Below are 72,089 nucleotides of genomic sequence, written 5' to 3'. Positions count from 1 at the left end.
CTATCGGACACGGGACCTCCCGACAGGCTACCGGCGGTCCCGACAGAGGCATTACAATGCAACCGTCACCATGGCTGTTGCAATACCTATCTTTTGCATTAAGGCAGGTGGTGCTGGCTGCAGCACCTGCCACAATGCAAAATGGGGACAGCTGACATATCCCAGCACCACATGGTGCAGGGATATATAGGGGTGCACCATAGGTGCACCCAAAAACCACAGCTTGGTGCCAGGGGGTAAGTGGGACCCCACTACAGGCCCCCAAAGTTACTTTCCGCCCGCCATGAAAAGGCGGGCAGAAAGGGACATCATAATCCCTATGGTGATGCTTGGTAGGCACCACCACTGTTATAGGGATATGATTCCGTTGGATGCGTGGTGGTCAGTCTTCGCAACCGCCAACAAACTGCCCACCATTGTAATATGGTGGGTGGGAAACTTTCTTACGATAGTAGTGAGACTGCCACCGATGGGCTGTCAGTGGTGGTCTCACTGCCATCGTAATCAGCCTCTAAGTTACTTACCTGTAACTGTGGTTCTCCGGTATTGGTATCTTTCTAAGATTCACATGCAGGCCACCCTCCTCCCCATAGAGGTTCCGTAGGTGTCTTCTCATATATATATATATCTCTGTCATGCTATAAAATCTAAGAGATTGGAGCTTCTGTGGTGAAGGTTCTAAAGGGTACTGTCGCCTGATTGGTTGCACTTTGGGTCATTTCTAATCACACTAATGAGCTATTAAAGTGAATGTCTTTTGCATTAACTTCAGTGTAAAATCTTGTATTTACTGCTTTATATGTACTGTGGAACTCCCACTTCGACAACAAGGAATTATTCAAGCATCTGAATCTATGAAAGATACCAATACTGGAGAACCACAGTTACAGGTAAGTAATTTATTTCTTCTACATGTCTTGGTAGTAAAAAACTCCCAATTTCTTTTTTCACTTCTGCAAGGCCTGTCTCTCCCATAGGATAACATTGGAATGAACTTATTACATTTTTTAAGTGTGATTCCCAATTGTGAAGATATTAACTTTTCAAGCTTGGTGTCACTGGACTCACAATTTAAAATCACAACTTATGCTGAAGTTGGATTTTAAATTGCAATTTAGCAAATGCCACTTTGAGAAAGTTGGCACTTACTTGCTTTAGCTGTTTGGTGCCTGCTGCCTGTCTCTGTTCAGTCTGGGTGGGATGACAGCTGTGCGCTGTGTATATTCCTCTAGACAGCCACACACAAAAGACACTTAGGTGAGGCTGCTCGATCATCCTGGAAGATTAGGAGAGGGGCTGGACACATTCTCATACTTACACCTGAATAGGCTGTGCCATGCACACACACAAAGGGTTGCATATACCCCTGTAGTGAGTCTGGAACTAGTGCAGGAATGGGGGACCTCTGTGCACTTCAAAGTTGCCTTTGAAGTCTCCCTCATTTCAAAGGCACAACTAGGTATAAATACTGAAGCCAGGACGAATGTATGACGTTACAATGCATACATTTACAATGCATGCCTTTACAATGCAGTTTTTACATCGCAACATCCGCTACAGCGCATACATTTACATCGCATGCCATTACAACACATTTTTTAAAACTAATGCATTGAGAGACAGAATAGGAGACACTCCTAATATCACTTTTCAGTGTATCCCCTCTTTCAAAGACATGCTTGTACACAGTCACCTAACACTGAAAAGTTCTAATTGGCTTCACCAAAGTAAAGGCTTTAAACAATGCGAACATTGTAAAGTATGCAAACACAGTGTGAATGTTCAAGAGGCTATACTTGAAAAGATAAAAAAGAAATGGCCTATCTCCAAACTGATTACATGTCTTTGTAGTATATGTTATCATTTGCCCTTGAAGTAAGTGGTACATAAGCTCTACCACCTCTCCAGTCCAAAAACAGATACAGGAACATTGGCGAGCAAGTACCAATACAGACATGAGCTACAATACAGTGAGGCATTTTCGAGAGCATCTTGATGGGGACTGGAGATAAGCAAAGTTTTTTGGTATTGATACTGTACCTAGACATCCCAGAAGGGGTAATAGAATGTATGCCTTACGCAGACTGCAATCCCGATATATCATGCAAGCTGGCTGTCTGATCCCTCATGGAATGAATATTGATAAAGAACTTTATACACATCTATAAATAGGAATGAGCAGTTCCCGTTACCTACACAGTTCCAGAAGAGTATTTAACAATTTGGATCAATACATTTCCTTTTCCCCTTTTTTCTTCCCTTTTTTTCATTTAATGTAATGTACAACGTGTGTGCGTTTTAGTCCTGGAATAACAATTTGTTATCTTGTTTTGCAGATTTAAGGAACGTTCAATAAGATTAACAACACTGGGAGAAGGGCACCTAGGTAGGTAATCTGCATGAAGGAGGCTCTCCTTATTGTGGAAACCTTTCCTTCCTACTAGTAGGAGTATTAGAACACAGGACTACTTGGAAACTAATGGTTAGATTTCTGATATTGCTTGGACGATACGGAAGCTAATATAGCTTTATTTTGATTCCCATACAATATGGAATGGTTCAATTGTGCCTTTTGTCATAGTCACATCTCCGGTTATACCTAGTCAGGTAAATTATTTGGGTAGTATATCTTTATTTTATGGATCTGGTAATGTGAGGAAATGAAGTTTGATTACCACCCTGCCTTCATCACATTTACCGCCATTGAACCTTAACCAAATTATTAAAAAATGTTGGACACTACATAAATTACTATTTATTTATTGTGCAAAACATCAGGAAGAATGTATTAGTGTATTCATTAGTATTGCGGATATTTACTCTGATAAATATTAAAACCGGGACCTTTTTGAAATGATGACGAACGCATGCGTGCACTTTAAAATCAATCTTGTCTCATTTTTCAAATTTGATTTATTATATTTCTCAAATTTGCATGAATTGGTTTAATATGGGATGAAAGAAATGGTCGGATTAATCCCTGAAATTATTTCCTTTATCTTTATCTGAAGCGTCCTGTGTGATATGGTATTTATTTCCATTGGGATACGGTGGTCATGTGACCAAGACCGTTGTAGGTTGTAACGCGTTATTTTTCACCTGTGCCAAATAACAAAAAAATCATAGATTAAAGCTCCGTTGGTGTGGCTGGTTTTCCATCTCTTCGCTGGGAGGAATCGACTTTTACATATATATATACCAGTAGGCATAGTTAGGATGTAGTTTCCATAGAAAGAGAGTTTTTTTAATTTGCCAATAACTTCTAATCTCGTGCTGAGATCTGATTGACTGCCAACACTTCAAACCAGGAAGTGTTGTCAGCCATCGTGGGATTCGGCTTGAGCCAACTCCCAGAAGAAACATGGTAGAAATACCCAGACCCCCTAGGCCTCTTATGCGGGTACCCCACAGGACAAAAAACGGCATTTTGACAAAAAAAGAATTGTGCATCCCGTCAAAAATTTACAAAACAAATTGCGGGCTCCCACGCTTCGTTTGTAATCAGACCCCGGATGGGCTAGGTCCAGGGGGCATTTTGATAATAAGGGAGGGGGCGCACGGGCCCACCCCTCCTGAGGCTTATTAATGCCACAGGAACCACCACCTTCCCATGGCTTATTTGTTTTAAAATAGGGGGACCCTCTCAGACCCCCTGGGCCCACCACCTCCTTGGAGCCACATGTAAAATACAAAACGGGAGGCCTCTTGGACCCCCATGCCTCGGGACCACCACCTCCCCGGGTCTAATTCTTTGTTATGGGGGTTCTCTCAGACCGCCCCTGGCCCCAGGGACCACCACCTCCCCGGGTCCATGATTAATTTGTAACGGGGGCCTCAGGAACCTCCCGAGCTCCGGGGACAAACACCTCCCCAGAACCAACTTGTTTTTGAAAAGATCAGAGGGGGCCGCGCCGCTCCGTGGAATACCAGCTCACTGGGGCAGGCCCAACATCATGAAAGGAGGGGGGCTGTGTGGCGCCACTTCTGGATCCATAGGTGGACCTGGGGACCCCCTTATGGCCGGCTCCTGTAATGTCCCAGGGTCTCTTAACTTGGGACATAGCTGTTTGCTGTAGCTTGATGAGAGCTGTACCACTCCTGCCAAGCCACAGCGAATGCTCTGCTTCCAGCAGGCGAGAGCATTGAATGCTCTTGTTTTCTGGAAGTGGAGCAGAATTGCTTTTAGACACTCTGATCACTTTCTACGAAGTGGTGGCACACCCTTGCTGATGCTCAACCTAACCTTAGTTGTCCGGTTTGCCAAGAGGTCAAGGCAACTGTGGATCATGTCCTGTACTTTTGTCCTCTGTATCATGTGCATAGGAGAAAATGGATCCTGCTGTTGTGCCGCAATCTGGGCATTAGGGACTAAATATTGCAACTAGGGTATTTAGTGCAGACACAGCTCAACTAATTGTCTTCGCTGTCTCCCAGTTTCTTTTGCATATGTGGAGACATGGTCAGAAAAAGACTGCCCTATTGTTGTCTAGTATTTAGCACCTATGATTCTTGTGTATCTGAGTTGCATTTCATTGTTATTTATGATTTCTTAATGCACATGTAACAGTAGATAACAAGTATAGGAGATGTGTAATGAAATTTAATTTCATATCTTAAAAATTGCTGTGATGTTCCCCCTTTATGCTGCTAGTTTTAACTGTGGGTATTTTAATTATTTTGTATTTCATGTTTTTAAGTGTTTTGTTACTGCATGATTATACATTTTTAAGTTATTGTGTTTGATTTTATGGCAATTGCCGAAATAAAGCTTTATTATGGAAATAACGGCTTTTAGACACAGGGAGATACCTTTACAGTCCTCAAAAGATGCGAGTGGGTGCCCTGGATAGGATTAGGGCACCCACAGTAGGGACCAGGCCCCAGGGAAGGGGTCCTTGGGGCCGAAATTGGCCTGGAAGAGGGACCGCACATTTCCCCTCCCCCATTTAAATAATGCCTGGCCACAGTGGATGAGGTCATGGGGTCCTTGGGGCCCAGGAAAGGGAAGCCATAAACTCCCCTCCCCTAATAAAAGAAAAAAATGGTTGCCGGCAAGTCGCAGGTGACCCACCCCTTTCACTAACACTCTGCAAACGTGCCTCCTGGCACGCTACTAGTTGGGCGAGGAAGTCCCCTTGGCTACTGAGAGCCCTTGGCCAACTACCCCTCCTGTTACCTCCAGTAAGTTCTACATAGCGGAAATACTGAAAGGTTGTGGGGGGCCACGCCCCCTTTCTCCACCACTCTGCAAACACGCCTCCGGGTTCACAACTGGTTGGGGGATAAAGTCCCCTTGGCTGCTGAGGGTTATTGGTAGCCAACAACCACCACCTCCCGGGGTTAAAATAAACATTAAAAAGGGGGGCTGTATGGCCCAAGAGACCACCACCTCCCCAGACCGACCTGTGCAGTAGACAGGAGGGGGGCCATGCAGCCCCCCTCCTGGAGCCATATAGGGCCCTGGGAACTGCCACCACCCAGGGATGGCTCCAGCTTTTCTCCTAAGGAGATAACTGTTTGCTTATGCTTGGTGGGAGCTATGACATCTGTGTGTATCTAACTTCCAGGTTAAGGCAGATACACACCCTAAATTAACCTATGCTTTACCTCTAGTAGCTTGGCACAGAGCAGTTATGTTTAACGTAAGAGGCAAGGTGTAGAGTATTTGTGAAACACTTAAAATACAGCAACTCAATGTAAACACCACAGAAAGACTCCACACAGGTTTAGAAATAGAGAATATTTATGTGATTAAAACAAGATCAGGAAGACAAACATCAAACCAGTGAAGTCGAGATATGCATTTTTAAATATTAAATGTGAAAAAGGTGCTTAGAAGAAGTCACTGGCAGTCAAGAGGGTACTTGAGGTCGCGAGGAACTGGTGCAAAGTCAAAATTCAAGCCGACCGCAATCGACGGCGGGCCAGCTGTAGGACCCAGGTAGGTCTTGCGAAGAAATACCTTGGATGGAGCTTTGGTCGATGTTGAAGACTCGAGGTGAGGTGTCGAGAAGGAGTTGCGTTGTCGTTGATCCAAAGATGGAGGCGACTGTCGGCGCTGAAGCACGCTTTCGATGGCAGCTACAGTGTTCAACCCCATTGTGATACAGGCGCTGCGTTGATGTCGAGCCGCATTGTCCATCAGCATAAAGCCGCACCAGCTGTAGAATTGCTGTCATTCAGCATCCACTGCTTCAGTGTTGAAAGCGATGCATAAATGTCGAGGTAGAAAAAAAGAGGGGGCACCTCAGGCAGGCAAGGGTATGACTATCAGATGGCAGAGTCCAGCAGCACTAGCAGGATTACAGGAAGTTGCTTGTGTCCCTGAGACTCCAGACTACAGTAGGCAAGCCAACAAGCCCTTGGAGTTCAAGTGTGATGGGTTCAGTCCTTGTCCTCAGCAGGTCACAGATCAGCAGGCAGCAGAACAGCACAGGAACGCAGAGAAGCAGTTCCTAAGAACAGTCAGCCGCAGCAAAGTGGCAATCCTTATAGCACAGCAGTGTTTACTCCAGCAGAGCTTTTCCCAGGTCCAGTAGTATATTGATTTGATAGGGCCACAGTCCTGGTACTTATACTTAAAAGTGCCTTTGATGTAGGGTGTGACTTCAAAGGAACTCTCTGAAGTGCACAAGAATCCCTTTCAGCCTAAATATGGCTCCAGAGTACCAATAGGGGATAAATCAGCCCTTTGTGTGAGGGCAGGACACAACCTATTTAGATGTAAGTGTGAGCCACCTTTTCCCCTTCTTGCCCAGGAAGGCTATCAGTATGCAGATGAAAACAGATGAATCTCCTGTCACACCCAGCCCTTCCTGTATTGTGGCTGTCTAGAGGGAATGCATAAAGTGTAGGTGTCACCCAGCTCTGACCTGTATTTTAGACAGACTGTAAGGGACACAGAGCAGTGAGAGCAGAGAAATGTCCGCTTTCTAAAAGTGTCTTTTCTCAAATGTCACTGTTAAATCCAGCTTTACCATTAAAGAGGTTTTATCACCACCATTCCAAAGATATTAAACATGAAGAAGCTACTCCTTTTCAATCATGAATTACAGCTTAAAAGGTGTTTTAAGGAACCTCAATTCTAGCCTAAGGAAGGAGTAGGCCTCACTGCAGTGAAAAACAAATTTAGCTGCTTGTCACTGCCAGGACATGTGAAAACTTATGATTACATATGAAAACTTAAGAGTATGTGGTGTATTTCTCATGAGAATTTCACTGTTTGAAAACAGTGTGGTGTAGAGTGAACTCTCTTGATAGAGTAAACATTGTTTACCATACTTCGTTATCAGTTTCATTTCTTATTGTAGGCTTGGTGTGTGTCAGGGGTTTGATACAGATAAAAGCTGTACGTAGTAGGGAATTTGCCTTGGAATTTGCATTCACTATTTTGGCTTTCTCTGAACAGTTGTATACAGATTGAACACCGTTCTCAATGAGAGTTTCCCATATGTCTGTGGTTGATTACTAATGTGAAGTATGCAACCTGTAAAGTATAGGCTATTGAGTCAATGTTGCACATAATGCTTGTTTCCAACACCTAGGGTAGTTGTTTCTGTGTTGGTAACAATGATGACTGATCTTCTCTTTTGTACATACTGTGAGAACTTTAATGCCATAGTAATTTATATGTGGGATAACGAAGCTTGGGTGATGTCATCAGTGATGTCCCAAAACTCAAAATCCCCATACAGTTTCAATTGACATCTTTAAGAAGGGCTACAGCAAAAATAGCTAAACAGAATTACACCAAATTTGGAAGGTAGTTAGATCTTGGTACGCTCCGCTCGCCCCCATCGTCAGAACCTACGGAGTCAACATTGTGTCATACGCAGACGACACACAGCTCATCCTCTCCCTATCCAACAAACCCAACACAGCCAGATCCAACTTTCGAGAATGAATGGATGAAAAACAGCTGCCTACAACTAAACACCAACAAAACGGAAGTACTCATCATGGGCCCAAACCCAGACGCCTGGAACAACACCTGGTGGCCCCCCGCCCTCGGAAGCCCGCCCACCCCCACAGATCATGCACGCAACCTGGGAATCATCCTGGACTCAGAGCTCAAAATGGACCACCAGATCAACTCCGTGTCATCCTCCTGCTTTCACACCCTCCGCCTCCTACGTAAGACCTTCAAATGGATCCCCCTCAAACACAGAAAGACTGCCACTCACGCCCTGGTCACCAGCAGGCTCGACTACGGCAACGTACTCTATGCCTGAATAAACAAAAACCTCACCCACAAGCTACAGAACATCCAAAACGCCGGCGCAAAACTAGTCCTCAACCTGCCAAGCCACTGCCACATCTCCCAGCACCTTCGCTCACTCCACTGGCTCCCCATCGAAGCTAGAGTCACCTTCAAGATGCTAACCCACGCTTAAAAGACCCTCCACGACACCGGACCAGCATACCTGAATAGCCGACTCAAATTCCACGCACCCCAAAGGAGCCTACGATCAGCCCAGCTCTCCTACGCCGTGGTCCCCCACACCAGAAAGACCAGATCGTGAGACCGCTCCTTCTCCTTTGGCGCGGCCAGGGCCTGGAACGACCTTCGGCTCCACCTCAGACAGATAACATCCCTCCCCATCTTCGGAAGAAACCTCAAAACCTGGCTCTTCGACAGACCCCCTCCTTGATGGACTGGAACCTGTGAACACCACCCCCCCACAACCCCCAGCGCCTTGAGACCCTTACGGGTGAGTAATCGCGCTTAACAAACACCTGATGGTACGCAGATTGCGCTTTTTGTGATTTGGTGTAAATCCGTTTAGTAGGTTTTTAATAAAAATTAAAGGTAAAAAATTATTGTATATCTGGACTGTTGGGTGTGTGAGAAGCTCGAGATACTCTTGCTGGAGCGCTGTAGGAGATTGGCATCGAGTGCATAGTTGCCCCCAACTTTTTGCTGATGTTTTGACTGTTTTATGACTCTAGCCAGGCTGTGGCCCTGCCATTCAGGACCCCAGCCTATCTGCTTCCTCTGTTAAACTATGTGAGTACCCTAGGTACTAACCAATTGGATACTGAGGATACCCTGCCAGTCCCTTGTAGATGGTACCCTAGGTACCTAGGGCATGGGTCCCTCAGTAGGCCTACCAGGGCTGCAGCACTTATTGTGCCACCCTGGGACAGACATACAAAATGACACCACCAGACCACTACTGTAGTCTGGGTAAGGTGGTGCTAGCACCCCTTACAGGGATATAGGTAGCCTATATCCCACCCCATTACAACACATGTACTCTCATAGGTCACCCCTATAGCAGGCCTTGGTAATCCTACAAGGCAGGGTGCTGAGGTATATGTGAGGAGGGACCCCTACCTGAGTAGGACCCCTCTGCAACCTTCGTAAAACCATTGCTGGGTTGTTTTTAGTGTAGCCATACCATATACTCTTAACCGCATTATCAGTCAATCGCGTCATCGCGATAACTTAAGTATGGCTACACAGAACCATGTCATGTTTGGTGTCAAACATGTAGGAATCATACCCCCTGTCCAGCCATGGGCATGAGGGTACGATTGCCCCCTGCTAGAGGGGCGATATGGGAAAAGCGGTAGATTTTAGACACCAATTTAAAAGTGCACAGGTAACACAAAATGGATGCTACCGGCCACCTCCACAACTCTGGCTGCCTGTTGCTGGGGAAAATCCCAGCCTCGACAGCTGGACAATAGGGCTCCTGTGGCAGGGAGGTGCCAGCACCTTCCCAGACAGGATATGTGGATTGGAACAGGGTGGGTGCACCAAATGTCCTTTCAGAGTTGCACGTAGGCCAGCTACAGCGCCTGCATTCTGCATACACCCCTTGGAACCGGTTCAGGGGCATCCTGCCCCATGCCCAGGCGGGAAACACACAAAGGGGAGAGGGTGTAGCCACCCTTTCCCGCCTCACCACTGATTGGTGGACACTACTCTGGACACTCCCCTAATCTTGGGGATAAAGGTGAATAACGTGGCCCCAGAGCCTCAGATTAATCTTGGACTTTACAGACGTGACCTTCGATGAGCTGCTGCACAGCTGATGGAAGAAATCTCCCTTGGGATAAAGGAGTTATCCCCCTGCTTGGCAGGCACCTGAAACACTGCAAGTGACCCGGTTGGAACCTCGCTGCTCCTTTGGACTTCGACGACCTCCAGCTCTCTTGAGGTGGGTTTCCAGCACATCCCAGAGGCCAGTGAGTGTGCTCAACGAGTTTGGGCACCGTGGACCGCGTGGGTGCCGAGATCCCCAATACCCCAGGACACCGGCCACCTCTTGCATAGCACACGACCCTGACCAATTGGGAAGTTGTGCTTTGGCCCGTTTTTGAGCCAACCACTCTACAGCAATTGTGCCAAAGACCAGCGCCCTAGCCCCCTCCGGTGGCCCGTGTGTACCCTTTTACGCACTCCAAATTGCCGCCTCCCGCGGTCCCTTGTCTCTCGACTCGTGGGCCCTAGTGGAGGTCAATCTTCACGAACAAGAGTTCCCCTGGTTGCTCCAGGACTGCTCTATAGTCTCCTCAAAGGAGACCTCTCTCAGACCTCGTGGGTCTGCACCGTAGCAGTATTTGTTCATCTTGCGTGGGATGCGGTTGCCAAGGCTTAGTGGATCCAATCCGGACACTAACACCGCAGCGACCCTCATCCGACGTGGGACAGTCGCCCTCCAGAAGCTGGCCTTCCTTGAAGCCTCCTGGAGCCCGTGGTTGCAGATCCAAGCTACACCACCTTCATCCTGAAGCACCCGACATCGAAGGGCTCTTTGCTTTGAGCCTCCTGGTCACCCTGCAGTGACCCAGACTCTGTCCCCTCTGCTTTCAGGTCCTTTTCTTCAACCTTCACATCTTTGATCTTCACGGCATCATCAACGCTTTTGGCTAGCAGAACTTTTGACTATTTTCCCATTGAAAATCAGCCCGCGACCCGACATCGAAATTGACCTATGCACCCGTCTTCCCTGGGGCAGGTAACAGTGGTACCACGGTACTCTCGAGGTTGTGGGCTCTTCAAAAGCTTAACTCTAAAGTTTTAACTTTGTACTCCTGCTAGAAGTATTTTTAAATGTTTTATTTCCAACCGCGACATTCTCCATAGGCTTTAATAGAGCTCCCGATAGCAGCTACTTCCACTGCATGCGCCTCCCGTGGGTCCCCTTCCTCATCACTTGGGGTGGATTCTTAAGGGGCAAGCGATCCTAAATGCCCTAGGCATTGTCTGTAGAATTGTCGTGGTTCTTATACCACTATTTTAGTATATGGTTTGGTCCCCCCCTGGGGCCCAATGTTAACAGTGCTATTTATTTGTATCTAGCAATGCTTGTTTGATGTATAACTTTGCCTTAGCCTCATAAAGAGACTTGGGGATTCTGTTTAGAATAAATACATATATTTTATATATATACCTGTGTGGAATACTCTTTCATTTGGTCATTCAAGAGGTTATCTATGGTAAAACAATAAGCTTAACACTCCTTCAAGACTTAGCCTGAAGGCTGCTCTCCACAGCTACCACTAGGATAGCTTTCTTTAAAGGTTGTCTTTTAAACCTAACATCATAAGAGTCGAATTGGACTGGTGCAAGGTGGCCACTGTAACTAGTGACCAGCATATGCCAGGCCAACTTCTCACATTGGTGTGCAGCGGTTGGATTCAAGCTTGCCATTGTTTTACCAGATAACAAATTGAATTTCTAAAGTGAAAACCACTAGGTACCAAAGGTACATATAAAAAAACAAGCTTAGTATACAATAAGTTCTACTGAACTTAGAGTTGTGTGTAGAGGGTTTAGCACACCTTGACTACAACTCAAGAGAGGGTTTAGTAGGCCACACATAGTGTTGGTAGATACAGCAGTACCACTACACTAGACATGTCTTTAAGTTCAGGTGCCCATAAGGTTCTGGAAGGACCCCAGAGGGTCCCAGTCGACAAGTATGACCATCTCTCTTTTGCTGAGCTTAGGGAGATGTGCACCTCTAGGAAACTTAAGACAAACAAAGGTGCCAACACTCAGCGTCTCAGGGAAATCCTGCTCATAGCAGACTTCAAACAGACTTTAGCAGCTGATGGGGTAGACAGGTTGGGTGGGCAATCCCCAGAAGAGGACATCCAAGGGGTGGAATCTGATGAGGATCAGGAAGAGGAAGATGAACTGGACCTGGATGACCAAGACCATTCTAGACATGGAGATGATGGCCCAAGAGGCACTCTCTCCATCCCTAATGGGAGAATGGTGGATCCAAACAGAAGGAACAGGTCCCCCTCAGTGGGATCCATCCACTCTGTGCGATCCAAAGGGACCTCTGCATCTTCTCAGAGAAGAGAATCCCCCCATGAGAGGAAATGCAGGCTGATCAAATTTGAGCAGGCTAAGCTACAGCTTAAGAGAGAACAGTTAGCATTGGACAGGGAAGCCCTGGAGCTTCAGAAAGCTTCAAGAAAGTGGGGTCTAGAGACCCCTGGTGGCAGTAATGAAACCCCTAGAGTTAGAGAGAAATCTCCTGACAATAGGAACCTCCACAAGATTGTGCCCCCCTATCATTCAGGGGATGATATCCACAAATGGATCACTGCACTTGAGAGGGCCTGTAAAGTACAAAGGGTCCCAGTAGAGCAGTGGGCAGCAATCCTGTGGCTCTCCTTTGCAGACAAAGGTAGAGACAAGCTCCTCTCTGTAAGAGAAGAGGATGCTGATGATTATTATATCTTGAGAGAAGCTTTAATAGATAGGTTTGGCTTAACCACTGATCAATACAGACTTAAGTTCAGAGACACCCAGAAAGCACAGAATCAAGATTGGGTAGACTTTGTTGATTGTGCTACCAAGGCACTGGAAGGTTGGTTAACTGGCAGTAAAGTGAATGATTACCAAGGATTGCACAATCTCATAATGACGGAGCAGATCCTTAACAATTGTCAGAATCAGCTCTTAAATCAGCACCTGTTTGACTCAGATCTGACCTCTCCCCAAGAATTGAGAAAGAAGGCAGACAAATGGGTCAGAAACAGGATTAAGCAGAAGGTCCAGCCCTTGGGGGGTGCAACTAAAAAGGAAGATGCCAAAAACTCTGAGAAGGCCCCCAAAAACCTGCATCTGATAATTCCCAAGCTTCTAAAGCTAAGCAACCAAGGAAGCCATGGTGTAAATTCTGCAAGCAGAAAACCCATTGGACTTCAGATTGTAACAAGGCCAAAGACTCCACCAGTACCACTCCACCTGCCCCTAAGGCAACTGCTCCCCCTAGTGCAACTATAGGTGGTGGTACACAGAAGAAGGGTATAGTAGGGTTGACCCTGGGATCTGGAGAGGACTCTGGCCTATTCAGAACTCCTACTCAGGCTGTGCTTGTTTGTGATGAGGACCTGTCCCTATTTGTGAGTCCCAGTGGCCTGGGAAAATACAAACAGCAGCCAACTATAAATGGAAGGGAGTCAATAGCTTTTAGGGACACAGGAGCCAGTGTCACCATGGTGACTAAGGAGCTTGTGGACCCTAGCCAGATCATACTTGGGGAAACTTACCAAGTGACCAATGCAAGCCACGTTGGTACTAACCATGCTCTAGCAGTTGTAAACTTCTCCTGGGGAGGGGTAACAGGCCTCAAGAAAGTTGTGGTGAGTGCAGACCTACCTGTGGAATGTTTACTAGGGAATGATTTGGAGTCCACAGCATGGGCTGAGGTGGAGCTAAGTACCTATGCAGCAATGTTGGGTATACCAGTAGAAGTGTTTGCCCTGACAAGGTCAAAAGCAAAGCTGACAGGAACTGAACAGGCCTTGGATCCTGGAAAAATGGACCAATGACCTTCCAAGAGGAGGAGTAGCAGGGGTAAGGCAGAGTCTTCCCCCCAGGATCAGTCTGCAGAGACTCTTTTAGCAGAAGAGGATCTGGCTCCTGAAGAAGGAACTGCCCCAGATGAACTGGAACCTGATCAGGTTGAGTTTTTTGGGGCAGGGGGGCCTTCTAGGGCAGACTTGAGCCTGGAGCAGCAGAGCTGCCCCACTCTTGAACCCCTCAGACAGCAAGCTGCTGCTGAGGCTGCAGGGAATGCCAGTGGATCCCATAAAGTTTATTGGGAAGATGGACTCCTATACTCTGAGGGTCGAGACCCCAAGCCTGGTGCAGCCAGGAGGTTGGTTATACCTCAGAAGTTTAGGGGCTTCCTACTCACACTGGCCCATGACATTCCCTTAGCAGGACACCTAGGCCAAAATAAGACTTGGGACAGAATTGTCCCTCACTTTCATTGGCCTCAGATGAGTGAGGACTGTAAGAACTTTTGTAGCTCTTGCATTACCTGCCAAGCCAGTGGCAAAGCAGGCAAGTCCACAAAGGCCCCCCTGATACCATTGCCTGTGGTGGGGGTGCCCTTTGAGCGGGTGGGGATTGATATAGTTGGTCCCCTAGACCCACCAACAGCATCTGGGCACAGGTTTATTCTGGTGGTAGTGGATCATGCCACCAGATACCCAGAAGCTATTCCCCTTAGGACCATTACAGCACCTGTAGTGGCAAGGGCCCTTCTGGGAATCTTTTCCAGGGTGGGGTTTCCAAAGGAGGTATTGTCTGATAGAGATACAAACTTTATGAGTAGTTACCTCAAGGCAATGTGGAAGGAGTGTGGTGTCAACTATAGGTTCACCACCCCTTACCATCCTCAATGTAATGGACTTGTTGAGAGATTCACCAAGACCTTAAAGGGTATGATCAAAGGGCTCCCAGAAAAGCTTAGGCGAAAATGGGATGTTCTCCTACCCTGCCTTCTCTTCGCATACAGAGAGGTGCCACAAAAGGGGGTTGGCTACAGCCCCTTTGAACTTTTGTTTGGCCATCCTGTTAGAGGGCCACTATGTCTAGTGAAGGAGGGATGGGAGCAACCTCTCAAACCTCCCACACAGGATGTAGTGGACTATGTACTTGGTCTCCGCTCCCGGATGGCTGAGTATATGAAGAAGGCGAATAAAAACCTTGAGGCAAGCCAGGAATTACAGAAAGCCTGGCATAACCAAAAGGCTGTCTTGGTGGTGTACCAGCCAGGACAGAAGGTGTGGGTGTTGGAGCCTGTGGCCCCAGCAGCTCTCCATGTCAAATGGAGTGGACCCCATACCATTTTGGAGAAAAAGGGAGAGGTCACTTACTTAGTGGACCTTGGCACTCCCAGAAGTCCCCACAGGGTACTTCATGTGAATAGGCTGAAAGCATATGTAGACAGGGCTGACATGGGCTTGCTCATGGCAACTGATGAGGGACAGGAGGAAGAGAGTGACCCTCTCCCAGACCTGCTCTCTCACAACCCTGATGATGGGTCAGTGGATGGAGTAGCCTTGGCCGGCAGCCTCACTGACCAGCAGCAAGCAGACTGTAGACAGGTTCTTCAGTTTTACAGACATATGTTTTCTCTGACGCCAAGTCAGACCCCCTGGTGCACTCATGAAGTGGACACTGGGGACAGTCTGCCTGTCAAGAATAAGATCTACAGGCAACTAGGCCTGGGCGAAGCACTACGCTACGCTCGCGTAGTTTGCGAAGTTCGCGCTACTTCGCACTACGCGAACTGCACGTAGCACAGTGCGAACACGCGTAGCGTAGTGTTGCGTAGTGCTGCGGTCATTTTTTGCTTGCTCGCGACCGCGAGCAAGCAAAATGACATCCTGGCGAGACTTTTTCCTTGCTCGCGATCGCGAGCATGGAAAATAAACCTCCCGGCGAGATTCCCAACGCGAGAAGGTCAGGTTTCTCATTGCGAGGGGTCGCGTATGCTCGCGACCGCTCGCGATGAGAAACTACCAGTTCGCGTTGAGAAAGCTGCAGCTCGAGTAAAAATCTACTCGAGCAGCAGAAAACTACAGCTCGCACTGTGCAAGATGCCATTTTCAATGATTGCACAGTGCCGGTTGCTTGTCCGCACTGTGCAATCATTGAAAACAACATCTTGCACAGTGCGAACATGTTACTTCGCAGTTCGCGAAGTGCTACGCGTAGCTCGCGTAGTGCGAACTTCACTTTGCGTAGCTTCGCGAAGTGCTACTTCGCGAACTACGCCCACCCTTACAGGCAACCTGACCATGTCAGGGACTGCATACGGACAGAAGTCCAAAAGATGTTGGAATTAGGAGTGATTGAGCCCTCAGAGAGCCCTTGGGCTAGCCCAGTAGTCCTAGTGCCAAAACCTCACACCCAGGATGGTAAGAGAGAGATGAGGTTTTGTGTCGACTACAGGGGACTCAATGCAGTCACTAAGACTGATGCACATCCAATTCCCAGAGCAGATGAGCTCATAGATAGATTGGCCTCAGCCAAATATCTGAGCACATTTGATCTGACAGCAGGATACTGGCAGATAAGGTTAGCTGAATCTGCAAAAGCCAAGACAGCAGTTTCTACCCCTGGTGGGCATTATCAGTTTGTGGTGATGCCCTTTGGTTTGAAAAACGCACCTGCCACTTTTCAAAGGTTGGTGAACCACTCAGGCCTGGAAGACTTTAGTGCAGCATATCTAGATGATATTGCTGTCTTTAGCTCCACCTGGGAGGATCACCTGATCCACCTGAGGAAAGTTTTGGAAGCACTGCAAAAGGCAGGGCTCACTATCAAGGCTACTAAGTGCCAGATAGGGCAGAGTCAGGTTGTATACCTGGGCCACCTTGTAGGTGGAGGCCAGGTTCAGCCACTTCAGAGCAAAATCCAGACCATCATGGACTGGGTTGCTCCAACCACCCAGACTCTGGTTCGAGCTTTCTTGGGCCTGACTGGTTATTATAGGAGGTTTGTAAAGGGATATGGATCCATAGTGACCCCCTTGAATGACCTCACCTCTAAGAGGATGCCCAAAAAGGTTCAGTGGACTGTCAGTTGTCAGAAAGCTTTTGATGACCTAAAACAGGCAATGTGCTCTGCTCCAGTGCTCCAAAGCCCCAACTACTCCAAAGAATTCATAGTTCAAACTGATGCTTCAGAGGTGGGGGTAGGTGCTGTGTTGTCACAACTGAATGAGGAGGGCCAGGATAAACCAGTAGCTTTTATTAGCAGAAGGTTGACCCCCAGAGAGAAACGTTGGTCAGCTATAGAGAGGGAGGCCGTTGCTGTGGTCTGGGCCTTGAAGAAGCTGAGGCCATACTTGTTTGGCACTCACTTCCCTGTTCAAACAGACCATAAGCCCCTCCTATGGCTAAAACAGATGAAGGGTGAAAACCCCAAACTACTCAGGTGGTCCATTTCCCTACAGGGGATGGACTTTACAGTGGAACATAGACCTGGGAGCAACCATGCCAATGCAGATGGCCTCTCCAGATATTTCCACTTAGAACATGAAGACTCAACTGGTCAAGGTTAGTTTAATGTCCCTGCGTTTGGGGGGGGGGGGTTGTGTAGGAGATTGGCATCGACTGCATAGTTGCCCCCATCTTTTTGCTGATGTTTTGACTGTTTTATGACTCTAGCCAGGCTGGGGCCCTGCCATTCAGGACCCCAGCCTATCTGCTTCCTCTGTTAAACTATGTGAGTACCCTAGGTACTAACCAATTGGATGCTAAGGATACCCTGCCAGTCCCTTGTAGATGGTACCCTAGGTACCCAGGGCATGGGTCCCTCAGTAGGCCTACCAGGGCTGCAGCACTTATTGTGCCACCCTGTGACAGCCATACAAAATGACACCACCAGACCACTACTGTAGTCTGGGTAAGGTGGAGCTAGCACCCCTTACAGGGATATAGGTAGCCTATATCCCACCCCATTACAACACATGTACTCTCATTGGTCACGCCTATAGCAGGCCTTGGTAATCCTACAAGGCAGGGTGCTGAGGTATGTGTGAGGGGGGACCCTTACCTGAGTAGGACCCCTCTGCAACCTTTGTAAAACCATTGCTGGGTTGTTTGTAGTGTAGCCATACCATATAATCTTAACCGCATTATAAGTCAATCGCGTCATCGCGATAACTTGAGTATGGCTACACAGAACCATGTCGTGTTTGGTGTCAAACATGTAGGAATCATACCCCCAATCCAGCCATGGGCATGAGGGTACGATTCCCCCCTGCTAGAGGGGCGATATGGGAAAAGCGGTAGATTTTAGACACCAATTTAAAAGTGCACAGGTAACACAAAATGGATGCTACCGGCCACCTCCACAACTCTGGCTGCCTGTTGCTGGGGAAAATCCCAGCCTCAACAGCTGGACAATAGGGATCCTGTGGCAGGGAGGTGCCAGCACCTTCCCAGACAGGATATGTGGATTGGAACAGGGTGGGTGCACCAAATGTCCTTTCAGTGTTGCACGTAGGCCAGCTACAGCACCTGCATTCTGCATACACCGCTTGGAACCGGTTCAGGGGCATCCTGCCCCATGCCCAGGTGGGAAACACACAAAGGGGAGAGGGTGTAGCCACCCTTTCCCGCCTCACCACTGATTGGTGGACACTACTCTGGACACTCCCCTAATCTTGGGGATAAAGGTGAATAACGTGGCCCCAGAGCCTCAGATTAATCTTGAACTTTGGATTCTTGAACTTCGACTTGCTGCTGCCCAGCTGACGGAAGAAATTTCCCTTGGGATAAAGGAGTTATCCCCCTGCTTGGCAGGCACCTGAAACAGTGCAAGTGACCCGGTTGGAACCTCGCTGCTCCTTCGGACTTTGACGACCTCCAGCTCCCTTGAGGTGGGTTTCCAGCGCATCCCAGCGGCCAGTGAGTGTGCTCAACGAGTTTGGGCACCGTGGACTGCGTGAGTGCCGAGATCCCCAATACACCAGGACACCGGCCACCTCTTGCATAGCACACGACCCTGACCAGTGGGGAAGTTGTGCTTTGGCCCGTTTTTGAGCCAACCACTCTACAGCAATTGTGCCAAAGACCAGGGCCCTAGTTCCCTTTGGTGGCCCGTGGGTGCCCTTTTTTGCACTCCAAATTGCCGCCTCCCGCGGTCCCTTGTCTCTCGACTTGTGGGCCCTAGCGGAGGTCAATCTTCATGAACAAGAGTTCCCCTGGTTGCTCCAGGCCTGCTCTACAGTCTCCTTGAAGGAGACCTCTCTCAGACCTCGTGGGTCTACACCGTAGCAGTATTTGTTCATCTTGCGTGGGTTGCGGTTGCCAAGGCTTAGTGGATCCAATCCGGACACTAGCACCGCAGCGACCCTCATCCGACGTAGGACAGTTGCCCTCCAGAATCTGGCCTTCCTTGAAGCCTCCCGGAGCCCGTGGTTGCAGATCCAAGCTACACCACCTTCTTCCTGAAGCACCCGACATCGAAGGGCTCTTTGCTTTGAGCCTCCTGGTCACCCTGCAGTGACCCAGACTCTGTCCCCTCTGCTTTCAGGTCCTTTTCTTCAACCTTCACATCTTTGATCTTCACGGCATCATCAACGCTTTTGGCTAGCAGAACTTTTGACTATTTTCCCATTGAAAATCAGCCCGCGACCCGACATCGAAATCGACCTATGCACCCGGCTTCCCTGGGGCAGGTAACAGTGGTACCACGGTACTCTCGAGGTTGTGGGCTCTTCAAAAGCTTAACTCTAAAGTTTTAACTTTGTACTCCTGCTAGAAGTATTTTTAAATGTTTTATTTCCAACCGCGACATTCTCCATAGGCTTTAATGGAGATCCCGATAGCAGCTACTTCCACTGCACGCGCCTCCCGTAGGGTCTCCTTCCTCATCACTTGGGGTGGATTCTTAAGGGGCAAGCGATCCTAAATGCCCTAGGCATTGTCTGTAGAATTGTTGTGGTTCTTATACCACTATTTTAGTATATGGTTTGGTCCCCCCCTGGGGCCCAATGTTAACAGTGCTATTTATTTGTATCTAGAAATGTTTGTTTGATGTATAACTTTGCCTTAGCCTCATAAAGAGACTTGGGGATTCTGTTTAGAATAAATACATATATTTTATATATATACCTGTGTGGAATACTCTTTCATTTGGTCATTCAAGAGGTTATCTATGGTAAAACAATAAGCTTAACACTCCTTCAAGACTTAGCCTGAAGGCTGCTTTCCACAGCTACCACTAGGATAGCTTTCTTTAAAGGTTGTCTTTTAAACCTAACATCATAAGAGTCGAATTGGACTGGTGCAAGGTGGCCACTATAACTAGTGACCAGCATATGCCAGGCCAACTTCTCACAAGCGCCAATTTAAAAACAGAGCATTCCAATTGACCCAGGGAGCTTTATTTCCTTTGGGCCTATTCGCTCTAGCAGCAGTCATACTGATTGACTGCCAGCCACATCATAAAAATGTTGCTTGCAGCCGTCACACGACTTGGGGACTTTGTTTCCTACTCTGCAGTAGGAAATTAAAAAAAATATAAGGGGGCAAGGTAGGGATACCATGCCCCCCCTAGGCCTCATGGGGGGACCCAGAGGGACCCCCCCAGGCCACAATCCCCAAAACATCAGTAGTTTCTGCTGAGATCTCATAGGACTCCCTCAGGATCAAAAACACAATTGGCAGCTGGGGCCTTAATCTTTAATTAAAGGCCACAGGGAGTCCAACCCCAAGGCTTCATTGTTTATTTAAGGGGAGGGAGGGCATGCTGCTCTCCTCCCGAGCCATTAAAGGCCCTAGGAAGACCACTGCCGAGGCCGAACTTTGTGTTTGAAATATCATTAGTGATCATAAATGATGTGATAGAACATGTCATGATTGATGTAATATATAAGGTCATGAGCAGGGCATGGCGGAGCTTTGCTAACTATAACTGGTGAATTCCTGTTTTTCCTTTTAGTTCAAAACATCAATGTTGTCACTGACATATTCACCTAACTATAACGTTACATTAATCTTTGCCTTAGCAGCTGGCACCCGCAGCTCAGTTTTATCCATGGTCCTGTATATGCATCCCTAAATATCACTTTAAGAAACGCCACTGTTTAAGAGCACTGCTGTCACATGTCCTCCTTTTCTGAGCATATGTTCTTCAAACGCTTTGTCTACCACTAAATTCAGTACAGATTTTGATTCAGTGCATACTAACTTCCATACATTTGAGTCATATGATATTTCTCAATAGATAAAAAGCAACATTGGGGAAATGTCACAAAATACACCCTTTTATCTTGCATTCAGAAATAGTTTATTGAATTAAAATGTCACAGAAGCAAAGATTAGCCTTTAGTGATAAAGAAAGGCAAAGAGGCAGAGATTTAAGGTCAAAGGAAGAGCCTTGATACAGTGAATAGCCACACTTCCCAGCGGGTGCCCCTGCCGAGGTGTCGCTCATTCATTTTGGGGGCCTTCTGGTTTGCCTGTATGCACGGGGACTGCTGTTGTGTCGCTCAGTGCATTAAATTGTCCAGAAGATTCTGCGGTTATGTTCGAAGAGTTGAAAACCCAATAGGAGAAGCAGAAGAGAGGCGGGGTAGGCTTGTGGAAGGGGTTGTGCATCATGTTGTCGGTTTACCGGTAGATCAGCGGTACCATAAGCAAAGACCCAGCTTCTGTCTACATTTTCTGTTCACTTTGTTTCTCCTCTTGCGAAACCACTTTGCCATCAATCACTTCCTGGACGATGGTCTTTACAACGCGGCTTCTAACTGGCTCTGGGGCTGAAAGAAGAAATGAAGAGGTGAACAATAAAATGTAGGTAGGATATATTGAGAGAACAGATGATGTGTTTAATGACAGAGAAGCTCGTGGACATGTTGAATAAAGTTTGGAATTCTGCGTTCACTTTATGAATCAGGAATTGGATGTTACCCTCGCCAATTAATTAATTATTTTGTTACCTAAATTAAACTCAGGTAGGCAAATAGCTTTCTAAATCAGGCCCATTTTGGAGCATGTATTTTGTGAATAGTTTAACAATGCACATGTACCTCATATAAACATTCTAACGACAGAACTGCAATCTCCTTTTCCCATCTCTGTTCTTTGAACCATTCATTCTAGACACACGCCCCTAACGTGAACATTCACAGATGTCTCCCATGTGAGCACTTTTGGAATAGTGCATGGTCCTTATGTGATCATGTACTTATTGGCGTTTGCTCACCTTTCAGCATTCTAATGTTGTGCTTGTTCACTATTGCTGTTATTATGCTGGTGCATTTCTCTTACACACGGTGACGTCAGCTCCTCCGGGGAATGGTTCGTTGTATGGTTTTAACCCTTGTGTAAACTTGCTAACGTTAGTGCAGTGAGCTGAGGTGAACATTCTTCTTAGTGTATGTACATGCCTCTCGTGAACATTCAAAGTCGTATACATCTGTCTCGTGTGAACATTGTAACTGGTGCATGTACCTCATGTGAGCACTAGTGCGTGTGCTTCTTTGGAACGTTTGCTGTGCTGACGTGGCGCCTCGTCGGATCATTCCAATATTCTAATATTAATTCTAATATTGTTAGTAGCCACTCATTTGGACATGCTGATATTAGTGCATGCTCCTCATGCGAATAAGTTTACATTGATGCATGCGCCTCATGAGAATAGACTAGTTAGTGCAAGTGCCTCATATAAAGAGTCTGCGTGGTGCATGTGCCTCATGAGAATAGACTAGTTAGTGCAAGTGCCTCATGTGAAGAGTCTGCGTGGTGCATGTGCTTCATGAGAATAGACTAGTTAGTGCAAGTGCCTCATGTGAAGAGTCTGCGTGGTGCATGTGCCTCATGAGAATAGACTAGTTAGTGCAAGTGCCTCATGTGAAGAGTCTGCATGGTGCAAGTGCCTCATGAGAATAGACTAGTTAGTGCAAGTGCCTCATGTGAAGAGTCTGCATGGTGCAAGTGCCTCGTGGGAATTTTCTAGATGGTGCATGTATGCCATGTGATCATTGTCACTGGTGCATGTGCATCACGTTATGACTAAGGACCTGATTTAGATCTCGGTGGACGGGTTACTCCGTCACAACTTCGACGGATATCCCATCCACTGAAATATAAATCCCAATATATCCTATGGGATATTCAGTAGGCGGATATCGATCACCGCTGTGATGGAGTCCCCCGACCGCCAAGACCTAAATAAGTCCCTAAATTTGGTGCATGTGTCTCATGGAAGTATTCTGATTGGTGAATGTGTCTTATGTTAATGTTCTAGTTGGTGCAAGCACAATGTGGGAATGATCTACTTATAATGAGAGCCCCTCATCTTAACATGTTAATGATGGTGCAGGAGAACACGTTAACAGTGGTGCAAGTGACTTGTGAGAAGGTTCTCCTGATGGGCCATCCTGACCTCTCTGGCTCTCACATGCCTAGACTTAGATGACCGTCTTTACATAACCCAGTCAACGTGGGAGTCGCAGGTAGGTCTCAGTGGCAAAAAAGAGTGAGTGTGTGCTTGAGGGAGAAGGTTCCTTGTATATGACAAATGGAGGAGAGATAGAGTGGGGCGCCACTACATCAGATGTATGGAGTCCAGTGCTCCGGATAACTAGGAGTGCTTCATTCCAAACCTTTGGAAGTTGAGACTAATTCATTAATTTATGTCGAAAAAAGCAATTATCATTGCTATAAGGGCTATTTTTAATCAGGCAGAAATATAATGCAAATCCTTCTCTATTTGTCACTTATGGTTCATGTAAAAGAAATGTTCATGTTTTAAAGAAGAAATTAACCTGACATATTTATGGGGCATTGAATGGCACATAAAACAAATCCCAGAATAATTACAGTCATTGTATTACTTTCATCCTTTTCCATCCTTGGTATTCACTGTCACATTTCAAGTACAGATGAAGCACATTTGATCTGATACTTAATATGGAGCACTCACACCCATGCATCGTAAAGTAGCAATGTAACATGTGGCTCGTTAGCACCGTCAGAGTATAGGAAAGAGAGAACAAGATGGCCGCTACCAAATGTTAACTTTAGCTTTTAAAGTTGGAACAAGGTGCCAGAAGTTACATTGGAAAAAATAAAAAAAATACGGGCCCGATTCACAGAACTAACTTAAGACAAAATCCTAAACTTACTACTTATGGTATTCACAGAAGTTAGGATTTTGTCCTAAGTTTGACTTAAGACAAACTTAAGACAGACTTAAGACAAACTTAAGACAAACTTAAGACAAACTTAAGACAAACTTAAGACAGACTTAAGACAGACTTAAGACAGACTTAAGACAGACTTAAGACAAACTTAAGACAAACTTAAGACAAAATCCTAACTTCTGTGAATACCAAAAGTAGTAAGTTTAGGATTTTGTCTTAAGTTAGTTCTGTGAATCGGGCCCTGAATGTTTCTAGTGTTTTGTATTGTGGGGCATGTAATGCCCCAGAAATGTGATGGGTTAACTTCACCTTTAAATCCCTCATCGTATTGGACCTGCTTGAGCAAAGTCATCTCTGTTCTTAATAATCCACACAGAGAAGTTGAGCAGTGGAGGTTAGAATCTTTCAAGGGCCAGCACTCCCCTTATCTGGTGGCATGACATGCACTACTGTTACCAACTTGAAACGATATGTCCCATAGGAACCATTTGGTGCCTAAGCTTTATTATACTAGACAAGACTTCAAACAGACAAATGGGAGAAGGGCGCAAGAACCCGTCACTGTGATTTCCGAGCCGTATAACAAAGCTAACAGAAAGAGGGACGCTTACCTCTTGATGACTGAGAGCCATGACTCTTGGCCTTTTGGTCGACTTTGAAACTGAAAGGAAATGACATGCATATTACATACACATGACTAAGAGTGTCGTTTAATTCTATACGCAATGCTTGATGTCTGCTGACAAGATAGGTTTCAAGTGAGGGTTTACCAAAGGGTTACCAATGTTTCTTCTTTGGGTCATTTAGGGCTCCTTTCTTCACTGCAGTGGTACCCCAGGTGAAGAACTTTGCTCGGAACCTAAATATTGCTAAAGTGTAGGTGTTCACGATTTGCCATCGTCTTACCTGCCCTGACCCTCCAGCAGGCACCGGTAGGTCTCAATCTCCCTCTCCAGCCGGCTCTTGATGTCCAGGAGTTGCTCGTACTCTGCCATGTTGTCCTCCATCTCTTCCTTGATTCCTGCAAGTTCCTCCTCTAGTTGGCTGATCTTCTCTTGAAGGTGTGCCAGCTGGGCGCAGTAAGTCCCTTCTGTTTCTGCCAAGCTGGTTTCTAGGGATTTTTTCTGTGTTTAAAAAAGACAAGAGGTACACCTGAAACAACGTGATGGAATGTGTTCTTGCTTTCAATGGGCCAAAAGTGATGAAACATGGCTCTAGCCTACATCCCTTCCCCCAAGTCCAGAATAATATACCCTAGTCAAGTAAATTTATGGGTGACACTTTACCAAGCCCTTCTTTGCATTTTTATCAGAAAATAGGCATTTGCCAACTAAGCACATGCAGGAGTTGTTAGCAGTGTCAGAGCATCCTCTCTCATTCATGCCCAAGAGGGGTCCAGTATGCCTTTAAGGCTGCATGGGGGCATTATTAGAGGGGAGATGCAGGGACGACGCCCACATGCTTCATGCTTTCTTTTCGTTCCCATTGTGAATGCAGCCTTGGAATAGTCTCCAGGCTAGTTCATGGTATGTACGCAGTGCACTTACTACTACCACTCCAAGCTGCTGATGCAGCTGTGTGTCTGTTAAAGCCACCCCACTGAATGTGCAACCCTTCCCCAGCTCCACTCTCTATGCCTTAGCAGGGGGCGTCACCACTCCCAATGCCTCCCCCCACCCAGATGGTATTTGTATCAATCCGCGACATTTCTGAGCATTGTAAATAAATTAAGTGAAAATATATGAGTATTGCCCATGGTAGTTTATAGATGAACTTGACTTCAATACACAAGGAATGTGGCAAAGATAACTTCCAAAGAATGCATTAGAAATCAAACTGCCTCTTGGCGCTGCTAAAGGGAAGACTCAATAGTAAGCTACTATGAGTACCATTCAGATTGAAGGGTCAACACACACTTCAAAAGTCACATTTATATTACCTTCTTTATGAGATTACCAACATTAGAATTCAAGCCAATTCAGCTACAGAGTCTGACTAATATAAATAAGTGCCGCTCTTCCAAGTTTCGCGAGTCCATGCCTGCCTAGCTGCTCGAGTCCAGATTTAGTCTTTGCATTCCGGGGCTTTAGGTATATTTTATCCCATTATAAAACCAATACTATGAGTTCTAGAAAACGAAGAAATAAACTGGACTGGGACAGATACCCACGCGTGGACCTAGGAATTTTGGCAGTTATATAAGTGTATTCACACTAAGGAGAGGGACCTATGTGCTCTATAAGTGGTGGTTCCAGCATGGTCGTGGGTTCTTCAAGACCTTCCCCAGGGAATGGGGGATCTAACATGCTTGGAAAGATTTCTCACCAGCGAGGTCTATGTAGAAAGAACTGGAGTCATTGAGACAACTTACCATTATGAGAGCTGCCTGTAAGTCAATTTCCAAGGCTTGTAGGGAGCGCTTCAAGTCATAGATCTCTCTCTTGCTCGTCTGGACCTCCTCAGCCCCGGCGGAGATCTCTTGTTTGAGGGCAGTGCTCTGAGACAGCATGGGAATGAGTAAAGTTCACATATTTAGACACTGCAAAAAGTGATGGACTTCTTGAATTTATCCCAGCCACAGGAAATTACTCGGGCATATTCCATTCCTGTCTTTTTAAATTGTCTATGTCGTTAAAGTCAGGAGAAAAATATATGCAAATTTCATATTTAAAACGCACTTCCTTCCAGACTGATCTGTGGGGACGGTAAGCTGTAGTCAGTGACATATTATGTAGGGTCTGGGATGAGACTGACTTCGGAACAGCCTTATGGGTATTTCAGGGGGCAATAGTTTGTTTGAAAATATCTAGGTTTTCCATAGGTCAGTCCTTCTAATCCCACAGCCCACAGGACATTAATTTATTCCTCACCGCTTCCAGGAACTTTGCTTCGGCATCCCGGCGATTCTTGTCTGCCATCTCCTCGTACTGGCTTCGCATGTCCCCGAGGAGCTTCAGCAGGTTGATGCCTGGGACGGCATTCATCTCTACGCTGAGGTGCCCTTCAGCTCCCAGGAGTCCCTTCATTTCCTGCAGGAAGAGTAGCAGTATGCCATGGGCATTATTCAGGGTTCACCATAGGCAAGAATACAAGGGTACCTTTTTCTGCTCTTTTTATCGTTGCTTTTGTATAAGTCAATTCACCAAAATGCCAGCGCAGAGGCAGCAGAAGTGACATCATGCATCATTTGATCCCCAGTACCATCTCAGGTTTGACCAGTGGCCCTGCCTTGGCCCCTCAAGCGCTTCTGATTGGCTTGTGAGGTGGGAGCCAAGGATCAATGATTGTACATTACAAGCAGAAATATGGCTCTTTGAACTATATTTACTTTATTTCTCCCAGTCTCTTTTGATCCCTGACAGTGATGCCAGGAGCAGTGCCAGAGGTACCAAGGGTTATGTTAGTGGTTGCAGCTGCTATTCCTCCTGGCCACTACTAATTCACATGCTTGGTTACTTTCACTAAACAAATCATAACCTAGTTGGCTGCTGCGGATCATCACACATCAAATACCACTATCCAGCAAAACCCTGTTGATGTCTTTTATAGTTGCATCTACTTCTCCAAAGGGGATATCAGTAGATACCCTTTTAAACTATAACACTGCTTTTGTTATTTTAAGTGCCACCTTGGGCATTATCCTCAGTGCATATTTTGAGTTCTCTGACAGCAGAAGGTGAATTGTTGTGTCTGATTTAATAGACACAATTTCAGGCAGGTTGTAGTCTAGAAATGGGAAGTGGTGTTGGTTGGCAAGAAGGTTTTGAGTTGTGCTGGTAAGGAGACCCAGTCCAGTCGCAGGCAGATGGCTTGGGTTAATTGGCTGCTGCTGAGATCTGGCATAGCTTGAAAGTCACAGGTTCAAAATCCTTCACAGTCCCAACTCTGTGTTTCACTCTTTTGAAGTTACTAAATTGAGTATCAATAAATTGGGAAATTGTATCTACTACCATGTTTGAAGTGCTTTAAAGGCTGGTAATAATCGGAGCGTATATGAATGTGTGGTTTGAGAGAAGGCTACATAGTGTAAGTGAAAAACTGATGCTGTATTAGAAAACAGTATGGTTGTGAATGAAAAGACCTGTCACAGGCCGGGAGGATGTGTGGCCTAGTATGAAAAAATTGTGGCTCGGAGGGGTTATGATCTAGCAGGAATGTATATCTATCAAATAGAGATGTCATCTATCCGTAGGAAATGTGAACAAACGGAATGTAGGAGATGTCGTCTATCATTGGGAGAGAGAGCTGTTGTCTGGAAAACAGAGATAGGGTATAGGAAGGAGATGTATTCTAACATGAAGATGTATCCAGACAAAATGAAGCAGATGTGGCTTAGGAGGAAAGGTTTAACAGGAAAATGTGATGTGGTCTAGCAGAAGGAAATATCCTACTAGGAAGGCAATGTGGTCCACCAAGAAGAACACACTGTGGTATAGCAAAAAATGGAAATGTAGACTAGCTAAAATAAAGAGATGTTGTCTCGTGTGAAAGATATATGGTCTAGCAGAAAAAAGGCAATGTGGATTACTCAACAAATACATGGCAGGCGATGAGCTCAATTATAAGGATACATCGCTGACAGAAAGAAGACATCGCCTAAGAAGAAGAAGGAACACTGTCCTATCAAAAAGTAGTGGTTCGGTAATCAGGGCTCTGAGTTCAAATGAATGAGTTTCACCCTCCATTGCTGAGCACTCCTATCTCAAGTGCCCAAATCAGTCACTACTGAGAGTCCCATGCTGTTGACACCTGAATCATATATATATTAATGTTTTCCAATGTAAGGCATTTACACTTCCTTGTTTGTCCATCTGATTCTTTCCCTGGCTTCTAAAAATGATTGAAATATTCGGGTCAATGATAGTCCACCCTCTAAAGATATCCTCTCTCCACCATCAACTAAAATGAAATACCTGAAACCTGTCTAGGAATGCTACAGGTTAAGAAACAGCAGTGCTGCCACGGCTAATTTTCTGGAGAGCACCACAATATATGTTCTTCTTAGAGCAAGACTAGGAGAAAACATGGAATGCTTTCCACTGCTGAGGTGTTTCTGACGTGCAATGCAAACCGTAGATGATAAGCTGTGTGTCAGTGCACTGGCCTTAGGTAAATTGTCTGACACAACTCTAAGAAAACTTTAATAAATCAGACAGGGCATTTCGAAGGCGTGTAACACGTTATAGGATTCCATCTATGTCAATACCCGCACTTTCGGGCTACATTGCTCTTACTTCTTCGTGGTTCCTCTTGAGGCAAACCAGCTCCTCCGTCAGGTTCTCCACCTCTCCCTCAAGGTCACACTTGGCAATGGTCAACTCATCGAGCACCTTGCGCAACCCGTTGGTGTCCGCCTCCACGCTCTGGCGCAGGGACAGCTCATTCTCATACCTGGAAGAAAAGAAAAAACTAGAGGTGAATAACAGCCAAGGAAAAACACATCTGAAACAGCAAGTTCTAACACCTGAGGCTTCAAGCACGTAAATTAAAGTTTGCAACAGTACATTGCCAGAAGCCCTGCGACACTTCAAAGGTGCAACAAAGAAATGTCTTCATTGAAGAAATATGTAATTTCTCTTTAAATATCCTTCAGTTTGTTTTGGACTTTGAATGCAAGATTAGTGTATTACAAACCTCCCACCATACTAGTCAAATATGACCATTGCTACACTAAATAAAAGAACAAGGTTAAGACGGATCTTATGGTTTTTGCACTTCTGATATTTTCTGTTAGCTAAGAAAAGACCAAATAGGTATGAAACCATTAGCATTGCATTGCTTACTAGTTAACGCCTGATGATATCTCCTAGGTGATGGAGTTTGTGGTGGGCGCTATGTTGCCTGAATTCCAAATATGCATGGCAAAGTCTTAGCATTGAGGATTCTTCCGAACGTTATTCTAAAGGGTTAAGGGTCTGAATGCTATGCTACTTATCTGACATTAAAATGGACATCCTTAATGCAACAGAATCAAGGTAACTGAGTTATGATGTTCTTCTAATCTTAACCACGAGGAAACTCTTTCCCGTTCAGAAGACCTCCCCAGGGGTGGTGCGTCCATTGGGGCGCTGGGGCATTGCCCCACAAAGCGTTCGAGATGCGGTGCGTGCTGCGTGCGCAAGCAGCAATGAATTGCAGATTGTTCAGCTCTTCAAGCAGGCGCAGTTCAAGCAGGCGCAGCTTGACTTTAAGTAGCGTAGCGGCCGGGAGTCGGGACACGCCAGAGGCAATCGGCCTATGAAGGGGGTGGGGCCGGGGGCGAGCATTAAGGTTGAGTGACAGTTTGTGACAGACACCCACTGACTGACTGACAGCGGCTCGCAATTTTGCGCATGCTCGAGTTTGGTTGGTCATATTTATGACCAGCCCGAACATGCGCACTCGCAGCACTGTATGTCAGCCAGCCACTATGTACTGAGAGGGAGGGGGACCTGAGAGGCCGAGGGTTGCCTCATGCAGCAGCCCCCGTCTCTCGGTATGGGCCAGCCCTAGTCATGCTCTGTAGCCAATACAGGGCAGGCGCTGCTAATGCAGCGTCTCTGGATTGGCTGAGACAGTCTCAGACATCGTACGTGTTTGCTGCTCCGTGCGGCGTGCGGTGCTATCTGATCCCAAAGAAAGAAGATTAGAATGAGAATGAATGAATCATGATTAATCTGAGACAGTTGACTGGGCCTGAGCCCCGGGCCCTGCGGTTGGTGCCGGTGGTTGAATAAAATGAATTCATTGCCGAGTCCGACGCGGTTGAATCAATTGAATGTATGTGATAATGTGAATTGTTGTATCTTATTCTTGGGGGGGAAGACGCTGTTCGGTAAATGAGTGACAGGCCCAGGCCCCAGAGTAGACGCTTTAGTTTGTTATTGCGACCCGGCATGAAACGTAACAATTTGTTAAGTTTCACGCCGGCCCGGGTTGCAGTGTCCTGTGGGGCGACAGGGTCTGGTGGGTGGGTGGCTGCCGGTGCTCCTGAGCTCATACTGACACTTTCTGCGCGGCACTCTGCCAGCCTTACCCTATACCATTGTGTTGCATGCAAATTTCTTAAGAGATGAATTGGCTCTAGATTATATTACTGTTCAAATTGCTCCCTCCCCCAAACGTTGGGTTCATAGTTCAGGGCCTAATCTTATCACACGGACGTGGACGGATGCAATAAACTGCTGAGTGGATTCCCTGAGTCCTCATTAACGCCAATCAAAGCTGTACATAGTGACTGGAGTAATCACCTAATAAAGAAACTTCAGGCACACGTCCCTTGCCCTAAAAGACCTGCATTGGCTCCTGTTCCCGCCAGAAACCTTTCAAAGTGCGTCATGTCCTCTACAAAGCACTCTACATGAGCGGATCTGACTACCATGCCTCTAAAGGGAGAGTGCCAGGGGCGCACGCACTGGTACTGGCATTTATGTAATATGTAGTGCTTAATAGTACCATCACATCAGGAGTTGTATGTGCGGCGCTAATTAAAGGGTCTGGCGCCCACTGCACGAGAGCCTCCCCTCTGCGGATCTGCGTCCGACGGTCCGACACCATGGTCAGATGTTTGACTCACAACACATCCAGACCACTCAGCCTTTCATTCTCCTGAGGTCAATACAATGAGTGCCACTGAACTGAGTAAAACTACATTTCTGTCATTAGCGCCGAGACTCCTTGGAGTGAACCGAGCGCTACAAATACTTGTTAGATTGAGAACTGCAGGGACTATCTGTGAATGAAGCCAAGCTTCTGATATTTGGAAGGGAGTTCTCATAACAATGACCACGGGCGGATGACGGTGCCATTAAAGATGTCCGTCCGTACGTCTTCCGCCCGGGATTGAATTGATACTGAAAATGCTAATAATTGTTCACTGGAGTGTCCAAGGCCAGCCAGATCAAGCCTTTCAGCAATGTCCTGTCCAATGAATTGAGGCCTTCCAAATGCTGGCAGCCGGCATCGTAAAAAGACGACTCAGGCTGCAGGCATTTCATTTGCAGGGACTGATGGTTCACACTGAGGACGAATTAATGCGTGCAGCCGAAAACTTGCTGAAGTCCTCCAAGAATTATTTCAAGGTCGTGGACCACGAGGCTGTTGCAGAAGTATGTTTATGTGCTCTGTGCAGGCAGTCTTGATTTAGTGCTAAGTTTGGGTTTCACTCGCTTCCTGCTGTAAAGTGGACATTTTATCAGACGTACAACGAGGACTTACAAATGAAATCACGTGATTTAGAGAAACATTAATTAGGATGTCATCTTTATATTCAATGACATTCTCCTCTCTCTTGAAGACAGCTTCCGTTTTTAGACCAAAAGCTATATTCATAGCAGAAAAAGGTAATAGTCCTACGTCATCCAGGCTAATGAGTTATGTTTATAAATCCTAGAACCAATGTATACTTGCCTGCTTTCCTTTTACACCTCTTATTCTTCGTACACTTGCTTGATAATTCTATGCCACTAGAGTACATTTTTTAGTGATCCAAAACTTTCTTGGCGCCAATCCGAGCTATAGAATGCCTCTCCCAGTCCCCAAGGGGGCGAGGTGACCTGGGCTGTTCATAGAATGGGTGAGTGCATCCCGGCTTGAATGTCTCTGGGACTTAGAGAAGGTTCTAAGCGCTTCCTTGCACAGACTGTTGCTATGTACACCTTCAAAATTGGGATCATATTTTTGGTGGGGCGGCGTTTTATATAGCGCAAGCTCGACTGAAGGTATCAGAGCCGCACTTTACATGAGCGCAAGTTACGTTACAGACGGACACATGAATTTTAAGCATGGGGAGATTACGTGATCCACTTAGAATCACAGGGTGTTGAGCGTCCCTGCCGAGACTCTAACCCGGCTCCCCAGTAGTGCCAGGTGTTTTCCGTGGTGCGTCCAGGTGTGAATGTGAAAGTGCTTTGCTTGGTATGATGTGGGTCTTCCTGCCCGTCATAGAATGTGCTGAAGACGGGGAAATATGGCACACTAGAGACCATGGAGAAAAGAGAGACCCTGGGGAGAGACGCGGGAAGCATAGATTGGCATTGAGTGAAATAGGTGAAGCATTGCTCCAGAGGGGAGAATGGGGCAGAGACCCTTGAGAAAGAAGAAATATGACCGCGGTTTGAGATGAGACAAGTAGAGCCCCCGAGCGAGGGGTAGGTAATAGCCTCCTGGGTGAGAGGGGGAAGCAAAGAGAGATGATGGGAGATGAGAAAGAACAGCTGCGGCCCTGCGGGGTTAGACGGGAAGTGAGGTATAGGAAGGGAATGCTCCCTCCCAACCTACACAGTGTAGCTTGCTGTTGGTGTAGTTAAGCGCTCCAACACTCCACATAGGAGCAGAGTAGTAAGTTAAGGGTACTGTTATACAAATGCTTCAGTACAATACAAAGCCCCTGGGTGAGACAGTGAAAGGAAGAAACAGGGGTGGGTTGGGAGTCCTCACAGCTGTAGAAGCATTGTAGTAATGCCTAGAAAGCATGGCTTTAAGTGGGTCAGGTCTGTCTGGGTCTATCACTCGGCAGTAATTAAAAACAGACATTAAAATGTTTACCTGCTGCATAAATTAAATGTCAACTCTGCTTCGTGAATTGGTCGTCCGTTGCCACATAATACCAGGGCTTCTTGTTATATTTACAGCAATTGTAAGGGGTGCTCTGGGGTGTCCCCAGCATGTTGCATCACATGGATCTTGGATGCAGCAAAGGTGCCCGATTGCCAGGTAATGGCGGCAAAAAAAAACTACACCTGATCTAAATTGACACTTTGATATCCATAGCTGTAAACCTCTAAAATGCATGACACCAATTGTGTCATGTGTTGAAGGGGAAGCTCTACCCAGGCATTCATGATTACAGCAAGCAACCCTATCATTTTAGCCAGGTTTACTGGGTTAGTCCATCTCAGATGGTACAGCATATCCTGCTCATTGGCTTTCCTTTCATAAACCTTACCTGAATAAATTCCATGTAAGTGAATGAAGACTTTAACCCACAGAATGTACTAGATTCTAAAAACAATTATGAGAGATTGACACTAGCCTACTTCCCAGAGCATCCTTACAGTGTTAGAGCTAGCTGAGAGTACAGTGATGTTTCAAAAATAAATTGTTCTATTTTTATTTTCAGCACCTGCTAAAGCTTGACAACCATTACCAAATTTTTGGTCAATTTTTCAGCGAAGAACAAGACCTCCTTTGCTGCTCTTTCACCCCGGCTAAGACCCAGCAAACACCAGTGTTAAAGGTAAGGAAACTGATGCTATATTTTTTTAGGTTGGAGCTATGTGTGTGGTCAATGTACATGGTGGTTGGGGTGGGTGCACATTCTGAACATTGTACCCTCAGTGGATGGAATTTACTAATAGCCTTAGCCCTGTGATTTGGGCAATAACGGTTGTTAACAGCACTAGCTATCCCTTGCCTTGTTCAAGGCCCTCAAGCAGTGTCTGTTTCAGTGCCTTGAGCAACCACTATGGCACACAGAGGCAGCAGGCAGTAAGGCTGTATTTTTAGCAGTCACGTTGTGCAAAGGGGAGCTGTTGGAGATTTATTGCGATACTGCACAAGATATATGTATTTATACTGAAATTTGATATTATTGCACCGCACCTTATACGTTGTACTTTGATTATTGACAGGTTTCTTTAATATATATTGGGAAGGCCAGCATCGGCATCATGAATACATTACAAGAGCTGATTACGAGGTCATTCCAGGCACGGCCACTTGAAGAGAAACTACATTTAAAGCAATTAGAACCTCATTAGCCTGAGATAAAGCTACAGCAAACTTCCCAGGACAGAGGAAAAATGTCCACACGTACATTCTCAAATGCCTGGTACACAAAAGCTGATTGGCTTATAGGGTGCCCTTTAAGAAATTCTCTGTTCTGCTTCCCCTGCTTGCTGTTTGGTGGTGAGTTTTCTTGGACAAATCAAGGAGTAACAGACTTGAAGCATTTATCTGAAAAAATAAAGAAGCATGCACACACAAGAAACCATATGGTAAACCTGACAAGACTGGGAATGTTAGGGGAAGACGCACCGATTGAGCAGCAGATAATCGATGCATACCGCAAAACAATACAGAAACACAATGAAGCAGTTGATAGGAACAGACAGATTCTATCCAAAATAATTGATTGCATTCGTTTCTGTGGTGCTTTCGAACTGGCATTGCGAGGCCATGATGAATCAGAACGTTCCACAAAACCTGGGATATTCAGAGGCCTTGTGCATTTAATAGCAAGCATAGACAAGGAAATGGAAGCACATTTAGCAGGTGTTACAGTCTTTAAGGGCACCTCTAAATGATACAAAATGAACTCCTTGAGTGTATGCTCAAAATTATGAGAAGCCATATTGTGCAAGAGTTGAAAAACACAGACTTTGTGGCTATTCAGGCTGATGACACCACTGATGTTGCCACTAAAACACAGTCCGTATTAGTGTTTCGGTCCATTGACAATGACAGAGAAGTTGTGGAGAGGTTCTATGGTTTCACACATTTAAGAGACTCTAGTACAGAAAACATTACTGCTCCTCTACTGCGTCAACTGAGCTTAATTTTTCCAGAGCTGCCTCCAAAAAAAAAAAACGTATCACACAAAGCTATGATGGTGCGTCCGTAATGAGTGGAAGCCTTAGTGGAGTTCAGAAAAGAATTTGAGATGTGTACCCTAATGCTCATTATGTGCACTGTTACGCTCACCAACTTCATCTTATTATGCAACAGGCAGTATCAAGGATCACCGAGACACAAATTTTCTTTCACGATGTAGGAGGCATGGCAGCGTCCTTCTCGCGTTCCCCCAAAAGAACGGAAGCACTTCATGAGATTGTGGACAAAAGCGTTCCAAGGGGATCCTCAACTCGTTGGAACTTTAACATACGTACAGTCAACCTAATCTATGAACTTAGGGAGGACCTTGAGAAATATTTTTCCGCCATAGAAGACAATGATGAGTTTGATTACAAAAGTCAGACTGAAGCCCGTGGCTTTGCTAGAACACTACAAGACAGAGAGTTTCAGTTCTTACTGTTTTTATTTCATGATATAATGGTAGCTGTCGACCTGTTATTCAATCATTTACAAGCACGAGAGATAGATACTGTCAAAGTGCAAGTATATACCACTATGTTTGTACAAAGCATAAGCAAAGTGAGAGATGGGGTTGACAATTTAGACAGCAAACTGCCAGAGCATTCTACTTTTTCAACCCGCAGGAAAAACATCACCACTCTGGTCCGAATTGCAAAAGAGATATGTGACAGTGTAATTGTGCAGGCACAAGAACGTTTTTCTTTCACAAAACATTTGGTGAGTGCCACATTATTGCAAAGTGAACAGTTTGCAAAATATGATGAATCATTCCCTGAGCGTGCTCTGAATGAGGCTGTGGAAGCTTATCCTATGCTCAAAAAAGAGGAGCTAAGAACTGAGTTGACTGTACTGTACGCAATGCCTGTGTACCGGAAGGCCATGTCTTTGCAGGCTTTAATACATAAACTTAATAAGGAAAAGTCACCTACAGAGACAGTGGCTTTACTAAAAATTGTCATAACCACTCCTATGACAACAGCCGAGTCAGAACGATGTTTTTCAGCCTTAAAGCGGATTAAGACATTCCTGAGGAACACCATGCCTGAGGAAAGACTGAATGCTTTGGCAATGCTCTCTGTAGAGAGCAAGCTAGTTAAAAAAATCCCAGACTTTAACATTCAAGTAATTGAAAAGTTTGCTGCTCTTAACCCCTTCGCTGCGGCGGGAATTCCGCCGCAGCGCTGGAGGGTGCGGGGGGGCCGCGCGGTGGCGCTGTGCTCATTACGGAGCCACTCCGTCATGAGCCACGGTTGAGCTGTGCTCATGACGGAGCAGTTCCGTCATGACTCCGCCCAGTTGCGTTGTCCCCCCGCACAGGCAGGGAAACAGCGCCGCGTAGGCGGAGCGGCCGCCAACGGTCGTGGCATGACGGAACCGCTCCGTCATGAGCACACGACAACCGTGGCTCATGACGGAGCGGTTCCGTCATGAGCGGGGAAGGGGTTAAAGAGAGACGTGCTGATTTCATTTACAAAAAGTAAACAATATGTATGTTGAATGCTGCTACTTTGCGACCAGTTTAGTTGTTTGTTAAATAAAAAACATCTGTGAGTGACTTACTCAGAAATGCATTGTATCTCGAAGTCTGTTATGAAGCTCTGTGGTTATACTGAATAAGTAGCTACCTATATTGTATGACATCTGTTTATTAATGTAATAACTGCACTTTCACAATTGCTTTATTAACCTTCATGCTTTCTCAAATTTGCTTGAAAATGCACCATTTTTCCTCTCTTTTTTCAAAATTTTCTCAGGGGCAGAACCCATCCGAACCCCCCTTATGGAGGTTCAGTCTCGCTCGCTACGCTCGCAACGGTGCAGTATGGCAATCATTTTACGTCTCACCACTTTCAAATGTCACCAGCCGCCCCTGGACCTCCCTACAGCAAAGAATTGTGCAGCACAGCATAGCTAACCTGTAACATTCCATAAAATAAAAAAAAGGCTCCTTGTGTTGCTGCGTCCAGATGTGAGTTTATTCTTAGTAATCAGGAATAAATGTACAGGATACAAGCAAGAATGTAATTCATTAAAGGCCCCAGTTAAGGCCCCACCGGGAGCAGCTGCCCTGCTGCTCAGCCTCAGATATAACTGACAGTAGAATCAAACATACACAAAAGGAACTCTAGGTGACATCACAGATGCAGGCTGAGCACAGAGAACAAGCACTAAAGAAGGACAGAGAGGGGGGAAAAACAGGATGTAACATAACCACGGCAGTCGGTGCAATGCATTCCATCCATACTATCCACACATGAGTCCTCGGTATATATTTTAAGTGCTCGCAGTAATTGAGAATAATTCAAGCATGTAATCCACCTCTGTGTAGTTTCAGTGAACGAACCCTAATCTTGTGTTTATCTCTTGAAGAACGATTATTTCACAAGCGGAAAGACAAGAAAATGACATTTAAAGACTATTGATTTGAAAGAAAATATATAGGTTCAAAGTAAACATGATTGCTCTATTTATTGTTTTGAAATGTATTTGAATGAGTATTAGGAGGTGATATAATGAAGAAAGTGGGCGAGGTGGACAGTAGTCACTGAGATAAGAAGACTGAGTGACCTTTGTGAGGCAAAAGGGTGAGGTAAAGAGTGGAAAAAGAGAGGTACTCAGCCATTTGAATGTTTGAGAGTTACCACATGTGAGTCCAGTGATTGGACCGTGTCTGACGAGCCAAATTCTCTGTGACTCACAAGGTCATGGTCAAGGGGGTGGAGGAGATGTCCCCTCTAACCCTGATGGAATGTGGTCCATCAGTGAGGGTCTAAATCAGGCCCTAAGATTTCAAGATTTAAGAGGTATTTATGGGAGGGATCAGTGCTTCTTGGATACTTTTTATCCTTTTATTGACAAGTGGTGGTCCTAGTGTGCCCGGCAAGGTTAGAAAGAGTCCATGTGACAATGATAATATCCTTATGAAGGGGCGAGCAAGTAGTGCAACACCGAATTAAAGTGTACCAGTGATCTAGTCTACTCTAGGCAAGGCTATGTGGATGAATTGGCGGTGAGGAAAGGAAGGTGAAGACAGTCAAGGGTATTTTAGCATGACTCTGCCTCGTTGCTAAGTTATTGCCACAGATGGAGGAAATGGCAGACTTACTTAAGTTTGAAGTCTTCAGCAGCCAGTCTGGCATTGTCGATTTGCAGGACGATCCTGGCATTATCAGTAGATGCAGCAATGATCTGGAAGACAATAGATGGTCACAGTGGAAGGTCATGGTGCAGCGGGTGGAGCGTCATTTCCAAAAGGGGAAATATTCTGACCTTCAAAAACTAAAAGTCAATAATCCTAAAAAATAATGATAGACATTTACACTTTTGATTAAGCATTTCTGGCGGTTCAGTGAGTATCTGTACAGAAATCTGGTGCATGCACATAGTATCCGGTTCCCCCATTCCCTCTTGTGATTAATATTCCAGGCACCATCTTGCAATATCCATAGAGACACCCTGTGGCTTCATAACTCTAGAAAACCATCTTTCATCTATTTTTGCAGTGTTATATTGCTCGAGGACGCAAGCTCGACCCGAATGTATACGAGCGCTTTAAATGAGCACCAGTTAAATTACACAAGATCACATGCATTTTTTAGGCTCAGGGAGATGACATGATTTGCCCAGGTATCATAGGATGTTGAGCCAATGCTGGGACTCGAACTGGTTTCCATTTCCTTATTTTTTTTTTTTTTTTTATTGTTTCCAAGACAGTTCCACAATTATAAACATACATGAGTTCATATAACAGAAAGCAAAAAAAAAGAACAAGCAGATCACACAAACTACGATGTACCCATATCATCAGAAAGAAAATTCATAAGGGCTCCCCAAATTAATATGCCTAGACGTTTCTTCCTGATTCCTTTTAAGGCATATAGATGCATTTCAATTTCATACATACGATACAGCTTAGCTCTCCAGAATTCAAAAGTCGGAGGCTCAGGTGATAACCATTCTGTTGCAATACATAGCCGGACGACCGTCATTACAAGAAATAGAAAATAAGCATGTTCTTTTAAGACCTGATGGTTATATATTTTTTGACATCTTCCCAATATCATCAGTGACGGGGAAATCTTTAAGGGACAAGCTAATACCAATGATATAAATCTTTCAACCTCAGCAATAAAGTGCGCCAATTTTGTACAATTGTAAAAAATATGTAACATGTCTGCTTCCTGTTCTCCACACCGAAAACATTTACCATCGTATTTATCACCCCAGGTCGCCATACGTTTAGGGGTATAATATAACCTAAAAATAGTTTTATAAACTTGAGCTTTTAAATTAGCTGCCAAACAAATTTTTTTTGCGAGACATAACGATTCCCCTATGTCAATTTGAGGGTCTTCCAGTTGGATGATCCAATACTGGTTGTATTTTTGCATGTCATCATTTCTGTATTCATTTAAGATCGCATATAATGGACCAATCCTTTTTTGAAGACGGATTCCCTCGATTAAGTCATTAGGAAGAGCCTCAATCTGATTTTTCAAACAAAAATCGCGAACTTGAAGGTATTTAAAAAAAAACACCTGTGAGAGCCGGTATTTATCCGATAATTCTGCATATGTTACGAATATAGCATTTTTATGATATAAATCCCCAATTTTTGAAATCCCTTTTTTAAGCCATATCTTAGCATTGTCATCCCAGAACACAGAGGGGAGTATTTTGTAAGCATCAAAAGGAGTGTAATATGTAATTTTACCTATTTTAATCATTTTCTTAACATTTCTCCACACTTTAAATGCTGAGGCAAGTACCTTAAATCGTGTGTGTTTGTAATAATTGCCCTCTAATTCTTTTAATAAACAGCCTTTTGCCTGTTCTCCTAAAAGTAAAAAAAAGATAGATGGGGTATCCGCCTCGTTCTTTGGAGGTTCCCCTGTCAATATATAGCCCATTTTTTGTAAAAAACAGATATAATAATAAGAAAGAAAATCAGGTAGACCACGACCTCCTCTTTCTTCCGGTAATGTAAGCCATTTCATGGCTCTACGAGGTTTACCAGGAGCCCATACAAATTTCCCACAAATATTTTGTAAATGCTGTATATGTTTAAAAGGAAATTCCAAGGGTATACTTCGAAATAAATACAAAATCTTGGCTAATATATTCATCTTGATTATATTCCCCCTTCCGATTATGGATAATTGAAGTCTACTCCATTTATCTAATGAGTGTTTAATTTGAGCTATACTCGCTTCCCAATTACTTTCAACAATTTCTTGCATTTGGGTTTTAATTTGAATGCCTAGGTAAGTTACTTCGTTTGTAACCCGAGAGTCATTAAATTGTATATTCTTTGTGCAAAGAATTTGGGTTTTTTCAGCATTTAACTTATATCCTGACATAATTCCAAAATTTTTGGCTAATAATTCGATCTCCGCCATTGCCTCCCTAGGATCAGTAGTCACGATGGCTATATCATCTGCATATGCAAATACTGTAAATAAAATGTCAGCAACTGAAAAAGGTTTGATGCGTGGAGAATTCTGTAAGTTTATAATAAAAGGATGAATATATAAAGCAAAAAATAAAGGGGAGCAAGGACACCCTTGTCTTGTTCCTCTAGTGATTTTGATCTTCTCTGACTTTAAACCCATGGCTGTGATTCTAGCAATTGGTGCGATGTATAATACCTGAATTGCCGTTAAAAAAGCACTTCCAAAACCCATCCGTCTCATCACTTCCCATAAATAAACCCACTCCACGCGATCAAAAGCTTTCTCAGCATCAAGAAGTATCAGGGCTAAGTCCCTCTTTTTCACATCTGCATAGTCAAATAAGGTGATGACTTTATTAATATGAGAGACCGTTCCTCTTTTTGGTATAAAACCATGCTGGTTTATAGTGACTAATGAAGATATAACTTTAGACATACGATTGGCTAACATTTTGGAATATAGCTTACTGTCGCAATTAAGTAAGGATATTGGACGATATGATCCAGGTAATTCAGGAGGTTTCCCTTTTTTACTGAAAACGACTATGGAAGCGTCGTTCCATGTAGCAGGTGCTGTTACCTTTTGTGCCGTCCTGAATATTGCTAACAGTACATTCTTTAGTGGCTCAAAGAAGCATTTATAGACTTCCCCAGGAATAAAGTCAGGGCCAGCGGCCTTCCCATTAGGTATTTGACTAACCGCCTCCTCTAGTTCCTCCATGGTAAAGGGGCTATCTAGAATATCTGCTTCTACCTTGTTTAGTTGGTTTATCACGGCACAATCAGGAATCTGAGCCGTGGTAGAGTTTGATTGCAGAGTATAAAGTTCCGAATAGAATTGCTGAAATACTTCTAGGATTTCCGAGGGGGCTTCCCGAACCACCCCGGCTTGATCCTGAACTCTTGAAATCACCCGAGAGGTAGACTTCATTTTTAGTCTCAAAGCTAGAGAGCGGCCGATAGATTCACCATATTCGTACATATGTCTTCTATTTGCCAAATATTTACGCGCTATCTCTTCGGCCCATACTCCTGTGATGGTCGCCTTACATTGTGCAATTTTTTCTTCCATAAGCAATATCTGATTTAAATTATCTTTTTTTGTCAAAGCTTTAGCAAGACCCACTTCCGCTGCCTCTAATTGCTGATAAAACCCTCTCATTTGTGATCGTAATTTATTTTGATGGTATAATCCAAATTTTGTTGTTTCTCCTCTAAAACAGGCCTTAAATGTATCCCAAACTATTGCAATATTAGCCGATCCCAAGTTAATACTAAAGAATTCTGTCATCCATTCGGTTATATGGTTTCTATATTGTATATCAAGACAAAGCTTCCTATCAAATGAAAAGCTTTTTACAATATTTATCTCGGCCAGGATTGAACAGTCAATCATAAGAGGAGAATGATCCGAAGTAACTCTGGAGAAAGTCCGTATCTTTGTCTGTGTATGAATGGTTGAAGATATAAAAAAGTAATCTAATCGGACTAGTTTCTTATGAGGTGCAGAATAATACGTGTATCCTGGAAGAGAGGGGTATTTTTTACTCCAAATGTCCACTAAACCATGATCCTCGACCAGTGGCGGCTGGTGACATTTTAAACAGGTGGGGCGTAATATGTTTTTTCATACTGGACTGTAGCGAGCGAGCGCAGCGAGCGAGCCTGAACAACCTAAGGGGGGTTCGGGGGGGTTCTCCCCCCGAGAAAATTTTGAAAAAAGAGTGGACAAATGGTGCATTTTCAAGCAAATTTGAGAAAGCAGGAAGGTTACTAAAGCAATTGTGAAAGTGCAGTTATTACATTAATAAAGAGATGTCATATAACATAGGTAACTGATTCAGTATAGGTAGCTGCTTATTCAGTATAACCACAGATCTCCATAACAGACTTCGAGATACAATGCATTTCTGAGTACCTCACAGATGTTTTTTATTTAACAAACAACTAAACATCTAAACATCATGTGTATTTTGTGATCTGCATCAGGTACATGTTCTTTGCAGCAGGCACATTACCCTTCTATGCTACCTTTCCATGAGTCAAAACTTCCACTAGACAAAACTCTGATCTCTCTCTAGGAAAAACATTAACCATCAGCGTTATCATGAAATTTTTATTGTTTCTGTGAATAAAATCAATCTAGCCACTTTGCGAACACTCTGACTTGCTTTATTTATTTATTTATTTATTTTTCATAGTTTGAACCTTTTACTCCCAAAGCGCACTGTGAAAACAAAAATGTTGACCTCCCCCTTATTACTACAAGGAGACTGAGGCCTGTTGCTATATAACATTGTTGTAGAAACAGCTCTCTTTCATAAATGACCTCTTTAAACTAATCACAACCAAAATAAAATAAAATAAACCTCTTACTTCCCACTGACACCACCCTGTTAAGAAACGTTCATACCGGGTTAACTATATCTTCCAATTGGAAAACTTCTGAAGTGCCACATATAACCCCAGCTAATGACCTCCCCGTGAAGCTTAGAGTCCAAATTCAAGCTTCAAAAGGTCCAAGGGTTCTGAAATGCACTTCCATACATTTGGACATTTTCCTCCCTAATTAATATCCCATCGCCCCAGTCTGTGAGTCAGAGTGCTGTGAGCTCAACCCAGATCTGTGACTGGTGGTGAATTTTTGCCAATGTGCAACATTCCGTCCATCATCTTGTGTGTTTTGCTGTGAGCTCAACCGTGGCAGAGCTGCCGCTGATTGGTGTAACACTGTACAGCAAAGCACAGACTGCTGGCCATTCCTGTATACATCAATAGTGCACAGTATAGTGTAGCAAAGCAAGTAAAACACCCCAAAGTATAGTGCAGCAAAGCACAGCACAGTCCAGCAAGCCTCAGAACTGTGGAGCAATCATAAGACTGGTATAGAAAGCACAGTGCACAACGTTACCGCACAATACAGTACAGAAAACTATAGCAGACAACAGTGCAATATAGTGCAACATAGCACACGACAAAAGCACAAATCCGGACATCCGATTCAATACGGAAAAACCCCTTGGCACTTGATTAGAGCAGTGAAAATCAAAGCAGAATATAACATAACACAACAATACACAGCACATTAAAGTACAGCAATGTACGCAATGCAATGCAAAACAGAAGCGCTTAATAGAGCACATCCTTATTGAACCCTTCCACAATATGTAAATGTCTTTAGGCCTATTGCCCCGTATGTTCATGATTGGTGACATTGGTGTTGCTTTCTCTATATATGTGAATTTATGGGAACTATGTCTCATGTGCATAGATTGTGTCTGTGCTAGAGCATATGTATTGGCTATCCTGTTGGTTTTCAGGACTGGCTTGATAGTGCAGCTGTCTGAAAGACCTATTGTTACCAATTCTTTAAAATGCACAGTGTACTTTGCCTCTATTCATAGGAGTGTTACTCTTTCATGTTGTTCTGTTGGCTGTTTGGGGTATCACTCAGTCTCCTGGGGAGTACCTAACAATGTAATGCGTGACAGATTAATTTACATCTGTACAAGAAACTTAATCATCACATAATACATTATTTGTGTTGTATACAGAAAATAGTTCTTTTTCTTTTGTTTTTTCCCCGCTGTATCATGTTTTTCAAGTTTTGGTCAGGACTCCTCGGTATGTTTTCCCTGTCTGTTATTCCCTTTGTTCGCCTGTAGCTTTCAAGTTACCGGCTGGAACCATCGCTGTTGCATTATCATTCACCGAAAGCTCGGCCGTGCTTGCCTAGCAACCAGCCCGGCTGCGTGCCAGAGGTAGATTGAAAATAATCAGTCTCATTACAGCGCCAAGTATGCAGGCTACACGCAATTCAGAAAGTGCACTATATGTCCATACATGCCGACTGCCTGTTTATTATTTCATCTTTAATGCAATAAAAACCTCCGAAAATCGATAGGTTGTCAAGCAGTTTGTTTGTTGTAGGCAGCAACTACTCTCATCTGCATCTCTTGCAAAGTATGGAACTGCTTTTATAAGCATAGTAGCATACAATATATGGATAAGATTAAACAAAACTTGATAAGGAAAAACCTAGGATAGTACGCAGCTCGGACAGGCAAAGGAAATGTGAATCATAGAACTTTTCCCAAGCAAGGGTAAGAGCAGTTAAACATCACAAGCAGCCCCACAACTAGTATCAATAAAACAAGGCACTAGTTTCAGGGAAAGTCACTCCATAAACGCATGTTCAAGCATAAGGTCATTTAGAAGCCTGAAGAACTAATACACATGAGCCAGAAATGCCAATGAATATTAAATGAGCTCATATCGCTCTTGAAGATGGAACTTGCCGCCCTTACATGCTCACATATTTTAAGCATGATGGCAATTCTTAACCTAGAAATAAGTTCCATCAAATCCAGCATGCATCATGGAAACGTTTCCGTGTTACAGCACATGTTTAGATTGCTACAGGCTGCAAAGCACCAAATGTCTCAGACTGCCAAAAGTCAACTACATACCAGGGAGCAGTTTACAGCCATGACTAGTACTCTCTCTCTCTCCACAGAAATCTGCGTAGGAAGAAGTCCCAGGTCCATGTTAGTGCTAAAATCTGGAACCCGCTTCTAGTTTTTTGTAACATCTCCGCACTACAACCACTTCACAAAAAAACACAAAACATGTTTTTTTGTCACAACGCTTTCCCACACGATGTAGCCGTCCACACATACCCGCACTCTGCATGCCCTGCAAGCTAGGGTAACCTAGCATAATGTGCCACCAGCTTGTGCCATCCTGTGAATCCATGCCATATACAATGAATAGAAACTGACAGTCAACAGTTCTTGGCACTTTACCAACAACTCAAATAACCAGTCAAGAGCAGCACATTTTCTTTGACAGGTGGTAGCGCCGGAGGCCATACTGGTAAAAGGACTGACTCTTCGAGTCCTCGACATTTACAAAGAAAGAGTGTGAACTTCCCCCTAATTATTTTCCACAGGAATAAAGCCATCCAAACGCTGCCCACAAATCTCTCTCCCACTGCCCCCCTTCCATCCAGGTCCAAAACCTCACCAGGAATGCGCTCCTCTCCAAGCTGTATTAGGATGTACTTGTTTCCCTGGGTAAACAAATTGTGCTAAATACAGTGTTACCAGGCGCTTACTGCAGTAATGCACTGGCGACCCATAAAACAGAAACAGGAATTGGAGATATATTTGGTTCTGGGGATTAGAGATTTACGTAAATATACTGCAAAAAGAGCCAAATGGAAACGTGCTGGCTCGGGCTTGATGTAAATAGAGCTGTGGAGGCGGCCTGCCCGTTGCCTGGGTTCATGATTGGCAGACACACCCTGCACAGTGTGTGCAGCTCCTGTGTGACAGCCCCTGCGCCAGCCACAGGAGCCCAGTCAACAAACCAACGCCTGGCACAGAGTAATGCAGTTTCAAAGAAACCCTTCCTTGTATTCAGGCGCAGTGCAATGTTATTTAAAAGAAACTGCCTGAACTCCGTTCATTTTATGATGTATCCTGCAGTGTCTCAGTGCCACATCCTGGTATTTTACACCAAACACTGGTAACGTCACGCGCACCACTTTCGACGGTCACCCACAGCACCATTTCCATGAGAGGTGTTAAGCAATAAGTGGACTGTGGCCATAAATTAAATGAACACACGCAGGTGTCTTCGCGCTATTTTACATGTGTTTAGCAGTCTTTAAAAACATCTGGTCAAGTTTTAATATTACAGGATGTGAAGCACTCAGCAATCATGGGGCAATCTTTGCAAGATTGTGGAAATGGAAGGGGCTGCTTTGGCTACAGCAGTTGCCTGAGGGTCAAAGGACAAAAACGAATGTAATAGAACTCGAGGATCCTTACAGACAGCACCGGCTGTGCAGCGTCACCGAGCTCAGATGGCGAAGCAAAGCTAATTTAGCTAAAGCTAACTGATAATCTTCAGCAAGAAAGTCAGAAATACACTCCTACAATATGTACAATTTCTACAACTGCAGTCGTGGCCAGCATGACTCGGGGGTACGCGCGGGGGGGGGGGGGGGGGGGGGGAAGTCCGAGGGTGTTAATTTATTTATGCATATTTTTAAAGCGCGGACTTTGCCGCCCCGAAGGTGTCAGAGCGCTGTACAAAATAGAACCACAGTTACGTTACATCAGAGAAATGTTACAAAATAGAAGGTACAAAAATAGCAGCACATTCATTATTATTAAGTAAATTAAATAAAAATAAATAACTTACCAGGATGAGGCATCTCCTCTGCCTGTCCCGCGTCGCATCACGGCGCCGAGTCCAAGTGGCAAATCATAAGACTGGATGCGACTCGGGGCGTCTACTCAGTGGTATCCTGCATTTGACAGGGCATGGGGCAACTGTACGTCACCGCCCGAGCAGGATCCTATCTACAGACTCTTGCATTACACTAGGCATGCGCAGCATGCCTAATGTAATGTCAATGGAGTAGCCGTGCTGAAATAAAAATTGCTCTGCTCGCAGATGCGCAGTAGGAGTCCATTTCTGAACTCCTGCTGCTCTTGCCTGCGTGCATGCGCTGGACGTTTATTGTTGAATGACGCATGCGCACTTGAGGCTGTGAAGCAGCTGCCAGCACAGGCCGGAAATGTAAACAGACGAATTGCGTCTGCTTACATTTCTTCCTGGTTCCTGCCCGTGAACAGTTTTTCTTTTGGACCTGACTAGTGGGGCGCTGCCCCGTCGCCCCCTATGGACCAGCCGCCACTGTCCTCGACTAGATTGTATAAAGCTTTAAAAACTCGTGGTTTTCGTCCCTGATAGTATGCTAAGCCTCTCATTAGTTCCGTGGTACTTAAGTTAATATTCAGATCTCCGCATAAGATTAACGGTGTTCTCCAATTGGCTAGCTCTATATTTAGTAACTCAAGAACTTCAGCCTCATCCATATTAGATCCATATATGGAGCAGATTGTAAAGATCCTACCCCGCACTGTGAACTCTGCAATCACCCATCTACCCCATTTATCAGCTAATTTACGACCGACTGTGCAGTATCCAGGTCTAGATAAAATCATAACCCCTCTGGTATTATTAACTTGTTGGGAAGCTACATTCAGCGTATAACCTAGATCAGCTATTAAAAACCTATTATCCCAAGAGAGATGTGTTTCCTGCAAACAGAGAATATCAGGTTGGATAAAGCGAACTTCTGCAGCTATTTGTCGTCTTTTATTGCTGGAGTTAAGCCCAGATACATTAAAAGAGCAAATTTTTATACTTCGAGACATTAAGAATTATTCTCAAAATCAATATAATAATCAATATCCACAATACAATATCATTCCAGTCAATCTGAGGATTAAACAAACATAAGCTCTTGACATACGTACATCGTTCAAAAATATCCGTTTCAAAGCTGTCATTTGGAACCGCCAAGGAATTTTTTCCCCTTATTCCCCACCTACCCCCACCACCTTCCCCTGCCCCTCCCCCCCCTCTTCCCCTCCCCAACCCCAGTGACCCCTTCCCCCCTCCCTTAAACGAGGCTTTAGGACCCAGTCCTGAGGATGGGAGTGAGCGTCAGCCCCTCTGTCAACCCCACCAGCTCTATCTACTCTAAAAAAAAAAAAAAAAACAAGTCTTGGGGAAACAACCCCTTCCTGCTATGTACCCCCCGAAATCTTATCTAATCTAGTCTTTGCACTCGTTCCTAGACAGAGGCTTACCCCCCGAAGCATAACTAAGCGTTACAAAGTATGGTAATCTAATAAACACGTACATACACAAGTATTATCAGGATATTTCTTGTCAGAAAATGAAATGGAGAGAAAAAAAAAGAGTTCATTTAAGGGTTCTTCAAAGAATGTAAATACTCTTTTGCTAAAGCGACATTAGTAAAAAATCTTGATCTTTCTTTATAAGTCACTTTAAGTTTTGCAGGGTTCATGATGTAGGCCTGCGCACCCTCTTTTTGAAATGAATCCACCAATTGTCGCAATTGCCAGCGAATATCCATTGTGTATTTTGAATAGTCAGGTACCGTGAAAAAAGTATATCCTTCTGCCATGGATTTGCTGTTTAGTCGAGTTTGCAGGTAAACATCTTCTCTGGCTCGAAAGCTATTGAAGGCGACAAGGATCGGTCTCGGTCTAGATCTTATGCTTTGCCCGGGTCGAGACTGAACATTAAAAGGGAATCTATGAGCCCTTTCAATTTCTCGGTCCCAATCCCATTTATTTAAGCCAGGAAAAGCTTTCTGAAACAGATCCACCACAAACTTCCGTGGATCTTGCCCTTCGTCACCTTCCGAGATCTGCATTATCCTTAAGTTGTTGCGTCGAGATCGGTTTTCCAAGTCGGCCATTCGCCAAAGCACATCATCTCTGTTGCTACTCAAGATCTCGGTAGTTTTTTTTTGCTTGGACATATCATCTTCAATATTGGATATACGTGTTTCGACTTCTGTAAATCGTTCGCCAAAATCGGATTGTGCTTTCACAAGCCTCCTAATCGAGCCTTGTAGCTTCCGACAGGAGTTTTGTATCTTCTGACTATCTAGTGCGGTCTTGTCCATGTGACTCAGAATTGTTTGATAAATTGTGGTGAGAGTAATGTCCGCCATTTGGGTTTCTTGAAAATCGGCGGTGCCAACAGCTAAAGGTGTATCACGGCCTCTTACTGTGATGGGGGTGTCCTCTTCCCCAAGCTCGCCGCTAGCGTTCACCTCATCTTCAAAAGACTCGCGCTCCCCCTCAAAAGACATCTGACTCATACATTGTGTAGCCAAGTCCTCGCACGAGGATGCTGAGTTCTCTGAGACGAAATAAAAATCTCCGGATTCAGCCTCTAGTGGCATAAGCCTGACAGGCTTTTCAAAGATTAAGTTATCAGTTACAGTTAAGACTTCGGGAGGTGATAAACAACTAGGCTCTTTCTCTGCAATTACATTACTGCCCACCGCTTTTAATATGTTGTTATCTCCCGCATCTTTCGGAACATTGTCTGCGGCGGAAACATCAAGCTGAGGTGTAGAGCAGTTATTTACCGATAAAAGCTCATTAGTCGGCGTCACTGAACGTTATTGCTCGGTGTTGGTGTTGGAGAACAGTGTCATAATTGTTTGTTTAACTTTCCCTGAATGAACGCTGGAATCTCTCTCACCTTTTTTTGTTGCAGGGATAGAAGTCTTTAGTTCCTGTCCACGGCCCTTCCGAGCTTGTTTTGGAGCCATTTCACCTTTCTTCGGCAAATCCGTCTCTATACTGGCGAAATACTCGCCACGAAGCCAAGCCGGTACACCTGTGCTGGTCACCGCCCACCACGCTCTTCGCAGCCTCCACAGCGCAGCTACAGCGGTGACCGCCTCCAGCATCAACATTTAAAAGGATATCAGCGTTTTACAAAACCCTCGGCATAACCGTAAGTCCGGGCTCGGGAGGTAAATAAAGCGATAGTTTTTCTGAAAGCGTTTTCTCAGCGAATAAACATCCGCTCTCATAGATCGCGGGCGGTACACAGCAAACTCATTGTAGAGCTGCGGGACAGAGGAGAGTCAGCTCACACAGCCGGCGCGGGAGCTCGCGCAGACGCCATCTTTCCATTTCCAAAGTCGGCCGCTCTGGTCGCAATGCAACATCGTCTCCACTGATCCCTTTACACAATCAAGATCATTGAAATGACCGTATTTAAGAAAACTATGATTCCAATTTCAAGTGTGCATTAAATCAACATGTGCGAAAATAAAGCCCCAGACAGCATGGAGTCACGTGGTACCCACAAAACATGGCTGAACGGCCCAATCGATGATCTAAGAGCCACCCAGTGAACGGATTTGCCTGTAATTTATCTCTGATGATCACGAAAGGAAGTACAGATATTTACAGCAGGGAAGCAGTCTTTCAGACAGCATGGGAACTTTTAATAATCCGGTGTTTACTAGAGATTGGCCACAGTTTCATTCATGGACGTTGTGGGTTCATAAATAGGGCGTGTTGGCAAGTAACTGCAGTGACAAAATACAGACAAAGAGTGCCCTTCCTTACACATCAAGAGAAGAAAGGGTCCTGTACTCTGTGTAAAGCCCTACCCGAAACTATGAGACAAACCCTCCGCTCCATACACTTAAAAAGCAACAATTCATTTCTGCATTACACACACCAGCACAGCAAGGAATTACGTAATCATGTACATCATTAGTCCAAGTTTATAATGATTTATAATTTTCCTACCTTTTTTTCCAGCTCTGCAATTATGGCAAAATATTTACTGTAGTCGCGAGCCACTGGTGGAGGGTGTTTTGCATACCAGTCCTTGATTTTGTTCTCAAGCTCCAAGTTGGCACATTCCAGTTGTTTGACTTTCTCCAGATAGCTAGCAAGACGGTCATTGAGGTTTTGCATGGTCTGCTTCTCCCCAGCAGAGAGGAGGCCCTCGTTGCTTGGTTGGCTCCCAATAACTTCATTCTTAAAGACCTCTTGGAAACTTACGCCTCCTCCAACACTGCCTTGGAAGCCTCCAAAGCTGGCTCCATCACCAGCTTTTGAAGCCCGGCTGGAACCAGCACTATGATGGAAGTAAGACATGATGCTGCAGAAGGACTGCTCACCCTGTAGAGAGGCACTGAGGAGGAGAGTGGAGGGTGCTGGTGCAAGGGCTGTATGTTTGAGCCTTTATACAAACCGTAGTGGGTGTTTCATTTCTAAAAGTAAACTGCTAAATATGCGGTTTTGTTTGAAGGTCAGACTCTCCCTCTCATTACCATAGGTGTGATTAATTAATATCCAGGCCTTGTTCGGCACATCCATTTCTCATCAAATTATGAATCAAGATAAAGCGGGCGGGGCAATCCTAAACATTTACTTTAATTGTTTTATTTCTGTAATCTTATTTCATTAAAGCACTGCCCTCTCTTCTTATCGATTCATTTGCATGCAAGGAGCATTAATAGACAGTTTACCGCAGCCACTTTGAAGTGTACGCGCTGTGACACATTCATTGAAAAAGATGAACACACCGAGGATACGCCTAGAACATGTGTCCTACACTGAGGTATCCCGAGGGACTGAAGGATTCTTGCAGTTTGAATACAATGGCAGATGACAATTTAGTGCTTTAAAGTAACTGAAAGCACGATTGTGACTCTTTTTAAGAGCAGTTTATAAATAAATGGAAGAATTTACAATTAGTTTGTACCACTCTTTTCCCTTTAGGAACCAGCTAACAATGGCCTCTCAAAAAAACACAGATAATAAAGGGGATGAAGTTTTATCTGAAGGTTTTGAGATGTCTAGTGCTCAGCAGCCAAGTTGCTGACCTTGAAGTCAGGTGATTTTTCACACAAGTGATAGGGTGAGCACACAGGATGCCTGAGTCTCGGGCAATCACTTTATTTCGATGCCTTTCAAGTTGTAAAAAAATAGTAACGTAAAAATAAAATTACTGCCCCAATTACATGTTAACCACATCATATAGGTCCATTTTCCAAATGGTTTTGGATGGAAACAGGATTTTCTGCCCAATGTTTTTTTATACAGGATGTTGTAATACCACACACCATAATAACTCATGTGGTGTTCCTACAGTTGATCCATGGGACAATTCTATCCGGTCAAACTTAAATATTCCTCAACTCTGGAATATCATGCGGAAATCGGTGACGTAACATCGATTTCTGAATTCAATTACCCACTTCAAATGGGACCTTTTATGGATCATTTGTGGCCCTAGTATAATGCTGCATTCAAGAATTACTCATATCTGTTCTATCAGTATTACTGGGTACATTACTACCAGTGCTTAATTTGTGCCGGAGCTTTCCGGTGCTTAGCACCGGCACTTATTTCTTAGGGCCGGGTCTACCTATTACAGTGTATGAGACAAAAACATATGATTAGTAGTGCGAGTTACCGATCTTCTTCCCGCACACGGAACACCAGAAACAGCTGGTGAGATGACATGACATCCTTGCCTCAGCTCAGCATAAGTAAATCATGGTAGCGCGAGTGCCCTACGGCCGCTACCAATCAAGGTTGCATTCCTACCTTATGAGGAATTGTTAGCCCGGGACTCGTCCTCCCTCCTTGACCTTGAATTGGAAGTGTTTCCTCCAGAGTCGGACTGACCAATGCAGTTTAAGGTCCCGACTTTTCGCCCGCCCGCCCCACCATACTGCGCAGCCGCAGTAATTCAGCAAGGAAGCTAGCAGCGTGACGCCAGAACCAGGCCTATAATTGAAAAAAACAAAAGGCAGTAAGTAATTAATAACTATTTCATGTTTGTTCCGTAACATGTGCTACTGTCTGGTACTTTAATGGTTGAGGTACACCGTACGTCACATGCTAGGAAAAGTGCAACCACCGTGCACTGGGCCGTTCATACTCGGGGCTCCTTTGCAGATTCCACTGCAGATGACGAACTGCTGCTGAACGATCCTGATTGCCGGGGCAGCGTGTGCAGTGCAGTGCAGTGCTCCGAGGCTGCCGGAAGGTCATAGCCTTGCCCTGCTTTTGCTTAATTTATTTTAACCCCTGTCTGTGAGCATGGCATGATATCGGAAGGAGTGGAGAGAACAGAGTGGCAAGCAAGGGCGCTGGCAGGGAGAGAGCGCTAGCAGACCAGTGGGCAATACTCAGAGGGAGCAGGCCCAGGGCTGCCCCGCAGCGAGGAGCCCTGAAGTCAGGCTGAGTGACAAAGGGGGCTCCATGCGGAAAGAAGGGGGCTCGAGGACATGGGGGGGGGAGGGAGGGACTGGTTAAGAGAACGGGAAACGGGTGTGGGCAGTTCCGAGGTAAAGCCCGGGAAGTCAATGGTTGATATTTGGAAATGCTAACAGGTAAGAAGGGGCCCTAGCAATCGGGAATGTAGGCGGAAATGAATGTCTGGCACTGCACTGGTAGTAGAGGGCTGAAGGGCAGTGGGCAGTACTGGTAAAGAGAAAGGGAAACGGACGTGGGCTCCTCCGAGATAAACGGCTGCAATGCACTGGGTGGTACTGGCGCTAGATTACAGGGGCTTGGGTGTAATGGGGAATAAATGCTGACATGAGAACTGCCTGCCAGCCAGTGAGGGGCGAGGGCAGCAGGGTAGTTTAAAATACTGATGGCAGATCGAAGGGGTGGCAAGGCGAGGGAGGTGCGAGTATTTTGTGCCCCCAGTTGGATATAAAGTGGCCAGATGAAGGCACGCTGGTCAGTGTATGTGAAATGCGGGGGTTTCTGGGAGCGATGCTGTGAGAAGTTGGCCTGGCATATGCTGGTCACTAGTTCTAGTGGCCACCTTGCACCAGTCCAATTCGACTCTTGGTAGATAGGTTTAAAGACAACCTTTTGAAAGAAAGCTATCCTAGTGGTAGCTGTGGAGAGCAGCCTTCAGGCTAAGTCTCTGAGGAATGTAAAGCAGCTTGTTTTACCTTATAATCTCTTGAATCACCAAATGAAAAGACACCACACAGGTATATATATCAAATATGTATGTATTTATTACTAAATATACTCTACTAATCTCTTTATGAGATTAGAGCCAGGTAAACATTCAGAAGATCAACAGTTCTCAATAAATTAAGCACAAATATGGCTGTAGCCCTAGGGGCGCACCAGACCATATACTAAGAAAATGATATAACAAACTCGACAAGCAAAATGAAGAGGCCTCGGGCCTTGGGAATCGCTGGGGCTTCACTTCTGCAGTGTTAACAGGTAAGTAATCAGCCTACAGGAGACGCGTGCAGTGTCTAAACACACACGCGGGATTCTCATACGTTTCAATGGCAAATGTCGCGGTTTGTATTTTACAGTTCTAGGGCACTTCGGAGTGGACAACAAGCAAACAACTTACAGGGTAAGTATTTCGATAGCCAATGCACACTTGGACACCTTCATGCAAGAGTTACCTCACCCAGGGAAGCAGGGTGCATAGGTGTCCTTTGGTGTCGGGTCGCGATGCTGTTTTCAATGGAGATCACTGAAGACTTGCTGCTTGTGTCGTCGAGAGAAGTGTCCGCTGGAATCCGAAGATGGATTGGAGTTGCAGAAGACCTAGAAACTGAGGGGACAGAGTTCAGAGTCACTTGCCAGTGACCGGTGGCCAGCAAGATGGATGACCACAGCTGTCGTGTCGCTTCAGGTCGCTGATGTCGTTTTGTCTCTTCGCTCACGAGGTCCAGGAGGGATCGATGAAGACCAGCAGCTGGATTCGGAGGGTTCCTTGATGTCTGCAGCTGTTGACGGTGTCGGCACTCTGATTGGAGCTAACAAGCTTTGGCAACTGCAATTCTTGTGTGAATGGAAGATTGTTGATGGATCAGACCAGCAAGGTCCAATGGACTTAACCAGCAAGGGTAAGTGAGGGCAGGCCCAGAGCAACCAGGCGAGCCCTTGAAATTGAAGCAGAAGTCTTCTGGAGAGTTAGTAGCCAACGGGCAAGCAACCGCGAAGACACCTTTGCAGGAAAAGTTGACCAGTAGCCCACGGTCACTTGGGACAAGGTAGGCCGCTGATTTTTGGAACTAGACTTGCTAGGGACTTGGACATCAAGTGGTCCAAAGCACAAGTTTGTAGCACGTAGATTAGGGCTTGCACTCGAAATCAGTGCACGGTTCCCTGGTATTGCTGTTCCTCGTCACTCGTGGGGTCCAGATGCCACAGCTTCGCTGGGGACTCAAAATGGCCATCGAGAGGTAAGGAAATCCACTTCAGGGGATTCAGTGACTTCGGGCTCCGGCGGGAGCGGTAAAGTTTGCAACCCTAGTTCAGTAGTTTTGGTGCCTGCCAAGCAGGGGAGTCACTCCTTGACTCCAAGGGAGATCCTTCGGTCTTCTAAAGGTAGTAGAAAGTTGAAGGGCCAGGATTCTTCTTCGTAGAGCGTCGTCCAGGTGTAATCTAAGTTGCATTGGCAAGCTTTGGTATCTTATAGTGAAAAGATGGGAGGGACTAGCTCTATGGCCACTCCTCTAGGAGGGCCAGGGTAGTGGGTGGTTACACCCACTTCCGTTTGTCCAGTTTCGCGCCAGGACAGGGGCAGGTAGCCCCTGAACCGGTTTGAGCTGGCATATGCACAGAGGAGCCTACTGCTCCCCCAGTGCAGGACTTCAAAGCACTCTAAGAGTGCACCCACCCAGCTCCAATACACTAAATCCTGTCTGAGAGGTTGTGACACCTCCCTGTGACAGGAAACCCTTTGTTGAGCTCCCTCCACTGCGAGTTTCGGTCAGCAGCAGGAGGGCAGCCCGGTGTCTGTGCTGGTGGCATCCATTTTGTGATGCCAGGGCCTTAGAAGATTTCTACCGGTTAGTACAGTGGGTACATGTCATCCCCTCTAGAAGGGGGGGATCATACTCTCACACCAGTTACTGGTGTGGGGGTATGATTCCAAGATGTTTGACACCAAACACGACATGTTTTGATGCAGTCATTCCAAAGTTAGCATTTACCGCGAGGTTATAATGCACTTAAGAGTATATGGTTTAACCGCATCCACAAACAGCAGCAGAGAATAGACTCTGCCAGCTGCAGAGGGGTCCTGCTCAGGCAGAAGCACCCCCTCACATAGTATACCAAGCACCCTGCCCTTGGGATTGATAGGGCCTACCATAGGGGTGACTGATAGGTTTATATGTGTGTGTGTATGGTGAGATATAGGAACCTATACCTCAGTGAGGAGTGCTAACACTACCTCACACAGGCTGCAGTAGCAGGCCTGTGGTGTCAGATTGTAAATGCTTCCCAGGGGTGGCACAATACATGCTGCAGCCCCTGGTAGGCCTGTGAAGTACCAATGCCCTAGGTACCTAAGGTACCATATACTAGGGGCTCATAAGGTACCACAGTATCCAATCACTAGTGCATCTAATATGCACACCAATCTTTTAAGGGAGTAAGCAGATAGGCTGGGGTCCTGGATAGCAGGATCCCAGCCAGACTAGTCAAAAACCATTCAAACACCAGGAAAAAAGTGTGGGCAACCATGTAGTCAGATTCCACCTTCCTACATAACCCCCCCCCCCCCCCCAACGAAAGGAGATAAGGCTAACCTTGCCCAGTTAAGCCTTTATTTCCTGAGTGGCCATATAAGGAAGAACCTGCACTAGCATGGTTGCTCCTTGTCTCATGGTCCACTTGGGAAAGCCTACCCCAAGGGGTTTTGGAGTTTCTCCAAAGTCTAGGGAAATTACCTGTATTGTTTTCTGGTACAGAAGTAGGCTGGTGGGGTGTCTGAGTCTGGAAGTGAGGCCCTATTTGGGGTGGTCTCAACTTCCTCAGCACACTGGTCACCATGGAAGCCTTTCTGTCCAGAACTGTGTCATATCTGGCCCTAAGGGTCAACCTCTGGCTGCCTACAGCTGGGGGTTGGGTCCCACTGGTTGGAATAGTGGAGGGCATTGGAATGTTGGGGGCAACTATGCCCCAGGTTTCCCTGTGCCCAACAAAGTCCATATGGGGGGTAGCTGTACCTAGGGGTAAGGGGGATCCCTCAGTTTGTAGAGGAATTTTCACCTGGCTAGAACTACTCTGCTGGGTGTCCCTAATCTGCTGATGAGGGGGTTCCTCTGGGCAGGGGCCCACTAGGGGTCCACTGACCTCCCTGGCCTCTGCAGCCCTGGGCTGACTGAGGCAGGGTAGAGAGGGGCAGGATACCTGCTCCAGACTGGGTGCCACCTTGGAAGGATCCCCTGCCATCAGAGTTGTGGCCAGGACAGGCCTGACCACTTCTGGGGCAGTTACTTCACAAGGGGCAGGGTCAGTTCCCTTAGAAAGCTGGCCCTTACCTTTAGTCTGGTGGGGGGAGGACTGTTCCTCACCCCCTATGCTCTCTGTTTGTGTGGAGTGATCCATATTTTCAGGCTTCACTCCCCTTACTTTCTCCTGGGGTGGAGGTGAGGCCCTCAGGGTCTCATCCACTCTCTCAGGGATGCCTAACATTCTTAAATGGGCATTGTGGTCTACCTCAGCCCAGGCTGAGATCTCTAGATCATTCCCCAGTAAACAATCTACAGGCAAGGTTGGGGACACTGCCACTCTCTTGGGGCCAGTGACCCCTCCCCAGCTGAGATTTACTACTGCCATGGGATGGTCTGTCCTAATTCCATGAATATTGCTCACCTGGTAGCTAAACTCAGGTAAAAGCTGTTCTAGGGACACTAGTCTCCTTGTCACCATGGTGACACTAGCCCCTGTATCCCTGTAGGCCACAGCCTTCTGACCATTGATCATAGGTTCTTGTCTGTACCTGCCCAAGATATTGGGACTCATGGTAAAGTTGGCAAACCCCATGCCACCATCACAGACTAGAGTTGCTTGTGTAGGGGACCTGGTTAGGCCAGAGTCCACCTGTGTTCCCCAAGAAAGCACAACTACGTTTTTGGGTGCACTCCCACCACCTGGGGGATTACTACTGGTAGTAACAGGAGGTGTTGGAGCTGCTTTGGGAGGAACATTCTCTTTATTGCCATTCTTTGGACAGCTGGAGTCAGTTTTCCAGTGTCCAGGTTGCTTGCACACATGGCAATATGGTTTCTTATTGGAAGAGGAAGGATTTTGGGACCCAACCCAGAACTGGGTTTTTGGGGCCCTTCAGAGGACTTTTCTGTTTTATCATCCCCACCTTTCTCTTTGGGCTTAGTGGAATCTTTCTTCTGGTCACCACCTTGGTTCTTGGGCCTAACCCTGGTTCTGACCCATTTGTCTGCCTTCTTTCCCAATTCTTGGGGAGAGGTCAGATCAGAGTCCACCAGGTACTGGTGTAAGAGTTGGTTTTGACAATTATTAAGGATCTGCTCTCTCATAATCAAATTATACAATCCCTTAAAGTCAGTGACTCTACTGCCAACTATCCAACCCTCCAGAGCCTTGGTAGCACAATCTACAAAGTCCACCCAATCCTGAGTCTGTGCTTTCTGGGTGTCTCTGAACTTGAACCTGTACTGTTCAGTGGGTAAGCCAAACCCATCTATTAATGCACTCTTCAGGGATTCATAATCATTAGCATCCTCTTCTCTAACAGTGAGGAGCTTGTCTCTACCTTTATCTGAAACGGAGAGCCACAAGATTGCTGCCCACTGTTTTTGGGGGACCTGTTGAACTTTACAGGCCCTCTCCATAGCAGTTATCCATTTGTGGATATCATCCCCACTCTGGTAGGGAGGAACAACCTTGGACAGGTTCCTATGGTCTGGAATGTAATCTCTGCCTCTAGGGACACTGTTGCTGCCACCAGGGGTATCTAATCCCTCCTTCTTTGAAGCTCTTTGGAGCTCTAAGGCTTCCCTATCTCAGGCCAATTGCTTGGTTCTGAGAGCAAGCCTAGCCTACTCATACTGTAGCAACTTGTACCTTCTTTCAGAAGAGGTCTCCCTGGGAAAGTTGGAGTTCCTCTGTGGAACAGATTCTCTTCCAGAGTGATATGACTTGTCAGAGTCCCCTGAGAGGGACCTCGGCCTGTCTCCCACTCTGTCAGTTCTCTTATGGAGAATTCCTCTGTTCCCTTCAGACTCTTGTGAGTCTGGCCCATCATCCACAGACTCCAGGTCATCTTGATTTTCATCATCAGACCCAGAGACTATGTTTGACCCACCCCCTGATCCAGACCCACTTGCTCCTAGAGCTTGTTTCAGGTCATCTGCTACTAGCAGATCTATCAGGTGCTGTGATGAGGGACTCCTGCCCACCCTCAGATGTCTTTCAAAGCATAAGGCTTTTAAATCAGTATAGGCAATATCTTTGTACTGAGATGGGATGGACCCACTGGCTCAATCCTGGTGAGGCATACTAGTGTTGTGCAGTGTTGTACTACCTACACTAGTTGTGGCCTACTAAACCTAGCTTGAGCTGTAGCAAGGGTGTGCTTATCCCTTCACAAACAGCTCTAAGTTCAGTAGAACTTATTGATAATAGCTTGACTTTATATGTACCTTGAGTACCTTAAGTGGTTTTCAGTTAGTAATTCAAATAGAGATTTTCTGGTAAAACAATGGCAAGCTGGAATCCCACACGCTGCCCACCAATGTGAGAAGTTGGCCTGGCATATGCTGGTCACTAGTTCTAGTGGCCACCTTGCACCAGTCCAATTCGACTCTTGGTAGATAGGTTTAAAGACAACCTTTTGAAAGAAAGCTATCCTAGTGGTAGCTGTGGAGAGCAGCCTTCAGGCTAAGTCTCTGAGGAATGTAAAGCAGCTTGTTTTACCTTATAATCTCTTGAATTACCAAATGAAAAGACACCACACAGGTATATATATATCAAATATATATGTATTTATTACTAAATATACTCTACTAATCTCTTTATGAGATTAGAGCCAGGTAAACATTCAGAAGATCAACAGTTCTCAATAAATTAAGCACAAATATGGCTGTAGCCCTAGGGGCGTACCAGACCATATACTAAGAAAATGGTATAACAAACTCGACAAGCAAAATGAAGAGGCCTAGGGCCTTGGGAATCACTGGGGCTTCACTTCTGCAGTGTTAACAGGTAAGTAATCAGCCTACAGGAGACGAGTGCAGTCTAAACACACACGCGGGATTCTCATACGTTTCAATGGCAAATGTCGCGGTTTGTATTTTACAGTTTTAGGGCACTTCGGAGTGGACAACAAGCAAACAACTTACAGGGTAAGTATTTCGATAGCCAATGCACACTTGGACACCTTCATGCAAGAGTTACCTCACCCAGGGAAGCCGGGTGCATAGGTGTCCTTTGGTGTCGGGTCGCGATGCTGTTTTCAATGGAGATCACTGAAGACTTGCTGCTTGTGTTGTCGAGAGAAGTGTCCGCTGGAATCCGAAGATGGATTGGAGTTGCAGAAGACCTAGAAATTGAGGGGACAGAGTTCAAAGTCACTTGCCAGTGACCGGTGGCCAGCAAGATGGATGACCACAGCTGTCGCGTCGCTTCAGGTCACTGATGTCGTTTTGTCTCTTTGCTCACGAAGTCCAGGAGGGATCGATGAAGACCAGCAGCTGGATTCGGAGGGTGCCACAACGTCTGCAGCTGGTGACGGTGTCGGCACTCAGATTGGAGCCAACAAGCCTTGGCAACTGCAATTCTCATGTGGATGAAAGATTATCGATGGATCAGACCAGCAAGGTCCGATGGACTTACCCAGCAAGGGTAAGTGAGGGCAGGCCCAGCGCAACCAGGCGAGCCCTTGAAGTTGAAGCAGAAGTCTTCTGGAGAGTTACTAGCCAACGGGCAAGCAACCGCAAAGACGCCTTTGCAGGAAAAGTTGACCAGTAGCCCACGGTCACTCAGGACGAGGTAGGCTGCTGATTTTCGGAACTAGACCTGCAAGGGACTTGGACATCAAGTGGTCCAAAGCACAAGTTTGTAGCACGTAGATTAGGGCTTGCACTCGAAATCAGTGCACGGTTCCCTGGTATTGCTGTTCCTCGTCACTCGTGGGGTCCAGATGCCACAGCTTCGCTGGAGACTCAAAATAGCCATCAAGAGGTCAGGAAATCAGGGGATGCAGGGACTTCGGGCTCCGGCGGGAGCGGTAAAGTTTGCAACCCTAGTTCAGTAGTTTTGGTGCCTGCCAAGCAGGGGAGTCACTCCTTGACTCCAGGGGAGATCCTTCGGTCTTCTAAAGGTAGTAGAAAGTTGAAGGGCCAGGATTCTTCTTCGTAGAGCGTCGTCCAGGTGTAATTTAAGTTGCATTGGCAAGCTTTGGTATCTTATAGTAAAAAGATGGGAGGGACTAGATCTATGGCCACTCCTCTAGGAGGGCCAGGGTAGTGGGTGGTTACACCCACTTCCCTTTGTCCAGTTTCGCGCCAGGACAGGGGCAGGTAGCCCCTGAACTGGTTTGAGCTGGCATATGCACAGAGGAGCCTACTGCTCCCCCAGTGCAGGACTTCAAAGCACTCTAAGAGTGCACCCACTCAGCTCCAATACACTAAATCCTGTCTGGGGGGTTGTGACACCTCCCTGTGATAGGAAACCCTTTGTTGAGCTCCCTGCACTGCGAGTTTCGGTCAGCAGCAGGAGGGCAGCCCGGTGTCTGTGCTGGTGGCATCCATTTTGTGATGCCAGGGCCTTAGAAGATTTCTACCGGTTAGTACAGTGGGTACATGTCATCCCATCTAGAAGGGGGGAATTTACTCCCACACCAGTTACTGGTGTCGGGGTATGATTCCAAGATGTTTGACACCAAACACGACATTTTTTGATGCAGTCATTCCAAAGTTACCATTTACCGCGAGGTTATAATGCACTTAAGAGTATATGGTTTAACCGCATCCACAAACAGCAGCAGAGAATAGACTCTGCCAGCTGCAGAGGGGTCCTGCTCAGGCAGAAGCACCCCCTCACATAGTAAACCAAGAACCCTGCCCTTGGGATTGATAGGGCCTACCATAGGGGTGACTGATAGGTTTATATGTGTGTGTGTATCGTGAGATATAGGAACCTATACCTCAGTGAGGAGTGCTAACACTACCTCACACAGGCTGCAGTAGCAGGCCTGTGGTGTCAGATTGTAAATGCTTCCCAGGGGTGGCACAATACATGCTGCAGCCCCTGGTAGGCCTGTGAAGTACCAATGCCCTAGGTACCTAAGGTACCATATACTAGGGGCTCATAAGGTACCACAGTATCCAATCACTAGTGCATCTAATATGCACACCAATCTTTTAAGGGAGTAAGCAGATAGGCTGGGGTCCTGGATAGCAGGATCCCAGCCAGACTAGTCAAAAACCATTCAAACACCAGGAAAAAAGTGGGGGCAACCATATAGTCACATTCCACCTTCCTACAGATGCCTTCTCTGGGGACAGCGAGGGCCTGATGGTTGCAGAGAACACCTTTTGTTCTGATTAACCACTTTCTGCCCAGCCCTCTGTGCCGTATCTCATTCTCAGACTATTTAACATGCCTCAATTCAATTGGAAGCCTGGATGAAAGCCACAGACTGCCCTCTTTTTCATTGGCACCCCATGGCAATCCCTTCACTGTGCCCCCTTCCATGGCAGTCTGTATGAAAGCCACAGACTGCCCTCTTTTTCATTGGCAGCCCATTGTAATCCCTTCACTGTGCCCCCTTCCATGGCAGTCTGTATGAATGCCACAGATTACCCTCTTTTTCATTGGCAGCCCTCAACATTCCCTTCACTGTGCCCCCTTTCATTGGCAGTCTGTGCCAAAACCCCACAGTGCCCCATTTGTTTTCGACATTGATATCTGTGCGTTCCGAATACAGAAGCCCCTCTCCTAATGTCTTTTCTTATGGAACAGCCAGGCCTGGAAGGAAGTGCTCTTCTCTTGCTGCAGGGCTCACAGTGGAGAGTTTCAGAAGTGATGTCCTTCTGCTCTCCTTGCAGTGCACCCTTCGCCCAGTGACACTGACACCTACCGCATAGCTGCCAAGGTTTCAAATTCCTATGAGTGCCATTTTAATAATTTCAAGTATTTCAGTGTAATTATGAATGACATTTCAACGACTATGATGAACACTTTCTGGAGAGCAAAATCAAGCAATGAAAATGAGATAAACACATAAATATCAGACATTGCACCCATTTGTGCATTGAGATTGTCTGACTCATACGTTTTGAGCTGAATCATCACCCTTTATTAAAGCATCCGCAACATTATGATCCCAAACAGGGCGTTGCACGTCCATGATTGTTCAACACCTTTGAGCGATGTTAGTAATTTTTAGGACGAGCTTATGCTTAAAATGTACTCTATTTTGCTCCGGAGCAAAAATATTTCTCTAGTGTGACTTGCAACAAAACCTGAGTCCAAAATATCTATAATACTTTAGGCCGCATATTCTTAATTCCTAAATTCATTACATTGAAGTTTCTTTTTCAAATGTATATGTTTGGAACCTTCTATCAAAACCTTACTATGAGGAAGGCTCGCTTGCTGAAATTCAGATTTGGTATTACATCTGACTTTTAGCAGTGCCAGTTGAGGATGTCGTTGGAGTCAATAGAGTAAGCGAGTGGAGCCAGTGGAGGAAGTGGGTGGAGCTGGGAAAAAGTAGGTGTGGCCTCCGACACACATTTGAGCACCTGCACTTCATATTTTACAAATTAAGCACTGATTACTACCACACCAAATAATGGAGTTGTGTTGATCAGGGCCATTCTTGTTTCCTGATATCTGATCTCAAACAGACTCCACATACAGATAAGAGGATTCTGTGCCTCAAATTTCAGAAGTTACTGTGTGAATATGATTTCCTTATGAAAGAGCTCTGCTACCCTTTAATGCTAGGTCTAGTTTGACTGGAACACACACTAAGGAAAGGAGCAAATACATATGTAGGAAAGTAGGATCTGCTTCTTATGGTTACCCCTACTTTTTTCTTGATGTAACACTGTTTTTGACTAGTCTGACTGGGATCCTTCTAATCAGGAGCCCAGTCTATCTGCTTTCTACTTAAACTGTTGTGTTACGTACTTAGGTATACCCCAGATTGGATACTAGGGTACCCTTGGCAGTCCCTAGTATATGGTACCCATGTACCCAGGGCATAGGTACCCCAGAGGTCTCCCCTGGGCTGCAGCATGTATTATGCCACCCATAAGAGACCATTCAAAATGGAACTACAGGCCTGCCATTGCAGCCTGTGTAAGTTGGTGCATGCACCACATACTAAAGATATAGGTTTACTATATCTTAGGGTCACTGCACTTAAAACCTGTAAGTCATCCCTATAGCAGGCCTTAACAATCCTGAAGGCAGCGTGTTTGGTTAAACGGTTGCCCTGCATGAGCGGGGCACCCTTATAGCCTACAAAGTCCATTCTCCCGGGTTGCCAGTGAAGCAGCCATATACTATGTGTTCTCAAGCTCCAAGTTGGCACTCTCCAGATGTTTGACTTTCTCCAGATAGCTAGCAAGACAGTCATTGAGGTTTTGCATGGTCTGCTTTTCCCCAGCAGAGAGGAGACCCTCGTTGCTTGGTTGGCTCCCAATAACTATATTGTTAAAGACCCCTTGAAACCCTCCAGAACTGCCTTGGAAGCCTCCAAAGCTGGCTCCACCACCAGCTGTTGAAGCCCGGCTGGAACCAGCACTATGATGGAAGTAAGAGATGGTGCTGAAGAAGAACTGCTTACCCTGTAGAGAGGCACAGAGTAGGAGAGTGGAGGGTGCTGGTGCAATGGCTGTATGTTTGAGCCTTTATACAAACCGTAGTGGGTGTTTCATTTCTAAAAGTAAACTGCTAAATATGCGGTTTTGTTTGAAGGTCAGACTCTCCCTCTGTTTACTATACGTGTGGTTAATTAATATTCAGGCCATGTTCGGCACATCCATTTCTCATCAAATTATGAATCAAGATAAAGCGGGTGGGGTAATGCTAAGCATTTACTTTAATTGTTTTATTTCTGTAATCTTATTTCATCAAAGCACTGCCCTCTCTTCTTATCGATTCATTTGCATGCAAGGAGCATTAATAGACAGTTTACCGCAGCCACTTTGAAGTGTACGCGGTGCGACACATTCATTGAAAAAGATGAACACACCGAGGATACGCCTAGAACATGTGTCCTACACTGAGGTATCCCGAGGGACTGAAGGATTCTTGCAGTTTGGATACAATGGCAGATGACAATTTAGTGCTTTAAAGTAACTGAAAGCACGATTGTGACTCTTTTTAAGAGCAGTTTATAAATAAATGGAAGAATTTACAATTAGTTTGTACCACTCTTTTCCCTTTAGGAACCAGCTAACTATGGCCTCTCAAAAAATCACAGATAATAAAGGGGACGAAGTTTTATCTGAAGGTTTTGAGATGTCTAGTGCTCAGCAGCCAAGTTGCTGACCTTGAAGTCAGGTGATTTTTCACACAAGTGATAGGGTGAGCACACAGGATGCCTGAGTCTCGGGCAATCACTTTATTTCGATGCCTTTCAAGTTGTAAAAAAATAGTAACGTAAAAATAAAATTACTGCCCCAATTACATGTTAACCACATCATATAGGTCCATTTTCCAAATGGTTTTGGATGGAAACAGGATTTTCTGCCCAATGTTTTTTATACAGGATGTTGTAATACCACACACCATAATAACTAATGTGGTATTCCTATAGTTGATCCGTGGGACAAATCTATCCGGTCAAACTTAAATATTCCTCAACTCTGGAATATCATGCGGAAATCGGTGACGTAACATCGATTTCTGAATTCAATTACCCACTTCAGATGGGTCCTTTTATGGATCATTTGTGGCCCTAGTATAATGCTGCATTTAAGAATTACTCATATCTGTTCTATCAGTATTACTGGGTACATTACTACCAGTGCTTAATTTGTGCTGGAGCTTTCCGGTGCTCAGCACCGGCACTTATTTCTTAGGGCCGGGTCTACCTATTACAGTGCATGAGACAAAAACATATGATTAGTAGTGTGAGTTACCGATCTTCTTCCCGCACACGGAACACCAGAAACAGCTAGTGAGATGACATGACATCCATGCCTCAGCTCAGCATAAGTAAATCATGGTAGCGCGAGTGCCCTACGGCCGCTACCAATCAAGGCTGCATTCCTACTTTATGAGGAATTGTTAGCCCGGGACTCGTCCTCCCTCCTTGACCTTGAATTGGAAGTGTTTCCTCCAGAGTCGGACTGACCAATGCAGTTTAAGGTCCCGATTTTCGCCCGCCCGCCCCACCATACTGCGCAGCCGCAGTAATTCAACAAGGAAGCTAGCAGCGTGACGCCAGAACCAGGCCTATAATTGAAAAAAACAAAAGGCAGTAAGTAATTAATAACTATTTCATGTTTGTTTCGTAACTTGTGCTACTGTCTGGTACTTTAATAATTGAGGTACACCGTACGTCACATGCTAGGAAAAGTGCAACCACCGTGCACTGGGCCGATCATACTCGGGGCTCCTTTGCAGATTCCACTGCAGATGACCAACTGCTGCTGAACGATCCTGATTGCCGGGGCAGCGTGTGCAGTGCAATGCTCCGAGGCTGCCGGAAGGTCATAGCCTTGCCCTGCTTTTGCTTAATTTATTTTAACCCCTGTCTGTGAGCATGGCATGATATCGGAAGGAGTGGAGAGAACAGAGTGGCAAGCAAGGCCGCTGGCAGGGAGAGAGCGCTAGCAGACCAGTGGGCAATACTCAGAGGGAGCAGGCCCAGGGCTGCCCCGCAGCGAGGAGCCCTGAAGTCAGGCTGAGTGACAAAGGGGGCTCCATGCGGAAAGAAGGGGGCTCGACTCGAGGACATGGGGGGGGGGGGAGGGAGGGAGGGACTGGTTAAGAGAACGGGAAACGGGTGTGGGCAGTTCCGAGGTAAAGCCCGGGAAGTCAATGGTTGATATTTGGAAATGCTAACAGGTAAGAAGGGGCCCTAGCAATCGGGAATGTAGGCGGAAATGAATGTCTGGCACTGCACTGGTAGGAGAGGGCTGAAGGGCAGTGGGCAGTACTGGTAAAGAGAAAGGGAAACGGACGTGGGCTCTTCCGAGATAAAGGGCTGCAATGCACTGGGTGGTACTGGCGCTAGATTACAGGGGCTTGGGTGTAATGGGGAATAAATGCTGACATGAGAACTGCCTGCCAGCCAGTGAGGGGCGAGGGCAGCAGGGTAGTTTAAAATACTGATGGCAGATCGAAGGGGTGGCAAGGCGAGGGAGGTGCGAGTATTTTGTGCCCCCAGTTGGATATAAAGTGGCCAGATGAAGGCACGCTGGTCAGTGTATGTGAAATGCGGGGGTTTTTGGGAGCGATGCCTTCTCTGTGGACAGCGAGGGCCTGATGGTTGCAGGAACACCTTTTGTTCTGATTAACCACTTTCTGCCCAGCCCTCTGTGCCATATCTCATTCTCAGACTATTTAACATGCCTCAATTCAATTGGAAGCCTGGATGAAAGCCACAGACTGCCCTCTTTTTCATTGGCAGCCCTCAACATTCCCTTCACTGTGCCCCCTTTCATTGGCAGTCTGTGCCAAAACCCCACAGTGCCCCATTTGTTTTCGACATTGATATCTGTGCGTTCCGAATACAGAAGCCCCTCTCCTAATGTCTTTTCTTATGGAACAGCCAGGCCTGGAAGGAAGTGCTCTTCTCTTGCTGCAGGGCTCACAGTGGAGAGTTTCAGAAGTGATGTCCTTCTGCTCTCCTTGCAGTGCACCCTTCGCCCAGTGACACTGACACCTACCGCATAGCTGCCAAGGTTTCAAATTCCTATGAGTGCCATTTTAATAATTTCAAGTATTTCAGTGTAATTATGAATGACATTTCAACGACTATGATGAACACTTTCTGGAGAGCAAAATCAAGCAATGAAAATGAGATAAACACATAAATATCAGACATTGCACCCATTTGTGCATTGAGATTGTCTGACTCATACGTTTTGAGCTGAATCATCACCCTTTATTAAAGCATCCGCTACATTATGATCCCAAACAGGGCGTTGCACGTCCATGATTGTTCAACACCTTTGAGCGATGTTAGTAATTTTTAGGACGAGCTTATGCTTAAAATGTACTCTATTTTGCTCCGGAGCAAAAATATTTCTCTAGTGTGACTTGCAACAAAACCTGAGTCCAAACTATCTATAATACTTTAGGCCGCATATTCTTAATTCCTAAATTCATTACATTGAAGTTTCTTTTTCAAATGTATATGTTTGGAACCTTCTATCAAAACCTTACTATGAGGAAGGCTCGCTTGCTGAAATTCAGATTTGGTATTACATCTGACTTTTAGCAGTGCCAGTTGAGGATGTCGTTGGAGTCAATAGAGTAAGCGAGTGGAGCCAGTGGAGGAAGTGGGTGGAGCTGGGAAAAAGTAGGTGTGGCCTCCGACACACATTTGAGCACCTGCACTTCATATTTTACAAATTAAGCACTGATTACTACCACACCAAATAATGCAGTTGTGTTGATCAGGGCCATTCTTGTTTCCTGATATCTGGTCTCAAACAGACTCCACATACAGATAAGAGGATTCTGTGCCTCAAATTTCAGAAGTTACTGTGTGAATATGATTTCCTTATGAAAGAGCTCTGCTACCCTTTAATGCTAGGTCTGGTTTGACTGCAACACACACTAAGGAAAGGAGCAAATACATATGTAGGAAAGTAGGATCTGCTTCTTATGGTTACCCCTACTTTTTTCTTGATGTAACACTGTTTTTGACTAGTCTGACTGGGATCCTTCTAATCAGGAGCCCAGTCTATCTGCTTTCTACTTAAACTGTTGTGTTACGTACTTAGGTATACCCCAGATTTGATACTAGGGTACCCTTGGCAGTCCCTAGTATATGGTACCCATGTACCCAGGGCATAGGTACCCCAGAGGTCTCCCATGGGCTGCAGCATGTATTATGCCACCCATAATAGACCATTCAAAATGGAACTACAGGCCTGCCATTGCAGCCTGTGTAAGTTGGTGCATGCACCACATACTAAAGATATAGGTTTACTATATCTTAGGGTCACTGCACTTAAAACCTGTAAGTCATTCCTATAGCAGGCCTTAGCAAAGTCCATTCTCCCGGGTTGCCAGTGAAGCAGCCATATACTATTTGTTCTCAAGCTCCAAGTTGGCACTTTCCAGTTGTTTGACTTTCTCCAGATAGCTAGCAAGACGGTCATTGAGGTTTTGCATGGTCTGCTTTTCCCCAGCAGAGAGGAGACCCTCGTTGCTTGGTTGGCTCCCAATAACTATATTGTTAAAGACACCTTGAAACCCTCCAGAACTGCCTTGGAAGCCTCCAAAGCTGGCTCCACCACCAGCTGTTGAAGCCCGGCTGGAACCAGCACTATGATGGAAGTAAGAGATGGTGCTGAAGAAGAACTGCTTACTCTGTAGAGAGGCACAGAGTAGGAGAGTGGAGGGTGGAGGGTGCTGGTGCAATGGCTGTATGTTTGAGCCTTTATACAAACCGTAGTGGGTGTTTCATTTCTAAAAGTAAACTGCTAAATATGCGGTTTTGTTTGAAGGTCAGACTCTCCCTCTCATTACTATAGGTGTGGTTAATTAATATTCAGGCCATGTTCGGCACATCCATTTCTCATCAAATTATGAATCAAGATAAAGCGGGTGGGGTAATGCTAAGCATTTACTTTAATAGTTTTATTTCTGTAATCTTATTTCATTAAAGCACTGCCGTCTCTTCTAATCGATTCGTTTGTATGCAAGGAGCATTAATAGACAGTTTACCGCAGCCACTTTGAAGTGTACGCGGTGCGACACATTCATTGAAAAAGATGAACACACCGAGGATACGCCTAGAACATGTGTCCTACACTGAGGTATCCAGAGGGACTGAAGGATTCTTGCAGATTGAATACAATGGCAGATGACAATTTAGTGCTTTAAAGTATCTGAAAGCACGATTGTGACTCTTTTTAAGAGCAGTTTATAAATAAATGGAAGAATTTACAATTAGTTTGTACCACTCTTTTCCCTTTAGGAACCAGCTAACAATGGCCTCTCAAAAAATCACAGATAATAAAGGGGATGAAGTTTTATCTGAAGGTTTTGAGATGTCTAGTGCTCAGCAGCCAAGTTGCTGACCTTGAAGTCAGGTGATTTTTCACACAAGTGATAGGGTGAGCACACAGGATGCCTGAGTCTCGGGCAATCACTTTATTTCGATGCCTTTCAAGTTGTAAAAAAATAGTAACGTAAAAATAAAATTACTGCCCCAATTACATGTTAACCACATCATATAGGTCCATTTTCCAAATGGTTTTGGATGGAAACAGGATTTTCTGGCCAATTTTTTTTATACAGGATGTTGTAATACCACACACCATAATAACTCATGTGGTGTTCCTACAGTTGATCCATGGGACAATTCTATCCGGTCAAACTTAAATATTCCTCACCTCTGGAATATCATGCGGAAATCGGTGAAGTAACATCTATTTCTGAATTCAATTACCCACTTCAGATGGGACCTTTTATGGATCATTTGTGGCCCTAGTATAATGCTGCATTCAAGAATTACTCATATCTGTTCTATCAGTATTACTGGGTATATTACTATCACACCAAATTATGCAGTTGTGTTGATCAGGGCCATTCTTGTTTCCTGATATCTGGTCTCAAACAGACTCCACATACAGATAAGAGGATTCTGTGCCTCAAATGTCAGATGTCACTGTGTGAATATGATTTCCTTTTGAAAGAGCTCTGCTACCCTTTAATGCTAGGTCTAGTTTGACTGGAACACACACTAAAGAAAGGAGCAAATACATATGTAGGAAAGTAAGATCTGATTCTTATGGTTACCCCTACTTTTTTCTTGATGTAACACTGTTTTTGACTAGTCTGACTGGAATCCTTCTAATCAGGAGCCCAGTCTATCTGCTTTCTACTTAAACTGTTGTGTTACGTACTTAGGTATACCCCAGATTGGATACTGTTAGGTACACCCCAGATTGGATACTAGGGTACCCTTGTCAGCCCCTAGTATCTGGTACCCATGGACTCAGGGTATAGGTACCCCAGAGGTCTCCCATGGGCTGCAGCATGTATTATGCCACCCATAAGAGACCATTCAAAATAGAACTATAGGCCTGCCATTGCAGCCTGTGTAAGTTGGTGCATGCACCACTTACTAAAGATATAGGTTTACTATATTTTAGGGTCACTGCACTTAAAACCTATAAGTCATCCCTATAGCAGGCCTTAACAATCCTGAAGGCAGGGTGCTTGGTTCTAAGTGAGACGGTGCCCCTGCATGAGCGGGACACCCCTCCAGCGTCCATTCTCCCGGGTTTCCAGTGAAGCAGCCATATACTAATATATAGGGGCATTATGCGACCGCGCGATTACCTTCCCGAAAATGGCTGCAAATCGTGTTTGGTGTCAAACATGTTGGAATCATACCCCCACACCGGTAACCATACCAGAGGTATGATTCCACCCACCGGGAGAGCACTCCGTTAAGCTCTCACTGTTCCCGGTACCAGCCTTCTAGTCCCGGACAGCCGTAGCTGGAGTGCCCAGGCCCAGTGCGCACAGCCTGGGAAGTGCGAAATGGAGAACAGGAGTGGTGGGCTCGGCGCCAGCCTATATATATGACCCTGTGGCCTCCCGCCGGGGAGGAGAGACTGCCGCAGCCCACCACCGGAGCGTGCCCAAGTGCCCGGGGAGGACGCATGTGATCGGTGAGACTGCTGCAAGGAGGTGAGACGCATCAGCGCAACCCCTGGAAGGAAAGGCCGGAGCCGGAGCGGCTGATGGCATCGGCACAGCGGGAGGAAGCTGCCA

The 72,089-nt window shown here is 45.5% G+C and overlaps 1 protein-coding gene across 1 annotated transcript; it reads right to left on the bottom strand.

The window, feature by feature from the left end:
* Positions 1–21,046: 21,046 nt before the first annotated feature.
* On the bottom strand, positions 21,047–51,551 carry LOC146859299 (keratin, type I cytoskeletal 12-like). Its single transcript, XM_085649968.1, has 8 exons — positions 51,129–51,551; positions 38,611–38,693; positions 29,165–29,321; positions 26,801–26,959; positions 26,302–26,427; positions 24,837–25,054; positions 24,542–24,591; positions 21,047–21,542 (listed from the first exon to the last, which is right to left on the bottom strand). The coding sequence occupies exons 1-8, from the start codon at positions 51,480–51,482 to the stop codon at positions 21,439–21,441; spliced, it is 1,251 nt and encodes a 416-aa protein (XP_085506094.1). The 5' UTR covers positions 51,483–51,551; the 3' UTR covers positions 21,047–21,438.
* Positions 51,552–72,089: the final 20,538 nt, after the last annotated feature.

Source organism: Triturus cristatus, chromosome 3_2, assembly GCF_964204655.1.
Source record: "Triturus cristatus chromosome 3_2, aTriCri1.1, whole genome shotgun sequence".
In the NCBI taxonomy this organism is placed as follows: Eukaryota; Metazoa; Chordata; class Amphibia; order Caudata; family Salamandridae; genus Triturus; species Triturus cristatus.
The sequence above is the reverse complement of the archived record's forward strand: the minus strand, read 5'-3'. Positions and strand labels throughout refer to the sequence as shown.

Coding starts and splice junctions, on each gene's coding strand:
- LOC146859299 (XM_085649968.1), bottom strand. CDS start 51,482: ATGTCTTACTTCCATCATAGTGCTGGTTCCAGCCGGGCTTCAAAAGCT. Junction 24,592..24,836: donor CTGCTGGAGGGTCAGGGCAG/GTAAGACGATGG, acceptor ATTTCCTTTCAG/TTTCAAAGTCGACCAAAAGG. Junction 21,543..24,541: donor TGGCTCTCAGTCATCAAGAG/GTAAGCGTCCCT, acceptor TTCTTCTTTCAG/CCCCAGAGCCAGTTAGAAGC.